This window comes from Corapipo altera, unplaced genomic scaffold (assembly GCF_003945725.1).
Source record: "Corapipo altera isolate COAL_440 unplaced genomic scaffold, ASM394572v1 60886, whole genome shotgun sequence".
NCBI lineage: Eukaryota > Metazoa > Chordata > Aves > Passeriformes > Pipridae > Corapipo > Corapipo altera.
This window is the reverse complement of record NW_020885058.1, coordinates 126,121-198,209: the sequence shown is the minus strand read 5'-3', so window position 1 is coordinate 198,209 and position 72,089 is coordinate 126,121. Positions and strand designations below refer to the sequence as shown.

The following is a 72,089-nucleotide window of genomic DNA, read 5'->3' as shown; positions in this document are numbered from 1 at the left end:
TGGAGGAGAAAAGTTTTGGATGTGTGATGGTGAAATCTCTCCACACCAGAGTAAACCCCCCCACCCTGCAAGGAAGACCATGTACACATGGGACATTCATGTGAGAGGCAACTGAGAAGGGTCATTTCATAGTTTTACTTTTTCTAAAAAAACTGAGTTGGGAATTTTTTTCTTTCCCCTGCATCACTGTAAAAGAAAGATGTTAAACGAGGGGGGGGGGGGTGGTTTACCTTGGGTGATTGACACACACAAAAGAACTGGTTGCAACCTGCATTGCAGGTTGATTGGCCGTCAGAAGACTGGGGGGGGGTGTAAGTTTTTTTCCTCTCCTCGGGAAACTCGAGGGCACTCCACTTTTGCCCTGACTCAGGGAAGGTATGTGTGTGAATGGATTTGGTGGTTTGTTTTGTTTTCGGTGGCGTCATCTGGCTACTTCTGGCCCCGGTTCGCCTCCGTTCTCCTGCACCTTGTTCTGCCCCCAGCCCGGACTTGTTCAGATTTCATCGGAGAGGCTTGACCCTTCTGCAAAGGAACCTCTGGGGGAGTCCCGGCAGGAGTCAGCCGCCAACAGCATGAGTCTGTGGGAAGAACCCCTTTTTCCCCTTTTCCCCTTCTCCTTCTTGGTGGGGGGGGAGATCTCCATTTTCAGCTTCTCCCTCGCGCTGGGGCCCCCATGCGACGACCGCCAGAGCCCAACAGTGCCCCCTGTCGACCACCACAAGAGCAACTGCAGGCTCTTCAGTGATCCAAGAGTGCCCCCTCCTGATCGTGGTTAGAATTGCGCCAAAAGGCAGAAAGTACTGAACTGTTTTGTTTTGGAGGGGACTTTGTGTACAGGATTAGTGTTTAGTTGTTTTTGTGTTCTTTTGTTGTTCTGCCAATACACATATATCCTTGAATAAAGGACTGTTATCTTTTCTTTCTCCATACTTCCTCAATTAGAGCATCTTAATTTCGGATTTACAATTACTTAGAGGGAGGAGCTTGGTCTTCCTCATAACTCATCCTCCTTAGCAAAACATTTCAGTCTCATTAAACTGAGGCAGGTCATAAACCATCAAAGGCCCCCCCCAACTCATTCCTGAGACCTTCTACCACCAAAGGACTGCATGTGATCCAAGAGAGATCTGAAAAGTTTCCCCCCCACCCCCTAGGGAGGTGCCTGGCATCTCCTGAACTTATATTAATTCACTGGACTCCATGTTTTGTGGGAGACCCTCACCACCAAGAAGACCAGAAGAACCGGACCAATGGGATGCTGCCAGGTTCTATGGAGTGGTGATACATTTTCTATTTTAATCTCTCTCTGTCACTTTCTTTCTTCTCCCCTCCCTTCTTTTTCCTTTTCCTTTCTATCTCTCTGTCTCACATTTACTATTAAATAAAACCCATACTATTGACTTTGGCATCTGGTCTTGTTTGCACCTTAGTTCAGGTAGAGGCATTTCTAATAATTTTATTAACGGGATCATAACAGGAGGATAGTTCCATTATAGTTTAATTCTAAAGCAATAATTGGGTATATGTCATATACTGAAGCATGGTGTATCATTAACACAAAAACTGTGGCTATGTTGCTGATGGGATCATAGGAAAAACTGACTAAATACCACCAGGATTGGAATTTATTTTCAAATTCAGTTGTATTATCCCAAATTACCTTTTGAATTTCAATGGGTAAGGTACCTTCTTCACCTTCCCTTATGATTGCAGGTGTCATCAAGTGCATCCACAGTTAAGTTTGGATACAACTAAGAACCAAACAAACATTGGTTTGGACTACATAGAGTGCATCTATGATCAATTGGTGGTCTTTTCCATTAATTCCCTCCCACTGAGCTAATATATCCAATAAAAACCATTGATTAGTTCCCAGAGCCAAAAGGGAAGATGGGTGTTTCAGTTTGTTCAGATCACTAGTTATCATGACCTGTTTGTTCATTAATACCTCAGAGTCAATGTAATTTAGAACTCCCAGTTCTGTTCCCAAGATGTCAAATCTCTTTTTCCTCGCCTTTGGGGAAAGAGGGTTCATTTATGCAATCATACTGTCCATCCTGCATAAGAGGTTTTCAGGAATGGTGAACAAGCTGGTTGGATTGTAGAAACATTCTTTTGCATCAATAATTTAACTCATTGGAGAGATCATGACAGGTTAAACAACATTTGTTGTTGACCTGTATTTTTTATCACATATGGTCCAGTTTCAGAAATTTGTGGAGACAACAACTTTTGGCCATTTGAAGTAGATGTTTGAGTAAATGGAGTTGTTGTTGGGGCAGATGTGGTTAGGTTGAATTTGGTAATATCTATTTTAAAATTAAATATGTGTGACAAGTCCCACATTACAGTGGACTCAAAGGCACACCACGAAATCAGGTTTGACCAGGGTAAAATTGTACCATCAATCCCACCTTTCAGTGGCACCACAATTTGGAATATTTTCCTCTTTGTTCTGTAGTACTATTAGATGTGGGGGGAGATGGCAGGCCCATGGAACCTCCGGGTCCCCTGGAAGTAGAAGAGTTAGAAGCATTAAAGGGAGTAAGGTCATTCCCGTGAGAGAAGTAAGAGATAACTGCACATTCCCATGGAGACAGCCCTGAGAGTTGGACAGTGTAAGGTCTAGCTGTATAACAAACTGCAGGTGTTGCATTCCTGGGTGTTTTGCAGGAAAATGTTTATAGTGTGTGTGTATGGGAAAGTGGAACTTGGGACCTAATAAAAGACTGCCTGCTGCGCTGAGCAGGCAGACATCCCTTTGTCTCATCATCCTCGTGTGTGTCGTCTGTCCTTCTTCCCCCTTTCAAGCCGAGACCTTTCAACGGATACCCAGAGACAGTTGGTGCCCCGGTGGACCACGCGAACAGAAAAAAAGACTGTCGAGTATTGCCTGGGTCATAGGGGTATCACGGCCGGAGACAGGTGAGCTGCAGGGAACAGTGCAGCGGGGTCTCGGTGCTCAGGAGTTGTATAGCAGCGGGGTGCGCTGCAGGACCCGGGTCTGATTTTCTCTACACCTGCACACGAGTGTTTCTGCCACACTTGGAAGGCACAAGTTGCCTGGGAAGCCTGGGTGCATTTGGCACTTGGTCAGGTGCAGGTGGGCTCCTGAGAATTTTTCTAAGTCACCATGGGGCAGACCATGTGTGCAAACGAAAGGCGTGTGTTTATCACCTGGAAAGTTTTGTTACGGCGTTTTGGTGTTAGACCGACGAAGCTACGTTATGTCCCTTGTTACTTTCATGTTTTCGGACTGAGAGAAAAGCTACTTTACCTGGGAGGACATTAGAGTTTTAAAGGAGAGGGACCGGGCGGAGTCGAAGGGAACCAAAGCGGGACCGGAGGTTGCGGAGCGGGGTCGGGGGCAACCAAGCGGCCCCGCCGAAATGGACGCACTGCTGGACACTGGGCAGCACTTGTCCAAGATGATCAAGGACAGCTACGGCATGGATGTGCTGCTGATGGCCCGGGAGACGATCTTGTGACCATAGTGACTGAATTTCATCTTAAGGAGCTTTCTACATCTCCTCCGGACGGTGCAGTGCCTGTGTACCCGGTGCCGGGTGCCTGCGTACCCGGCACCGGGTGCCTGCGGGGTGGTGCCGTGTCCGGCTTCGGCGCCGCCGGGTTCATCTGTACCCGTGCGGGCAGCGGTACCCGTGCTGCAGCCCCGGCGGCAGGCCACCGCGACCCTGGATGCCAGCAGACTGGTCGCAGTTGCGGGCCCCGGCCCCGACCCCGGCCCCGGCTCGGAGCGGTGCGACCGTGGGCCTCGGCGCAGTGGACGGCGGGGGGGTCTATTTTCCCCCGCGTTGCCGACAGCCATGGTCCCGAGCGGTGTTACAGAGGGGTAGTGGGCTGGCAACGGCGGTCGCGGTGTCAGGCGGTGCAGTGGGGGGGCTGTCTGTGTTCTCCCCTGTTCTACAACCTTCCCCCCCCCGGAACGTGTCCATCTGCAACTGCTCCTTCCCTCCTATGTATCGTTCTTTCTCAGCAGACCATGTAGATAACTTGCGATATAAGGAGAGCAAAGGCAATTTGACTTCTCTTCCTGATTTTTCTCCGAAAGACCCCAACCTCTATTCCCCCCTCCTCCCCCTCCCTCCCTCCCTCTCCCCCGTCCTCCGACAAGTGCTAGTGAAAGCTCCCTTGATGAAGCAATACTTGCTTCCAGGGGGGCCGAGTGCTCAAGAGAAACAGGAGACGCAGGGGGGGCAGCGGGCGGGAAGAGGTGAAGAAGGGAGGACAAAATGTGGCAGTGGTTCTGTTGCCGTTATGACAAATAGAGTGTCCTTGCTCTACGAAAAAGGTTGAAAATTTTCAAGGTAATATCCTGTCCATTCTCGTCGTATTTGTCTTTTGCATGGAGAGTTGTACAAGATTTACAAGTTAATATTAGCAAATATGCCTTAAAATTCCCTTTAAGTTACGAGACTGATGAGAACTATACAGCTAATAACAACTTACGATGTGTGTGTGAATGATGGATGACTGAGGTGACCACCTATGTATGACTGGAAAAAGATTGTGTGAAAGAGAAAAGCTACATGAATGTGTAACTGTGTAAACTTAAAAATACTTTCTGCCGGTGTCAAGATTTTAGAGATGTGTAACATGATTCTGTTGAACCATAGTGAATCCTTATTCTGGATGGTATATGAATTCTTCAAATTCCCACCATGAGTAATTCCACTCTTATGAAAACTGGTGAGGTTTTAGTTATTTCAAGACTAGTCCTGTCTGGCTAGCTATTTGATCAGGACTGAAGTTACATAAGAAGTTCTTACACATATTTGGTGTTCTATTTCAGCCTTGTTTCAGAGGTTTATAGTGGTTAAATCTCAGGTAGAGCCTTTCCTCTGGTACTGTTCTTTTTTCATGTGTCATGCTGCCCATGGGCTGTAGTTGTGTGGGCTGTGCAGGAGGCAGAGTCGTTTGAGCTTTTCTGTGTTTTCCAGGGTTTAAATCAAGGGTTGTGGATGTTGCTGCCCTGCTTGATCGGTCTGTTGCGGGGGGGCCCTGCAGATTGTCAGGGCTATCCTGCGTCCTTTCTCAGAAGTGTCAACAGCGTTACGGATAGTGTGTCTCTAGGTCTTCTGATTGGAGACCAGAGTACACCAGTTATGTTGATCAGGGTGACCAGGGCTGTGATGTCGTTTCAGGGAGTCCTTGTGTCTTCTTTTTGGGGTTCCTTTCATGCGGCAGCTGGTGGCAATATTCTTCGTAAAACGGCTAGTCCTTCATCCTTGGGACGTGCCCTGCCTATGGCAACTGTGTTTTCAGAAAAGTGTTCTCAATGCTTGTGACTGCTGCTTCTTCTGTACCAGACGTATTGATCACATAATCTGACTGGTGGATGTTTAACATTGTACGAAGGTAGCGTGGGTTAAGTGCCTTGTTGATCAGTCATTCTAGTAGCACAATTGCGGGATCTTGGGATTTTTTGTTCATGTTGCAGTCATTGATGCTAACTATACAAGGCAGATTTGTGCTATGGTCTCCACACCTTATCCTTCAGTGACAATTCCTAAAGGGACACGAATAACTCAATTTGTATCTTTTCTGAGTTGTGCTCCCCAAGCAGAGCCTCGTGAGCATTGGGATGGAGGATTTGGTTCTACTGATGCACCACAAGTCTTTTGGTCAGTGCCGATCTCTGCACAACGTCCACAGCTGACCTGCACTCTCTATGACACTTGAAGCTTGTTGTCAGTTGTCCAGGCAAACGAACTTCTGCATTCGGGACCTGACGTAACTATCATTGCACGGACATCCTGGTCGGTCTCCTGGTCTGTGGTCACACCAGGGGTTTGGGTTGTGAGACTAGGAGGTACTGTTCAGAATTTTCTTTTAGAATATATAGATCCTGTGTGATTTCAGTAGTGGTTCATACCTACAGAACAGCTATTGACTCTACAACAGCTTGTTAAAGAGCGACTTGATGTTGATCACATTGAACCATCTCAGAATCCTTTAATCACCCCTGTCTTTGTGATAAAAAAAAAATAAAAAATAAAAAAAAATCTGTGAAATGAAGACTGTTGCATGGTCTCAGACGGGTGGTGTGGTCATGGTTACCATGTCAGCATTGGTTTATTGACCCCTTCTATGCTTCCTGCTGAATAACCCATTGTTATTATTAATTTGACAGGTTGTTTTTTCACAATCCAGTTAGACCCCAGTTATAGAGAAGAAAAAATTGCATTTTCAGTTCCATCTATTAAGCGTGCAGAACCTTACAGGTGTTATACATAGAAAACCCTCTCCCAGGAAATTAAAATATTCCTATAATTTGTCAGTGGTTTATGATTCCAACATTATCTCCTGTAATTTTCTGACTGTCTTTTGTTGTCGTTATATAGCTAATATTTTTGCTGGTTGTGGCCACTGAGGATCAGTTGGGTGTGTTGGAAACTGAAACCAGAAAGAGTCTACAATCCTTTGGCCTAGTAGTTGCTCCTGAGAAGGTGCAGTGAGAGGAATCCTGGAAGTATTTAGGGTTCAAAATTACACGGAAAACAGTCATTCCTCAGCCAGTTCAATTGGATATTGATGTCAAATCTCTTACTGATGTACAAAAACTATTAGGGTCTTTGAATTGGATTAGGTCCTATTTGGAATTGGCAAACACCCAGCTGGCACCTCTATTTGACCTGCTCAAACATTCTGACGATCCTCAGGAATCAAGGGAACTGACTAAAAGAGCAGTTCAAACCATCCAGCGAGTAGAGTAGGCTTTACATTCTAAATTTTTTTTGTGTGAATTGATCATTGTTAAATTGTCTAATCTTTTATTTTTGCAGATCACAGTGTTTTTTTTGGGGCATTGGTACGGTGGTTTGACCATTGGTCTGATCTACTGCACATCATAGAGTGGTTATTTTTTTTGCCTTATTGGGCTCAAAAAACTGCTCCTGGATTGTTTGAACTCATAACTCAAATCATTATTGAGGTTAGAAAAAGGTGTGTAGAGTGTTCTGGCAGAAATCCAGCACGCATTGTTGTACCTGTACAATTTCGTTACTTTGAGTGGTGCCTTGGAAACAAATGTGAATTGCAAGCTGCTTTAGTTGGGTTCCACAGCCAAATTTCTTATCATTTCCCTTCACATTCCCTTCTTAAGATTTTTTTTTAGGGAAATTCCAATTGGACAAAAACACTAAGCAGCGCAGAGCCCCTTGATGGCCTTACAGTCTTTGCAGACGGTTCGAGGAAGACAAGTGAAGGTGCAGTAGTGTGGAAAGCAGAATGTGGATGACAACATCAACTTGTTCATCAAGAGGGTTCTCCTCAAATTGTGGAACATCGAGCTGTAACTCTTGCTTTTCAGTTATTTCCTAATCGGTCTTTAAATGTTATTACTGATTCTGTATATGTTGTTAATTTATTACAGCAACTCTATCAGGCGGTGTTGTATTGTCCATCTCCATGTCTTATTTTTTCAAGTTTTGTTTGAGTTCTAGAGAACTCTTTTGCAGAGGTCTGTTCCTTATTTTGTGCTACATGTTTGTAGTCATACCTCTTTGCCAGGTTTCTTCACAGAGGGTAATGCCCGGGCAGATGTTTTTGTTTTTTCTGTCGCTTTGAGACTTGTTCCTAACATTCACCAGCAAGCTGTCTTGTTTCATTAGTTTTTTGTTATTATCAAAGTGTAGAAGTTTTCAGACGTCGATTTAGCTTGACTCATTCTATTGCTTGCTTAATTGTTGCCTCCTGTCCAGACTGTCATGACGTCTATACTCTTGTCCAGATTGTCATAATGCCTATACTCCTGTCTATTTTGGTACTAACCCTCGAGGTCTTAAGGCCTTACAGATGTGGCAATTGGATGACACTCATGTCAATGTATTTGGTAATTTAAAGCATGTCCATGTGTCCACTGACATGTTTTCCCATGTAGTAGTTATTAATGCACATACTAGACAAAAAAACCATGATGTCATTAAACACTTCGGTTATGCTTTTGCTACATCTGGAACACCCGCTCAAGTGTGGATGAACAATAAACTGTCTTATGTATGTAAATCTGTCCAAATTTTCTTTGCTTTGTAGAGGGTCACTCATGTTACGACTATTTCACATTCTTCTACAGGACACGTTATGGTGGAGAGAGTGCATGGTGCCCTGAAACACTTGCTTAAAGAATAGAAAGGGGGAATGAGGGGATAACCCCCTCAGTCTCTAGGCTAGACAAAGCTCTGTATGTCTCAAACCTTTTGACCTTCTCTGGTGACTGTCCTTATTCACCTTCTTTTCGGCATTTCTCCTCTCTTTTGTCAACTCAACCACTGTCTGGCAAAGCTCCTGTGCAGATACGGGATCTTATCTCTGGTCAGTGGTCTGGTCCACATGAGTTGATAACTTGGGGAAGGGGATGTGCTTGTGTCTGAACAGATGATGACCCTCGCTGGGTACCTGCGCGGTATGTGTGTCCTGCTGTTAGTCCTGGAAGTCGTCAGTGCAGTTCCTGACCTGTCAAAGTTCACTCCATGGCATAGTCGGAACGTCTGGGTGACTCTAATGAAGGAACTGAACTACATGACCTTTTGTGCATCGATGGTGTATCCGGAGTAGCCATTTCACACCTGTCTTGTTGGTATCCCCCTGAATGACACGGAAGCATCTGTCCTGGTGCAAGATGTCGTCCAGCAGTGTGGCTTCTTGAAACAGGACTGTAATAACATACACAAATGTCTAGAACATATTGCTAGTTGGACTGATGTGTTACCTGTTAGTGCTCCATTTCAAGAATTAGATATTTTAGGGTCACTATTTGCAGAGGGTTGTGTGTATTTTAATTATCGTAAGGGTTATAAAATAGAGTAGACACGTGGTGAATCTATAGTACAGGATGTGTCCCCTGAATCGTCTTTCTATAAAACTAGTTCCTTTTGGTGTCGGTATTTAGGTAGAAATCGGACTTGGAGTGTTCCAGCAGTGAGTGCACCTCCTCGACTCCCTACAGGAATGTTTCTTTTGTGTGGAGATAGAGCATGGCCAGGAATCCCTGCACAACCAATAGGGGGACCTTGTACATTTGGAAGGTTGGGGTTGTTGACACCCGCTCACAGACTGCTACTTAATCACTCGTTGCTCCATAAACGAGATCGCAGGGCAGTACACCTTAATGAACGGTGTAATGATAACATACTGCTCTGGAATTATGGACAGAGAGTGGTTACTTCCGTAGTTCTCCCTTGGGCAGCTGCAACTAAGGCCTTAAGCACTTTAAATCATATGGCTTGCTGGGTAGCGAAGTAAGTCAATAAAACTTCACAGATATTGGACCAATTGGCCACTGACGTGAATTCTGTCGGACATGCAACCTTACAAAATAGAGCAGCCATGGATTTCTTACTTCTAGTCCACGGATACGGGTGTCAAGACTTTGATGGGATGTGTTGTATGAATCTGTCAGATCATTCTAAGTCTATTTATAGAAGCATTGCTGAGTTGCAGGCAGCAACTCAGAAGATTAAAGAAAGCACTGGGTTTTTTGGCCTGGAAGGCTGGTTAGCCTCACTTTTCAAAACGGGATGCTTGATAGTGTTGATGGTTGTGTTATTAATGCTGCCGTGTTTAGTATCACTCCTGCAAAGGGTCCTGCAGGATATGATGCGGGCAGTCTTTGTAGCACAATTACAGACGGGGAATTGTGGGGGGAGATGGCAGGCCCATGGAACCTCCGGGTCCCCTGGAAGTAGAAGAGTTAGAAGCATTAAAGGGAGTAAGGTCATTCCCGTGAGAGAAGTAAGAGATAACTGCACATTCCCATGGAGACAGCCCTGAGAGTTGGACAGTGTAAGGTCTAGCTGTATAACAAACTGCAGGTGTTGCATTCCTGGGTGTTTTGCAGGAAAATGTTTATAGTGTGTGTGTATGGGAAAGTGGAACTTGGGACCTAATAAAAGACTGCCTGTTGCGCTGAGCAGGCAGACATCCCTTTGTCTCATCATCCTCATGTGTGTCGTCTGTCCTTCTTCCCCCTTTCAAACCGAGACCTTTCAACGGATACCCAGCGACAATTAGATGTAATTTGAGTGACTTTACCATGTATAGATCCATTGATCATTCTGCATCCTATTCTGATTTCTTCTCTGATTATTCCTGCAAAGAGGGGAGTCCAAATATTTCTATCCCAACTCTACTCATGTTCTATTTCAGATCCATGCATAAGCAGAGTGGCTAAATTTAGGTTTGGGTTACTGGGGTATAGTCCCATACTTCCAGTGTACTTAATGTAAGCTTGAGATCATGGTCATTCTGTGTCTTCTTGATTATAAATCAAGGAAAGCTGCATTGTCAAGGCAGAGAATAATATCAGAAATCCAGTCTGTTGGTTTGTCATCCTTAAAATTTATGTTTCCAGATAGTCATGCACAGTAGAAATAGTATTACAGCTAAGACTAATAACAGTATTCTCTGTATGCATTCAAGGTTGGCATAGACTAATCCATCTGTCCATGTGCAGTTCATTCGTCATTCTTGTGAAAAATAAAAGGAAATGTGCTCAGTTGAAAACGCAACCGGAAGTGTTAATTAAAAAGAGGGCAAAATCCATTGAGTACTGAGTTGTTCTGTTTCCCTTACAGTGTCTGGAGGGACCACTGTGCTGCCTGCTCTCCATCAAGTTACCTTTTCCCACTGTAGATTTTTGCTCAGTCCAACATTGTTCAATGCATTCCACCATTTCTCTTCACCTTTCCAAAACTTTTAAGTCTGCTCCTTCCCATCCTGGGAAGGGGTACATTTATGTTTTTGCAGCAGCCTATTCATGGCAATCCTGCCAACTATATGTGTCATGTGAAAGGAGGAACTTCCTCAAACTCTTTGTTTGATCAGTCCATCACCCCAAAGAAGATGAGACCCTTGTGCCTGACCATTTATAACATTTCTAGAAAAAGTCTTTATTAAGACTTCAATTCATCCAAAAGTTACTTTAAAAAGAAAACTATCTGATGTTTCATTGCAGAGTTTAACAGCATGCACTTTTCATAGCAATAAAATTGAACACTGGCTTAAAGACATGCAGCACTGTACACTTTTTTGAGCTGGTTGAACAGTGGTTGAGGTAGTTGAAAAACAAAAAAGGTATTGTAGTGCAACAACAAGCACAAAGACAACTGCATCATCTCTCTTTCAAGAACAGATTATCAGATGAGTGTTAGTAAAACTAATGCATTACCCAGTAAAGGGTTGAGACTTTTTTGTGACCTTTTTTATTTTAGTTTTGTACTCTACCACTGTTTTGGGTTCTGGTACTGTTACACAGAAGTTGGACAGGATAAAAAGTAAAACAAAAATAATAAATGAGAAAACAAAAAATGGCTTATAAAGCTAATTTTAACAAGTGGGTAAGACAGTAGAAGGTGAGGATTGAAAGCCTTTCACAGAATGAGTTAGGTTGGAAGGGACCACAGTGGGTCATCTGGTCCAACCTCCTTGCTCCAGCAGGGTCATCCCAGAGCACATGGCACAGGACTGTGTCCAGATGGTTCTGGAATATCTCCAGTGAGGGAGACTCCACACCCTCTCTGGGCAATCTGTTCAGTGCTTGGTCACTGCACAGGAAAGAAGTTCTTCCTCATGTTCAGATGGAACTTCCTCTGCATCAGTTTGTGCCCATTGCCTCTTGTCCTCTTGCTAGGCACTATCGAGCAGAGTTTGGTCCATCCTCTGACACCTCCCTGCAGATACTGACAGACACTGATGAAGTCTCCTCTCAGTCTTCTCTTCTCAAGGCTGAACCAGCCCAGCTCCCTCAGCCTTTCCTCATAAGAGAGATGCTCCAGTCCCTTAATCATCTTTGTAGCCCTCCACTGGACCTGCTCAAGGAGCTCCATGTCTCTCTTGTCCTGAGGAGCCCAGAACTCACATTAGCATTGCTGGAAAACGAGGAGGTAGTTTAGAGGACAGAACTGTGAAAGCAGATTGCCAATCTACAATATACCCCTAAAACAAATTATAGATAAATAATTCTCTTGTTACTACTGCTTTACATATGCATTCATAGAGCAAGGAAATCTAACAGATACCCATTTACTTAGCACAGAAGCCCTAGCTGAATAGATTGAAAGATTAATTTCCCAAAGACCGATTTAAAAATTAAGCCTAGTTGCCTTTTTGGAAGATATATACACTCTTCCTCCTAATACTTACAGTTTAATCAAAGGTGTTTTAAATGGATTGAAAGTTTACGGCTAAGTGACAATTTATTATCAATTCCTGGTTAAACCACTCAGGAAATGTAATTAAAGTTCCTTTGCTATACAGGCCACATTAGATCACATGGTCCCATCTAGCTGTAACAATCATTCTTACCTACAGAAGTACAGGTTTTTTTAGATCAGTATGTAATAATGGAGGAACTGCATTCAATCCAAATTTTCATTCTCTACAACTGGTTTGTCAGTAAAGGATAAGTCAACATCCAGTCAAGTGCCTGCAGACACAGTCACGCATATGTTGCTTGACAGCCTACTGAACATGAGCCAGAATGTGTCCAGGTGGGCAAGAAGGCCAATGGCATCCTGGCTTGTACCAGCAATAGTGTGGCCAGCAGGACCCGGGAAGTGATTGTCCTCCTGTACTTGGCACCAGTGAGGCCACACCTCAAATCCTGTGTTCAGTTCTGGGCCTCTCACTACAAGGCCATTGAGGTGCTGGAGTAAGTCCAGAGAAGGGCAACAGAGCTGGGGAAGGGTCTGGAGCACAAGCCCTGTGAATCCGAAAAATCCGGTATAAAGAACTGCTCAGAGACTTTTGGATCTTTGAGCAGCAAAGGTATTTATTGTCGATGCCGGGAGCAAGCGTGGTTCTCACCACAAAGAACTTGTTCAAAGGTTTCTCGCAAAATCAGGAGTTTATATACATTTTTCATTTTTGATTAAATGCATATTCACATGATTACAACATCTATCTATACATATTAATAACAGGCGGAGTATAGGCAAAACTCAGGTGGAGCTTCTCTTGGCACTCAATTTTGGTAGGGGTTTTAGATCTTCCTCCCATGGGTCTGCGGTCTTTGCTCCTCTTCATCAGCCTGAACTATTTACCTTTCCTTTGTTCTTGACCAGCTCAGTGAAGCTTGGAGAAAGCCCTGACTCCAGGCCTATTTCTTCTATTCAAGTGTCTACCTTATCTTACTGTATCCTAATCTATTGCCTCTAGGCCTATTGAAAATTGCCTCTAACATTCTTCTAAGTTTTGGTCCAATAAGCAGAACAGAACAAACCTCAGCAACACAGACTGACTAGATGTTAGGGGCCTCTTAGTAGACCCAAAATCTCTCAGTTAACTCTTTAGGGTCTAGCCTCGTTTCACCTGTGAGGAGCAGCTGAGGGAGCTGGGGGTGTTTAGTCTGGAGCAAAGGAGGCTGAAAGGAGGTTGTAGCCAGGTGGGGGTCGGTCTCTGCCCCCAAGTAAAAAACGATAAGAGGACATGACCTCAAGTGGCACCAGGGGAGATTTAGATTGGATATTAGGAAAACTGTCTTCACTGAAAGGGTTGTCAAGCATTGGCACAGTCTTCCCAGGGCAGTGGTTGAGTCACCAACCCTGGAGGCATTTAAAAGATGTGTAGATGGGTGTAGTGGGTTTCTGTGACTGGGTTTTGGTGGGGGGGGGGGCTACAGGACTGTCTTCTGTTAGAAACTGCTAGAAACTTCCCCTGTCCTGTGGAGTCAATGCCAGCCGGCTCCAGGACAGATTTCCTGCCGCTGACCAAGGCTGAGCCAATTAGAAGTAATAAGCAGTTGGGAAGAACTGCTGCCCTAGGGATGGACTCACGTTGGAGAGGTCCATCAAGGATTGTCTCCTGTGGGAGGGACCCCACGGGAGCAGGGGAAGGACTCCTCTCCCTGAGCAGCGGCAGAAACAACAACTGACCATAATCCCTATTACCCGTCCCCCTGCACCACTGGGGGGGAGGAGGGAGAACATGGAAGGAAGGAGGGGTGGGGGGAAGGTGTTTTTAAGATTGTTTTATTTCTCACTCTTTGGCTCTTATCCTGTTAGTAATAAATATAAGTATTATCCGCACTTTGAGTCTTGTTTTGCCCGTGAAGGTAATCAGTCACTGAGCTCTCCCAGCTCTTATCTCTACTCATGAATTCTTAGCTGTTTTTTTTTCTCTCTCTTCTGTCCAGTTGCAGAGGGGAGAGTGAGAGAGAGGCTTTAATGGGTACCTGGTATCTGGCCAGGGTCAACCCACTACAGTCTGGGGGGAAGGTTGTATTCCTCCATCGGTCTCAAAGAGTTCCCCAGAAGACAACTCCCCCAGCATAGAAAGGCCATTAGTACAAAAGCAGGACGCAGAGCCATTGTTTATATTAGTATGTTCCTGAAACTAGCAAAATAAAGTAATAAGCATAAGCGATGCAATGCAATGCAATGTGTGTGTGTATATATATATATAAAACTGCCTTTCTTGTGCCTCATGTTGGGCACCAAAAGGACTGTGGTAGGTTCACCTTGGTTGAATGCCAGGTACCCACCCAGCCACTCTATCCCTCCCCTTCCCAGTCGGACAGGGGAGAGAGTAAGGTAGGAAAAGAAAACAACACAAATCATGGGTTGCAATAAAACAGTTTATATTTATGCAAAAAAGAAAGCAAAAACAGCATGCGCACGCACAAAGCAGAAGCTAGCAGGTAATCTCTGCTCCCCATAAGCAGCCATGGTTGACCACTTCTCTGAGAAGCAGGGCTCCAGTACACGTAATGGTTGTCAACAGGTGTGGGAGGCGTGTCTAAAGGCACAAGGGATGTGCCGAGGCAGAAAAGCCCAAGAGAGCATGCCCCGACATAAGTAACCTGGTTGGTTAAAGAAGTCACATGGTGGTAAGGAATAAAACCGCGCGGAGTTTGAAATAAAGCCTCTTTGTCCCACCATCCACGAGGAACGTACTTCTTCCTTGTTATACAAGGACCCCGCAGCTACAAATGGCGCACCGAATACGGACATTTTAGCTTATATTAAGCCAATTATTTACCCTGGACTCCTTTAGCTTATATTAAACCAGCTATTTACCCTGGATCAGGTATAACTCGCGGTAGTTCCGGTATCGTCTCGATTGTTTGGAGATGGGAAGTTTCACCGAAAAAAACGTAGACGTCTTTAAAGCCATTGTCTCGGTGGCGTCTGAGAAACGGAAAGTTAGTTAAGTGAGCTCCAAAAATATTAGAAATAGTGCACAGGAGAAGAAGAGAAGAAAGAAGTTAAGAAGAAACCGAGAGGTCAAGCAGCAACCGGACAGGGCGGAGAGGGTCCACGCAACATCAAAAACAGTGAGTCCAGCTGGATAGCACCCCGCACGCCTAAGACTGCTCCCTGAACGGCAGCGTGTCTGCAGCTCGGAGACCCGAGCCGCGGAGCACCTTAAGACTGCCAGGGAAAAGCCTGTTGGTCCCCATGTGTCGGCCATCTGGTAAAAGCGGCCTTGCCACTGCCGACTGCTGTGGTAGGACCACGTGCGAGAAGCAACTTTGCCACTGCCGCCTCTTAACATCTCCAGCCACCGCCGGGCCCCCGCGGAACCTCGTTTCAGTTTCTGTTCAGCAGAAATTGCTGAGGCTCCCCGTCTACTTGCCGCCTCTGACCAGCTCCACACCGAGCTTAAAAGCACCGCTGCGACCCTGCCTCCCTTCCCCCCGCGCGTACCGCAGTCTACAACCGCGAGGGAAACGGTCGAGCCATGTACGTGCGCTGGCCACCCCCGTGCGCCGTGGCAGGGAGTATCCATCTAACGGAGCCCAGCGCTGCCTTAACACCGCCCGCTGCCCCTGCCGAAACCCCATGCAGAACCGCCGCCGCTGCAACCCGCCCTGAGGAACCCAGTCACCCCCCCGCCCGCCAACGTTTGTCGCAGAAACCCGCGCCCACGTCGCAGACGCCCGCGCGCCGACCCTGCCCTGCGCCCGCCGTTCGCAACCACGTCAGGGGTACCAGCCGCCAGTGCCGCCGCCGTCGCCGAACCAACCAACGCCTGCAGCCGCCCTCCCCATGGCCTGCCATCGCCGAGCCAGCACCTGCCGAGCCTGCCCTGCACTGGGGGGGCAGAACCGCCCACACCGCTGGAGCAGTGCCGCGCCTCCCTACGCCGCAGTCGAAACAGACTCCGACCCCCGCAGGCACGTCAAAAGAAAAAAAAACCGCAGAAAAACAGCTCCCGAGAAACTGAAACTGAAAGCCGGCCAGACAAAAAACCCGGAACACTTGTGCTCCCAGCCGCTCGTAGATAACGTAACATAGACACTTGTTTCCACAGAAACCTCACAGAGACATTGAAACACTAACTTTATTGCTAAAATCTTACCATTTTCTGAACCGAGACACGCACACAAGCAATTACCAAACTTGCAACATAGTAATAGAAACTCAGGGAACATACCGGGGGAGGGACGGGAGACGAGAGCCGGGAAACGCGAGTCACTGGGAAGGGACAGAATTGCCATGCAAGCTCCTGGTCCACGAGACCAGAGTAGGCGATTCTGTTACAGCGATGGGGTGTATTCGTCCCCCTTCGCTGCAAATGAACAGTGACCACATGGCCCACCATGGCAGCAGCCATCTTGCCACCAAAATGGCCCAAGCCCCGACCTTTCTCTTCCGACCCGTGCCCAGCCCCGCCCCACCCACAGACACGAGGAGGGAGGTAACCCTGCCCCCTACTCGCCTCCTGCACGGCCAACACCCCTCCCACAGGGAACCGGTTTCGCCGGGGTTACAAGGGGGGAGAAATGGGAGGGATGGGGGGAGGAGGAGAAAGAGGGGGAGAAAGAACAAAACATGGTTCCAACGGGAGGGAACAAAGGGGCAAATGGGGAGAAGTCAGTTAACGTGGGAACAATGTCTAGACAAGGTGCTTCGTATGGAAAACTTGAATAATATTCAGGCATGCCCAAACGATATGAGCCAAACCCATTCCCCTCAGCGTCAAACCCTATATAGGGCTACAGAGAACCTGAGGCATTTGGTAAGAGGTTCTGGTCTGTCTTTAATCAATACTTTCAAATATTTGGAGGCATTGAGTTCCATCTATCCTTTGTTGCCGTGGGATTTAGGTGCTGAAAAAATCTCCGGAGCAGTTAATTAGGGGTGAGATAAGAAAGGGTTTATTTGCCAAGGCTAAGATGTTACAAGACGCGCGCGTATACCTGCCCCTGTGCCCGAGAGGTTACATTTTATAACATCATCCATCCAATCCCAGATGTGTCCACCCTGTGGCCTTTTCTCTGGTCCGCCCCAGGGTCCACCCCCTTAAAATGGGTCTGGGGTGTATTTCGGGACCCTCCATTCATCATCTTCACCATCATCAGAGCACAAAGAGTACACAGTTACCTAATTCTTGACTTCATTCTGTGGTTTAGGCCCAGATATGCTGTTCTGTCAACTGTCTAGGCCTTGCCTTGACAAAAGACTAAACATTTCTATTGGATTCAGGAGTAGGGCTGATACAGGGAGCATAGAATGGGGTAAGAGGGTTAAGGAATGTGTAAACAAGGGTGCTACAGGGAAAGGGAAAGGGACAAGGAACAAAGAAGGGAAGGGTTTCTGCTTTTAAAACTTACTTCCACTACTTATAAAACTTACAAGTTTTACAAATACTAGAAAAATAAAAAAAACTATTAGGGGCTTAAGGCATCACCTTTCACCACATATGACTGGGAAGAACTGATGAAATTAGTTCTTAGTGACACCCAATACACAGTCTGGTTAGCTGACTTTCAGAAAAATTGCTCTGTTCATATTAAATACCCACAGGCAGGCATCACGGCACACCAATTAAGCGAGGAAGCAAATTATAATTTAGATTCACAATCAAGGTACCATAGAGAGATAGCCAGGTAAGCCCTAAAAGCTATGGAAAACATTCTCACTGCAAATCAAAATAATTACCTGTCCCCCATTAAAGGGTTACAAAGTTATACTGAGTCAAATTTAAGATGTGTAGACCAGTTGCAGTCTGCTTTAAACAAGCAAATTGAATACAATGAAACCAGAGAGATGTTGTACAAACACTTGGCTTTTGAAAGGGAAAATGCAAGCTGGGAAGGAGTTTTGCAGAACCCTCCTACAGGGGAAGACTGCAACATTATCGAATTGGCACAACCCTACCAAAGAGCTAGCTCTGAGAAGCAGCTACACTGAATACAGTCCTCCTTTGTTTCTGTTGCTATTAGATCACCTACGTATTGCAGAAGAACGCCCTCTCCCGGTGGTTGTTGCCATAGTTCTAGTTCTCTGGCTAGTTCATTACCAAAAAGTGTGGGACTGTTCTTAAAACCTTGAGGCAAGACCATCCATGTAATTTGCATTTTTCTCCCTTTGTTAACAGACTCCCATTCGAAGGCAAAAATCTTTTGGCTTTCCTGCGCTAGGGGTAGACAGAAAAAGGCATCTTTAAAATCCAACACTGTAAACCAAATTAAATTGTCCCTTAATTTAGTTAAAAGTGTATAAGGATTTACTACAACAGGATGTATAGTTTTGGCTTTTTCATTTACTGCTCTTAAATCTTGTACTAACCTGTAGGTCCCATTCGGTTTCTTTATTGGAAGGATTGGAGTGTTAAAGTCTGATTCACACTCTATCAACAGCCCTAATTTCAAAAAGTTTTCAATTATTGGTTCAATTCCCTTTCTATCCTCTAACCTCAATGGATATTGTTTCTTAGCCACTGGTTTAGCTCCTGGCTGTAGTTCTATCTGAATAGGAGTTGCCCATTTTGACTTACCCAGGGTGTCAGTGGCCCATACCAGGGGGTACACTTGATTTGTAATCTGATCAATATCCTGATTGTTTGACCTCGGTTCCACACAGTTCATAGCTAAACTCAGAGTTGCCAACAATTGTTCTTCCTTTACTTTAAATTCAATTTTACCTTGTTTAAATTTTATTACAGTTCCCAAGTTTTCTAATAAGTCCCTACCCAATAAAGGTTTGGGTGAACTTGGTAAATACAAAAACTGATGCAATCCCATTTGTTTCCCGATTTTAAACTTTAGAGGTTTTAAAAAGAAAACCTTTTCTGATTGGTCAGTGGCACCAATAACCTGTACATAATCATCACTTTTAGGTATCAATTCCTGATTTAAAACCGAAAATGTTGCCCCAGTGTCGATCAAAAAATCCAGTTTTTCTTCTTCTTCCCCTAGCCGAATTGTAACCAGCGGGTCTGCCGGGGAAAAACCAGCCGGTCTCCGTCAATCACTATCTTGGTGGGCTATGACAGCTCCCCCTGAATTTCTATTTGCCCGAGTGGGACATTCTCTTTTCCAGTGTCCCTCTTTCTTACAATAAACACACTGATTTTGACCTATCTCTGTTTGTTTGAAGGGCAAACCTCCCCTTCCCCATGTTGCTTGTCCCCGGTCACGACCCCTGTAATATCGTCCTGTTGTTACTGGGTTCTGTGTTAAAACTGCAATCATTGCTTTTGTAAGCCTTTTATCTTCCCTCTTTTCCCTGTTGTTATATACTTTCCAAGCTTCATTCATCAAAACTTCTAAATCTTTATTGGCAGGGTGATCTATTTTCTGCAATCTTTTCCTAATATCAGGATTACTTTGTCCCATCAATAGCCCCACTAAATGTAGTTTACCTTCTTCTGATGATGGATCTAAGGTGGTATACTTTCTCATAGCAGCCCTCAGTCTATCCAAAAACTCTGTGGGGGTTTCACTTCATCCCTGCCTTATGTCATACAAGGCTGCCCAATTCACTGCTTTAGGGATAGCATTTCGTAATCCTACCTTAATTAAATCTCTATATTTCATCAACATTCTATAGTGTTCTGAGTTGTTTGGATCCCAGTTGGGTTGTTGCAATGGAAAAATTTGATCTACGTCCCCTGTTAAAACTCCCGTGGCAATCTGGCTCATCACCTCTCGTCTGGTTGTTTTTATTACCAGTTCTTTCTCTGTTTCTGTCAGTTCTGATAACATCAAGTCAATGTCAGTCCAATCTATTTCCTGATTTTTTGCAATTAATTCAAATCTCTTAGCCACTTTCTCAGGATTTTCCCTGAAGCACTTAGTTTCCTCTCTCCAGCTGTTTAGATCACTAGCCGAAAAAGGTGCTTTTACTTTTACTTGCGTGCCTGTAGGTGTTATTACCTGACGCAGAGGTACTAACATGTGACCAGTCTCTGCTGTTTGAACTCTTGTTCTGACCCCGCTCCTCCTTCTACCACTCTGTGTCAAAGTCTGACCACGATGAGTGCTACTTATCCCTTCCTCAGGGTCATCTATACTCTCAGCTATACTCCTAGAATCATCTGCCCCTAATCCCAATTCCTGCGGGCTGCCTGGTCCTTGCCTAGTTGGTTCTGGTCCTCTAAAATAAGCTGACTGTAATTCCTGAGGATCCAAGATACTATCTCCATCACTCTCTCTCCTTCCCAACTTAAGACACCTCTGACCTATGCTACAGTCATCACAGCAATGCTTTCTCGGCTTACTATTTTTCTGATCTCTTTCTAATGCCAGTACAAGAGGGCCCTGGGGGGTTACATTAATTCCACAACTTTTCTGCCACTCTGGTTTATTTCTTAGCGTGAAAAACATGTCGGCATACATTACTTCATCCCACTTTTGCTCTCTACGGAGAAATAACATAAGCTGTAAAATGGTATTATAATTAATGCTCCCCTGTGGAGGCCATTTTTCGCCATCATCTAAAATATACAAAGGTCACCAATTCTGGCAATATTTTAAAAAGGTCTTTTTACTCAGATTACCCCCAGGGGTTCCTCTCAATTCTTTCCAATGACTCAATATACATCCTACGGGAGTCTTAGAATTTATCTCCTTACTCGCACCGATTCCCATTACAAAAATAGGGAATTAGATCTAAAATATGCCAACAACCACAACTACTATATTCCAAACAATATTCAACCACCAAACCCTAATATTACTTCTCACCAAAGATTTCCTAAAATCAATACTTGATAACCAGCTTCTAAAATTACAAGTTCTTGTAATCAACTAGCACTAATACAAAAATCCACAAGATGTCACCCTTAGACCACAAATATACCTGGTTTCCACAACGAGGCTGTATATTTACACAAACCACAAAATACTGCTGTTAATCACTGAGCACACATTTTATAACAAATCTGTATGCTCAAAATACAAAATCCAAACCAGATTTTAAAATTCTGGGCATATTGAAAGAGACACTGGTCTATGAATCCTACAACAATAATACCGGACGCACCTAGTTTCCTCTAGAGTTTGATTATTTCCACATCTAACACAATACAAATTTAAGGTCCAACCTAACCTTATTTCTTGGGAAGATCTGGGTCCTAAAATATACTTAAAACAGTTGTTACATAGAGCACGCACATACAATGAACAATTGCAAAATGGACAGATCTTAATTCTGGGTTTTAAGTTATGTGGTATATTCACAGTCAATTCTTCAGACCCCCTTCCCATACAGATTTAACAAGATGTTTCTATGGTTGGTTTAGGGTGAACAGAGACTTCAGGAATTCGAAATCACCGACAGCACAAAGCAAGAAAACAGAAAATTAGCAGAGCAATATAGCACACACAGACTGCTATAACAATTGCTATTTTCCAAGAGTACATCACTTTAAAACATAGACAAAAGAACAACCAAAGGAAACTTAGGTGCTTTGTTTTCTTCGATGTAAACACTATTAGGTCAAATACAGACAAAACCAGAACATACCAGTCAGAGGGGTTATTCCCCAGGAAGAGCGTCCTCTCCCGTGTTCCCCACGAGAGACGGCGTACTGTTTTCAACTTACGGGTATCCAGAACCAGAATAACCAGAACCAGAATAAACAAAACCAGAAACCAGATATAAATACCTTTTATCAATAGGCAGTTATCGGCGGAGAGGTTCGGACAGAATTGCACACAAATCAATATGATTGGCAAAAATGTCCCCTTTATTAGAGGAAAGGCAGCTTATATGCTGCCTGTGGCACAGAGACATGTGATTCTTCCCCAGGTTACATTGGATACATAAGGAAAACATACTGTGGTGTACAGTACTAATTGGATAACAGCAGGTGTCCATAAAACTTGTTTTCCTGACAGAACAACTCCTCCTTCACCTTGGCACAAGGCCTGCAGCCATATTAGTGGCGCAGTATCTTTTTACTGTCTGCACCAAGCCATGCCAAGGCAAAGGTCTCAGAAATGCAATAGAAATTGTTCACACAATTTCTGTCCTCCGACAAATGCCCCGTTGGAGTTTGAACAATTTAAATTGCATTTCTGTAACATTCCTTATTGTACCCATAACATTTGAATCAACGCAGACATACAATAACACTACTATCATTACTAAACTTAACCTATTGACCCCAAGATGTGTATTCTGAAAGTGTGCCTAAAAGTGAGGGTTGATTCTTAAAACTTCCACTCCGGCCAGAAAATCCTTGGAAATGGAACTCCATTAAACTCTGGGCCATATGTCTTCTATTATTCTTTTTCACACCTTTGCCCTTAAACAACACAATGACATAATCATATATTAACACTGGATCTTCTGTTTCTATTGCACTCTTTGCATTCCATTCTATTGCAGCCCGGAGAGTGTGTTTCAGGATTTTTTGCCATTTTATGTAAAAGTATCGGTGTATTTGTTTATTCAAAACGGTTATGTATGTGTAAGTGAATATTCACACATATACATGCATACATTTTCATTCGTTCACTTTCACACGGTGGCCACCATTATGCAAACACGCTTCACACAAACATACTTTTGAATCTCATTTCACTGTGTCTCATGAAGTACGAGACCATACTAATTCTCTAGTACCTTTTGGTGTGAAGGCTTCTCCATCAGACAGGAAAACTTTCCTCCACCAGTACTCAGTGAATAATCTAAGATCTTTACCTTCTATAATTATATGCTTAAACATACTGACAAATTGTGCTCTAGCAAAACTAAAAATACTGTGCCTTAACAACACTAAAATGTGCTCATAATGCTGAAAAACTGTGCTCTTGTAATACTTACTTTAAAGTTCGTACAATACACTCTCTTAAATCCTTAATGTCATGTGCTTAAAAAATATACTAAAAGGTGTATATGACTAAGAAAAACTGTGTTTATAATACTAAAAAGAACTGTGCTCCAAAAACTATGTTCTAACAATATTGAGGAAACTGTTAGCCACAACAGCTCCTGATGTTACCATTGTTACCCGCAGAAAACAGCATCAACCTTGTTTTCTTTCCAAGGTTTCATTCATCATGCAGGCAGCTACGAACACCTGTGTACAAAAAAAACCTTAACATATGAAACAACTTTTGCAAATGAACTGAGGGGGTTGCCACCTGTTCTTTCCCCGTTTCTGTCTTGCAAAAGTGTTGTACAAATTCTTAAATCACTGACCTCTATACCAAAGACATAGTATTGTCTGGCAATTTGGTAGTAGTCTTCAAAGTATACAAGTAATTCACCCTTTTAAAGTTTTTCTAGTTTGGATACGATATAGAATTTTACCTCAAAAATTGGTATGTCACAATCACATATAATTTTGGGTAGACTCGTAACCCAAAAGGTTTCTGTCATATGCCGATTCCAAATAAATCTTGCTACCCGCTGTAACACTACTGGGATGAAACACATACAAAGACGAGCACCGCAAGATAATCAATGTCTGATGTAGAATCCCCAAACCACACCAGTCTGTCCGATTTTCACAAACATCACTGGTGTGACATGAACAGCACAGAAAACAAACCATTGTATACAGTGACAACCATTAGACCTCAGGATGTTAAACCACTATACAAATGCCCCAAAAGGAACACTGTGATCTGCAAAAATAAAAAATTAGACAATTTAGCAATGATCAATTAGTGAAACAAATTTATAATATAAAACCTGCTCTACTTGCTGGATGGTTTGAACTGCTCTTTTAGTCAGTTCCCTTGGTTTCCGAGGATTGTCAGAATGTTTGAGTAGGTCAAATAGAGGTGCCAGCTGGGTGTTTGCCAATTCCAAATAGGACCTAATCCAATTGAAAGACCCTCATAGCTTTTGTACATCAGTAAGAATTCTTGACATCAATATCCAATTGAACTGGCTGAGGAATAACTGCTTTCTGTGTAATTTTTGAACCCTAAATACTTCCAGGGTTCCTCTCGCTGCACCTTCTCAGGAGCAACTACTAGGCCAAAGGATTGTAGACTCTTTCTGGTTTCAGTTTCCAACACACTCAACAGATCCTCAGTGGCCACAACCAGCAAAAATATTACCTGTATAATGACAACAAAAGACAACCAGAAAAATTACAGGAGATAATGTTGGAATCATAAACCACTGACAAATTATAGGAATATTTTCATTTCCTGGGAGAGGGTTTTCTATGTATAACACCTGTAAGGTTCTGCACGCTTAATAGATGGAACTGAAAATGCGATTTTCTCTTCTCTATAACTGGGGTCTAACTGGATTGTGAAAAAACAACCTGTGAAATGAATAATAACAATGGGTTATTCAGTAGAAAGCATAGAGGGGGTCAGTAAACCAATGCTGACATGGTAACCATGACCGCACCACCCGTCCGAGATCATGCAACAGTCTTCACTTTCCAGATTTTTTCTTTATGACAAAAACTGAGGTATTCCAAAGACTGTGAGATGGTTCAATGTGATCAGCTTCAAGCTGCTCCTTAACAAGCTGTTGCAGGGCCAACAGCTGTTCTGAAGGTATGAGTCACTGCTGAAATCACACAGGATCTATATATTCTAAAAGAAAATTCTGAGCAGTACCTCCTAGTCTCACAACCCAAACCCCTGGCGTGTCCACAGGCCAGAAGGCTGGCCAGGATGTCCGTGCAATGATAGTTACGTCAGGTCCCGAATGCAGGAGTTCGTCTGCTTGGACAACTGACAGCAAGCTTCAATTATCGTAGAGAGTGCAGGTCAGCTGTGGATGTTGTGCAGAGATTGGCACTGACCAAAAGACTTCTGGTGCATCAGTAGAACCAAATCCTCCATCCCGACGTTCACGAGGCTCTGCTTGGGGAACACAACTCAGAAAAGATACAAATTGAGCTATTCGTGTCCCTTTAGGAATTGTCAGTGGAGGATAAGGTGTGGAGACCATAGCACAAATCTGCCTCGTACAGTTAGCATCAATGATTGCAACATAAACAAAAAATCCCAAAATCTCACAATTGTGTTACTAGAATGGTTGATTAACAAGGTACTTAACCCATGTTGCCTTCGTACAATGCTAAACATCCACCAGTCAGATTATGTGATCAATACATCTGGTATAGAACAAGTAGCAGTCACAAGCATTGAGGATATTTTTCTGAAAACACAGCTGCCACAGGCAGGGCACATCCCAAGGATGAAGGACTAGATGTTTCACGATGAATATTGCCACCAGCTGCCGTATGAAAGAAGCCCTGAAAAGAAGACACAAGGACTCCCTGAAACGACATCGCAGCCCTGGCCACACTGATCAACATAACTGGTGCACTCTGGTCTCCAGTCAGGAGGCCTAGAGACACACTATTTGTAACGTTGTTGATGCTTCTGAGAAAGGACGCAGGATGGCCCTGACAGTCTGCAGGGCCCCCCCGCAACAGGCTGATCAAGCAGGGCAGCAACATCGACAAACCTTGATTTAAACCCTCGAAAACACAGAAAAGGTCAAAGGACTCTGCCTTCTGCACGGCCCACACAGCTACAGCTCATGGACAGCATGACACATGAAAAAGGAACAGCACCGGGGGAAAGGCTCCACCTGAGATTTAACCTCTATAAGCCTCTGAAACAAGGCTGAAATAGAACACCAAATTTGTGTAAGAATCTCTTATTTAACTTCAGTCCTAATTATATGGCTAGTCAGACAGGGCTAGTCTTGAAGACAGGGCTTAGTTTTAGCTTTTACCTTTAACACTGCTGCAAGAACAACTTGGCAGCACACAATTCAGGAGAGTTTGTCTCCAAATCTTGGCTAAATCCATAATACAAATATAATCATATTATAACTTTCTATGCTGGAGAAAAATGCAAGTTGTGAGTCCAACTCTGATCCTTGCTTGCTAGCAATATAATACCACATACAAAAAGAATAAGTGGAAAGACCTTGTCGGTGACAGAGATTTCCCCAACTCCGGAGTAGTAGATTCAGGGATCTAGAGAGATATTTTACCTAAGAATTAAGGAAATCCCCAACCTGCTAGCTTTCCACTCATCCTACTTGCAGATTTGTAGTTTTTGTAAGGTAATTTCTACTCTCTCCCTAGATCTGAGAAACTACTGGAGGTGGTTTGAGTCCCACCCAGGTGCTAAGCAACAAATGATCTCTATTGTGTGAACCTTTTGTCTCCTCCTGCTAAGGTTGAACACGAGATTTGGGCAGAAGGTTTTTACAGGGGTAAAATGTAACTAAAAACAAGGCAATTCACTAAAGCTTTTATATAAAGATTCATTCCCTGGGAAACTCTTAAAATTTCTTGCATGCTAACTTTTAGTAAAACACAATCTTTCAATTTTAAGTCATCTACAAGTGAGTAGAAGGACTGAAGAGAGAGATTCTGCTTTCTGTTCTCAATTACTGTCATGTCCGGATTCTGCAGGGCTACTCCCCCGCAAGCCAGTCACCGCCGAGTTGCTGTTCCCCGGGCCGCCCCTCACGCCGTGCAGCTCCCGGGGATCCCCACAGAAGTCTGGTTGGCTCTGCAGAAGTAGCTGTCGGCGTTGCCTCTGTCGCTGAGGTCTCTCTGTCGCCTCTTGCTGTGGCTGCCAGCGCCGCCTCCCCCACGGCCGAGCTCGGCGCAGCGGCAGCCCCAGCGCGCAGCTCCGAGCCCTGCCGTGCGGCCCCAGCGCCGGCACACCGGACTCTGGCAGCTGTTTGAATAATCCTGGAAACGCGTGTCCTCTTTTTTGTTGTTTTTTCTTTCGTTTTTTTTTTTTTTTTCGAAAACAGCGTCCGTTGCCAAGGCAGCGAGCCACAGTGGCTGTCTTCTGGGTTTCATTGAGGCCTCAGGCGCCAGCGATGCAGCGCCATCTAGTGACGCGGAGGTTCCTAGCAGCGTCGTTCCAGGTGACACATGCGCAGTAGCAGGCACAGTGAAGAGTGACACTGCCGACTGCGCAGCCGCAGTAGAGAGCGGTGCCGCTGGCACGGTTCCAACTTTAGTCTCCGCCTCTACTGATTTTCCTGCAACCTCTACACGTCCTGCTGCTACATACACGGTGCTAAACAGAGGTGATCCCGCTGCTGTTAAGCTTCCTAGCATTCGCAACTTCGCAGCTGCAGGCACGGGGATCTCCCCTACAACGGACCGACCGGGGCAGGGACTTGCCGTAGTCCCGCCGTCTCCCGACAGAGCTGTTTGAACATTTATGAGTTCCCGTCGCTCAGAACTTAAGTCTTGTAGCGACTCAACTGCCAGACGCCCAACCATAGTACACCTTCTAGCGTCTCCTGATCCCGTAGAGATCTCGTCCCAAAACAATGCCTTTATAGCGTCCCTTGTGGACACCTGAAAGGCGGTGTGAGCAGTGGGAAGTAGATTCCTCGCTCTCACCCAGTCCATTAACCCCTTAGGGGCTTTTTCATCAGAAACAGGCTCTCCTAGAGAGAATATATATCGGAGGAGCGTTTCCACGGCCTCATCCTCTTTGGATGCCGCGGGCCCCATGCTCTCTCCCTCGATCGACTCACCGGGTCAGGGTAAGATTTCCTCGGTGTCGTGCGCACGGCCTTTACTACAGCGCCGGGGACAGCGCTGCCTTCACGACCGCTTCCCTCAGCTCCTTCGTCCGCCTTACGTCCCTGCAGAACTCGGCGAAGTAGGACTCCCTGTTAAACGGGCGCCAGATATCGGCGGAGAGGCTCGGACAGAATTGCACACAAATCAATATGATTGGCAAAAATGTCCCCTTTATTAGAGGAAAGGCAACTTATATGCTGCCTGTGGCACAGAGACATGTGATTCTTCCCCAGGTTACATTGGATACATAAGGAAAACATACTGTGGTGTACAGTACTAATTGGATAACAGCAGGTGTCCATAAAACTTGTTTTCCTGACAGAACAACTCCACCTTCACCTTGGCACAAGGCCTGCAGTCATATTAGTGGTGCAGTATCTTTTTACTGTCTGCACCAAGCCATGCCAAGGTGAAGGTCTCAGAAATGCAATAGAAATTGTTCACACAATTTCTGTCCTCCGACAGGCAGTGTTCTTGTCCAGCCCCCGCAAGAGACCACCGAAGGAGGGAGCCCCTTCGGGTAGAAAGACTTACCCAAGGGCGCCCAGGGGGTCCCGTCCTCCAAGGGTCTCCGCAACCGGGTGGAGAAGGTGTGCTGCCGTGGTCGTCAAATGAATCCGAAAAATCGGTCTGAGAAACTGCTCAGAGACTTTTTTTTATCTTTAAGCAGCAAGGTATTTGTTTATTCAACGTTGGGAGCAAGCCAGCTCGCGCTGGACAAACTTGCTCAAAGGTTTCACACAAAATCAGCATTTTTATACAATTTTCAGATGTAATTAAATGCATATTCAAATGATTACAACATCTATCTATGCATATTAATAATAGGCGGAGTATAGGTGGAGCTCAGGCGGGGCTTGGGGCGGTACTTCTCTTGGTTCCCCATTTCGGAGGGGAGTTCCCATCTTCCTCCATGGGACAGGGGGCTTCAACTCATCTTCCTCAGCTTGACCCTTCTTCTTTTCTATTGTTCTTGACCCCCTCGCTGAAGTTTGGAGAAAGCCTTGGCTCCTAGCCTATTTCTCCTATTCAAATGTCTATCTGATCCTGTTGTGTTTCTAATTTATTACCTCTAGGTCTATTACATGTTCTTGTACTTTTCTTTTAAGCTTTGGTCCAGTAAGTAGAACAGAACAAGCACAGATCATTTTAGATATTGGTAACTTGTTTGCAGGTCCAAATTTCTTGGTTAACTCTTTTGGGTCTAACCTCCTGTTTCACTTTCGGTGTCTGTGTCGGTGTCCAGGGGTTCTCCGGCTCTCATAGCTGCTCCGGCGGCTTGGGAGCGATGGTAGATGGTGGCAGGGGGGTCCTTTGGTGCGGTACGGGATCCTAGCGCTGCTCCAGCGGTAGCGGCGGCAATGTGGTGGAAGGTTCCTTCAGGGTCTGCATGGCTTCTGGTGGGTTTCTCATTGGTGTGGAGGTTTCACGCGGTGGTCATAGGCATGTATGGGTCGGCAGGGGGTGGTTGTGGGGCTCTCCCGGTTTGCTGGGCGGTGTGGGGGCTCCGGGTGCCGGTGGGGTCTCGCGGCAGCTCACGAGGTAAACAGAGAAGCTCTGAGCCCCCCTTGGTGGGGGTTGGGGGTTGCAGTGTTAATAATTCACTCAGCTTTGCTGTTTCGCTGCTCGCTTCTGCCTGTGTGGTCCCCAGCTCCTCTCTTCGCCGCCTGCCATTCCATTTCTCTTTCTTCTTTTCTTCTTTCTTCTTTGTTCCTGTGCACTTTTCCCTAATATTTTTGAGCTCACTATATTAACTTTCTGTTTCTCATATGTGACTGAGACAACGGTTTTACAGATGTCTAAGTTTTTTTCAGTGAAAATTCCCATCTCCAGACAATCGAGACAATAAACGGAATTACCGATTTTTCTGCCTGATTCAGGATATGCTAAACTAACCTAATATAGGTTCTAAGTTCAAGTTCGGTGCGCCATATGTAGCATTGCGGTCTTTATATGATAAAGAATGATGTACGCTCTTCTGAGGTGGAAATCAAAGAGGTTTATTTCAAATGCCGCGCTTCCTTTTATTCCCTAAAACCATGTGACCTTCTAACCAATGGGGTTGTCTGTCCCTGTGCATGTCCCTTGATTCCCCTCCCCCTGGGACACGCCTCCTACATTGGGTGAGACCTTATCTAGGCCTCTCCTCCTCCCAGTTAGCACCTCTATTTGAGCTCTTAAAGGGTGATACTGACCCATCTACACCTCGTCATTTGATGCAAGACGCAAAAAGGGTTATTGAGTTGGTGGAGCAAGGAATTCAGAATAAACATGTATGGTGCATCGATTTCTCTGTTGAAGTTCAAGTTTTGATGAATTGATCCCTACTGCCATGATTGTTCAGTGGAATGAGAAGTGGGACAATCCCCTTCATGTACTGGAATGGGCCTTTTTGTCGTTCCGTAGCAAGAAAACTGCCCCAGGTTTGTTTGAGCTATTGGTTCAAGTAATCATTAAGGTACGACTGCGTTGCACTGAATTGTTGGCAAGAGACCCAGCACACATTGTTGTGCCAGTCCAAGTTGAGTACTTTGAGTGGTGTCTGACCAACAGCTTGGCGCTGCAGGCAGCGTTGATGAATTTTACTGGGCAAATTACTTATCATCTCCCTTCTCATCCATTGTTGAAACTGGCAAGTCAAATATCATTTGCTCAAAACCAACTCAGTTCACAGGTCCCCGTGTCCGGTCCCACCGTTTTTACGGATGGATTAGGAAAAACAGGAAAAGTTGCCATGGTGTGGTATGCTAATTCACAATGGCATCACATTGTAGAGCGACAAGAAGGCTCTCCACAGGTTGTGGAACTGCGTGCTGTTTTGTTAGCCTTTCAACATTTTAATGATGCTGTAAATATTGTTACTGATTCTGCTTATGTATCTGATTTGGTTCAAAGACTTGACAAGGATGTTTTAGGGGATGTATCTAATGCCCTTTTGTTTGGTGTTATGAAGCTTTTATGGTTGACCATTCAGAAACGCTCGCATCCTTATTATATTCTACATATGAGGAGTCATACTTCTCTTCCAGGATTTTTCATCGAAGGTAATGCACGAGCAGACCAATTGGTTTCTGCACTAGCATTAGGTCCAGTTCCAAATCTGCATCAACAGGCTGTTGAATCCCACCGTTTTTCCATCAAGGTTTTCGAGCCCTGCTGAAACAATTTCAACTTTTAGCAGGTGATGCACGATCCATTGTTGCTTCCTGCCCCAATTGCCAAGATTATCATGTTCCTGTTTTTTATGGCACCAACCCACGAGGGTTCCAGGCCCTGCAAATTTGGCAATCTGATGTAACCCACATTCAAGAATTTGGCCATCTTAAATATGATCATGTTTCTATTGATACCTTTTCACAGGTCATCGTTGCTACCGCCCATACTGGCGAGACCGTTCAAGATGTGATCCGCCACTGGCAACGGGCGTTCACTTTATGCGGAGTTCCCAGTCAACTTAAGACCGACAATGGCCCAGTTTATAAATCAAATAGGATTTCACTGTTTCTGCAGCAATGGGGTGTTACGCATGTTACGGGCATCCCTCATTCTCCTACAGGTCAAAGTATTGTTGAAGGTGCTCATGGCACTCTCAAACATTTCCTTCAAAAACAGAAAGGGGGAATGACAGGTGAATCCCCTGAGGCAACATTAAATAAGGTAACAAATGTGCTTAACTTTTTGCATATTGCAGAAGGTTTTCAGGAACCTCCCATAGTTCACCATTTCGCATCTTTGACACGAAATTCAACTGTTTCCTCCAGGGCCAAAGTGCAGGTAAAAAACTTGCAGACAGGGCAATGGGACACTGTTGGGGAATTATTAACTTGGGGCAGAGGTTATGCTTGTGTCTCCACAGATGAAGGGCCATGCTGGGTTTCTGCACGGTGTGTGCGTCCTGTTCTGCATGGAGATGATCACTGCTGATGCATCCTACGAAGAGGAGTTGGACCGAATTAGTCCATGGAATAACTGCAATATCTGGGTCACCCTGATGAAGGCCTTGAACCAAACCACCTTTTGTGCCTTGCTTGCACAACCCGAGCAGCCTTTTCATACCTGCCTCGTAGGGGTTCCGTTAAATGGCAGTGAGGTCAGCCTTATAGCGGTCGGTCTTAGAGCCCTAACGAAGTCTTTTTGCAAAGTTATGTGACAGTGTACGGACAATTGGGATTTGTGGGATCATTCTCTCCCACATGCTTTGCCACCTCAAGAATTAGACATTTTAGGGAGTTTAATGGCTGAGAGCTGTGTTTTCTTTAACCATAGGTTTGATTATGAGTTATATGACGATGATACAACGGTTCCACAAGATGTATCCCCTAACGTACCTTTCTATCAGAATCATTCTAATTGGTGACAACACCTAGGGTGCGATAAAATTGATCCTGCCCCAGGGGTCAGTGTTGTGAGACAATTGCCCTCTGGTCTGTTTCCCATATGTGGAGACAGAGCCTGGCCAGGAATTCCCGAAAAAGTAACAGGGGGACCTTGTACCATAGGTCGTCTAGGACTGTTAACACCTTCTCACTAAGTGCTTCTTAACCACACCCATCTATTTAGCCACTCTTGTGTTAAACGTGCCTTAACTATTAATTCTAAGTGTGACAATTATGTTAACCTGTGGAGTCATGGGGAAATAGTAGCTGTCTCCTTTTTTGTGCTTCAAGCAGTTGCCGCGAAAGCATTAGGGACTTTGAACAAGTTAGCCTGCTGGGTTACAAAACAAGTCAAACAAACATCTCAAATTTTATATCAATTAGCCACAGATGTTGATAGTGTTCGTCATGCTACTTTACAAAATAGAGCTGCTATTGATTTTCTGCTTTTGGTTCATGGACATGGATGTCAGGAGTTTGAAGGAATGTGTTGTATGAATTTATCTGACCATTCTGAATTGATTTACAAACAGATTATGAGGTTACAGGAAGAAACTTGAAAGGTTACTCGGGACACAGGGTTTTTTGGATTAGATAATGTGTTTAAGGGATGGGGGTTACCGATATGGCTTCTTTCTTGCCTAAAGACAGGACTTGTCTCAGCCATGAGATTGTGTTCCTGTGTTTGAAATTAACCTATCTGTAAAGAATATCTGTGCCTAAGAAATGTATAAAAGGAGCTGTAAAAGTGCAAGCTTACTCTCTTCTCTTCAATAAACCTTTCTAGTGGATATTCAGTGTCATGTCCGTTCCAACAGCGACAGATCTTAATTGCTTTAAATATGTGCTATGAAAAAAGAGATCATATTTTTGCAGATGATGCCACAGGCTTACCTGATAATAACAATAGGTTAGTAAGCTTTAGAAAGACTTCAGTCAACATACCTAGCATCAGACATGCCAGAGAATTTCACCTGGGTATATATAAAGAGGAGCCAAGAATTATCTGACCAAGCCAACTTGAGTTTTAATACATAAAATCTGTGAGACTGAAGCTGTTGCTGAGAAAGCTTTAGCAGCAGTCTAGAACTGCTATGAATGAAAGCCTTTTCTGTTAAGAATAGGTACTTAACACATTGTCCAATAATTGCAGAGTAGGAGATGAGTTAAACTAGAAAAAACTAATTTTGCCACTATGGTCAAACTTAATAGCAATTCCTAATCTATTCAGCATAAATACTATATGATCTAAAAATGCTTGGAATGGCATCTGATGATATGAAGGAATAAAATGTAAAGATAAAAGCAAGCATGTTGGTCAGCACTTGTTTCATATTCCCAGTTTTCTATTGTGGTTCCGCACTGATCCTAGGTAATCAGATAACAGCTCCAAGAAGGTTTAATTAAATATATTGCAAAGCAAATAGGTGAAAAACCTGTATCTATCACTATATTAAATGGAAAGGACAACAGGAGTCATCTATTGCTTCAGTAGTGAATCCAAGTTTTCATAAGGTAGCCCAGTCTAGCTACAAATACACTTCAACATTTGTAGATATTTTGAGATATCAGAACACAAACAAAACATCACCCCCCCTCCCACAACAAACAAACAACCCACACCCACCCACAAATTGCCTTTTATTCTGGAATGGACAATGAAGCTAAATAAATACTGCTGTGAATATTCACAGAAATAGTGACCCCTACATCTTCTTTGAAGAACAATCAGAAAACATAGTGTGAGACTGAAATAAATTATCAATGGTTTGAAACAACTGAAGTATGGGGGGGGACACAGGGCAAGTTCTGCCAAGGTGGGATAGTGCACTGTCCCATATCCCCCTGCCCCTGGAGCCTCTAGTCCAGCCCAGAATGGTTATTAGCCACTGGCACACCTGAAACCCCACACCACATCCCCTGGAGCCTCTAGTCCAGCCCAGAATGGCTGTTAGCCATTGGCACACCCGAAACCCCACACCACATCCCCTGGAGCCCCTAACCCAGATCCCAAATGGCTGGTAGACCAGAAGCCCCACCTGGAGGGGGGTGGTCACAGGAGTCCAGAGCAAATAAAATCAATATCACGAGGTTCCCCACAGGTCGTGGTCCTATTGTTCTTGGATTTATGGGAGTTGGTTCTATGCTGGATCTAAGATGGTAGCTATAATTCTCTTTCTCTCTCTCTTTACTTCTTCTCCTATTTTCCTTTTCTTGATATTTGGGTAACTTAAACCTGAATGGGTTGGAATTTGCTAAGTCAGTGCTTTGAGAAATGCCTTATATCGATTGAATGTTTGATTTAAACTTTTGCCAATTTCCCTTATTTTCTAAAGTTTGCCAGTGTGTGTTATTTTGACCTCCTGAAAACATCGTGTTTTTCCCATGCATGGTCTCAGGGTATAAAAGAACCTAAGGACCCTTTGTTAGACACCAAATCAGTTATTATTGGGTCAGAACCACCTTGTGGGGAGTGTATGTGTGTGTGTGGAGGGGGAAGGGATGGGTAAAACCTCACGGAGGTGGGGTGGCATTGTATCCCTCATGGCAGGCCCCTGGAGCCTACATGGGGAAGCCCCGGAGTAGGTGTAAGTCACAAACAGCCTGGGAAAACTATAACACACCACACCTCCTGCAGCCCCTAATCCAGCTCAGATTGGCAGGGGCAGTGAGAACACTGCCCCTCACCCTGGTCTTGAACCCCAGAGTGGCTGGTGGGTCAAAGACCCCACCTGGAGGGGTTGACCATAGGGACCAGAGCAGATAAAACCATAGGCACGTGTTTGCCTCATGTCGTGGCCCTGCCACTGGACTTGTGAGAGTTGGTCTTCTATAAGGTTTCAGTGGTAGCTCTCTCTCCTTCTTTCTCCTTCTTTCTTCTTGTTCCCCCCGCTTCTCTTTCTTTGCTCCTTTCTTGATGCTTAGGGTGGTTTGGAGCTGGAGGGATTGGATCTTGACTTAAGTGTTGTGGATTTGATGGATTTTGACTTAAGGGTCATGGATTAATAGTATATGCTGAGTCAGTATTGTGGTGGAACATTTTTGTCTAGCTTGTGTGGTGTCCTTTTGAACTTTGGCCAAGTTCCCTTATTTACTCCCCTAAATAAAGAAAGAAATCCCTTGGGAACAAGCCCGTGGCTTATTCTCTTGATGCTATCTCAAGGTATTAAAGAACTCTATATCTATATAATAGAGTAAAACTCCTAGCCAAGCCCGTGAGGTGGCAGCTCCCAGGGCTTGGAGTCTAACATCCTTTAATAAATCTGTTGTGTGGGTTTTGGGGTCTTACCCTTTTGGCATAAAACCCCTTTGATGAGCTCATGGGGCCAGCCTGGGGTCTTACACACAGCAGCACTGATTCCCGATTTGTGTACTGTCTTTTTGAAAGGTCCTTCAGTGGGCCTTGCCTCAGGGAAGCACTTTCTAAAGAAGGATTGACTCCAGGAGTGAATATACTCCTTGAACATAACCTCACATTTGTTCTGAAGCAACTTGCATAAATACACAAACTTCATTTGAAGGGTTTCAACTGGAGGATGTAAAACTTCTCTTTTCTATTCACCATATCAAAAGAAGCTCCCAGAATTGAAGATAGAAGAGTCAGAAGAGGGGAGAATGAAAAAAACCAATCTGACCAACCACAAAAAGACAGAATAAAAACTCCACGAAAATACTGTTTAGCTTTTGACCTTCATTCATTGACCTTGTTTTCTCAACTATGAGTATAACTATGGTTTGTAAAGACAAATTTCTCCCCGCATATAGCCTAGCATTTTTTTCCTAAGCAAAACTTAAGAGCAAAGAGGTTTGTCTTCATCATGAAAGAGAAATATATTTCTACTGTAGTAATGTTGCAGACAATACAGTAGGAAATAACTGATATAACAAACCTTTTGCTGAAAAAAACCCACCCAAACAAAAAAAAGCCCCTCAAGTGATAAACCCTAACTGCTTCAAATTGATCACAGTTGTCTTCCACACCGGAAGTGGAAAAGGGAGAACTAAAGGGACTGCTTACTCCTTTGCACCTTGGCTTCAATTCTACTGCTCTTATATATACACAAACAGACTTGCATTTGACTTTTAGAGTAGTACACTACTTTTTTTTGTTTGCTCAATTTCATAATGGTACTAAGAAAAAAGTACAGCTTGCTCCGCTAATCATGTAATGCATAAACCCCCATAAATATTTCCTCATTTACAGTTTTGCTTCCTCCACTGCTCCCAAATGTATGGAGACATCCTTGTCTCAAAAAGAAACATAATGCTCCCTGCATACCTTTCCTTGTCTTGTAGGGTTTTTTGGTAAAAAAACAAAACAACACTTTTCCCATTATCTGAAGCCTCTCCACTTTCTCTTCCCGATCTTCAAGTACTTCATTTAAATATGCAAAAATTCTCATCTTTCCAACAAGAAATACTTTCATAAGACACTTTCACCTACACTTTATGTGTTTCAGAAATATAACCCACTGACTTCATGCATTGCTCATTTCTCTTTTGAGGCATCCAGTTAAAGCAGGGCATGGAAGCATATGAGCTGGATATTCTTGAATGTTAGGCACTTGCATAACTCCAACAATTTTCATGCTGATTAAGATACAAAAAACACTCCCTCCTTCCTTTTACCTAATAAATTTTGAATTTCTAATTACCCATAATCAGAAATCTCTCTATATTACTTCATTTAATTAGAGCTGTTAACCCCATGCTATAGTACTGACCTACAGAAGGAATTGTGTGATGTGACTACCTCTAGTAGCCTGGATCTTGAATTTGTGGCCCAGAAATCCACTCTAGCCTGTGGCACAAAGAAGTAGACTTTCACTTGATTTTTTTTCTTATTTTTTTTCCCCAACGGTTCACCAGCAGGAACTATATATGACCATATCTTCTTTCCTTCACTTTCCACCATCACCTGTCATGTACTCTATTCTTACTTAGATAAAAAAAAATCTCAAGAAGAAAAAAACAAAGTATCTTAGTATTTGTAATTAAAATATATTATTATATAAAAAAGTAGTGCTCATGAGCTTCCCTCTTTCATTCAGGACTATGATGATATATTAAAAAAAACCTAAAAAAATTTTTCTTCTTTTAAAACTACTGTCTCACCTTCAGCAGTTTCACTGCACACATCAAATTATTATCAACAGGATTAGAGAAGAGCACATTTAGTAATTCCCGAAGGCCTTCTTGAAGAATTTCTGCTCGTTTAACCTGTCCATTTGTTCCTTTAATCTGCAAAATATATTAAAAAAAACCAAAACAAAACTACATTTAAAAGACTTAAGTTTTAGAAATTCATTTAGTCTCATTTTCTCTCTTGAATGCTGTGTGATCTGGTTTGTGATTAACATAGTTGAGTTCTTCAGGTGAAAGAACATGTCAAATACTGTAACTATTTCTAGAACACAGAGTAGTATCCTTGCAATTCTGACATATACATAATGATGTTCGTCTATCATTTTGTTTCTTTCCTAATAAATTGCTAAGAAAAGCTGCAAAATGCCTGGTAAGTAGTCCACATCATTCCAAATTCTCATAATCCCATGCTCTTTCCCATCCTACATTATGTATTCTCTGCAGTTATAGAGTAGCTTACTTCTAGTAGGTACTCTTTATATATTTAAAAATTAGAAAAAATGCTTTAAAAATAAATGGTACTCCAATTTGGGCAACTTCCCCTCCCCTAAACCCTTTGGAAAACTTTCTTTTTACTTCTAGCATGGGAAAATTAGATTTCAAGGTACACTTATAAACAAAAATGGAAGATTCAGAGTTTTCTTTCCTCATGCCAGCAGAACATTTTAATAGTGTCTGCTTAAATCAAACCTTTGAAATAATTCAGAGAAAAATATATTTTAAGGACACTATAGCAGTCAGTGAACTTAATGAACTCATGGGTATAAGAGTCAAAGACTTTTATGTGAAGATACATTTTTTTTTATATATCAGAAAAAAAAAATTATCTAAATACAAGATTTCATGCTTCATCCATAAGCCAAGGACTCAAACTTCAGAAGAAATATCTTTCAAGGTCTGCATTTTTAATTGCATATTTTGAAGATTCCCATGCCTTCCTCGAGCATTTGATAATAGCTCCTATTAGTGGTTGAATACTGAATTACATGGGTTATTGATACGGATCTGCTTCTATGTTGGCTAAGTGTAGTAATCTGGTGGTTTTACCAGACAAAAGAAAATACCAAAAGCTTAATTCCAAAGGTGGTTTATGGTTGGTTCTTTTTATGAATTCTTATACTTCTTTTTTAATCTTTATTCATTTCTCTTCTGATGATCTTGTCCTTTTTTGTTTATCTGTTTCTTAGACACATATTATAATGAAACTGTTCTAAAGTTCTTTGACTTTATTCCCCTTTCCCTTTAAAAAAAACAAAAGCAAAAAAACCCCACACCTCAAATGATACTCCATTTTAGTGTTTACCTAAACACGACAAAAATCAATGAAGAACCATCTGACATGCAACTTTCTTCTTACCTCTAGGTTAAGGTAAAGTTTAGCTAAGAACAACACAAAGGCATGAAATTGTTTTCGAGCAGTCTCATCTCCTTTGGCAGCTTCATCTCTATTTTCATACTCTGTTTGACACCTGAAAATGGTAAAACAAAAATCATATAATCTGTAGACAACTCAACATATGCAACATGCTACTTATTTAATAGAATGCTAAGAACTTATTCACTGCATTAGAACTATCAAATGCTGAATACTAGGAAGTCCAATTTGTGAAGGAAGTGAGAGGGCTTTACAAAGACAATGCAGATTTTGTTCTGAGATATCTCAGACAGTAAAATGTAATAGAGCAAATTGCAACGTGTAAAAATTAAAAGACAATTACACAGTTTATATATTAGAATATGGGTCCAGGAAGTTTAACATGGACAGACAAACATCAACAGAAATAAAGTAGGTGTACTCTGAAAGACATTTTCTCCCTTTCAGGGTGCTGCTCACATTGTCTTAGATGCCTTTACACTTATTTGATAAATTCTTTATCTTACTATTTTAAGTGACAGAAGCATAATTTAGATATAAATGCAGTGAGGATTAAGATAACATCACACTGAGGTAATTTTTTAGTATTGAACAACTGTGTTCTTTTAAGTTTATCATGCCTTTACTCCTAAACATAGGTGGACTAAGTGAAACTTTTAAAATAAGAAGCAAGTCTGGAGCTTAGAAAGCCAGATTTCACAGAATATTCTGAGTTGGAAGGGACCCACGAGGATCATTGAGTCCAACTGTTAAATGAATGGGGATTGAACCCACAACCTTGGTGTTATTAGCACCATGCTCTAACCAACTGAGCTCATCTCAGGGTCAGTCAAAAGTCCTTAAAGGAAAAAAGATTAATTTCTAAAGAATTCTGTAGCATTTAAGTGTACTATTCCTTCAAGTGTCATACAGTAAGATTTAAAAGGAAATACATCCATTTAAAAATGTTGCATTTTTGTCAACTATGAAGTCTAATCATTATTAAACATTAATCCACCAAATTCTGTAGTAACTGAAAATTGAAGAAATTTATCCTTCTAGATTTTATGCATCTATTTCATAGTTGTAAAGTCAGTTAGCAAAACAACAAATAAACCTTACAGAGTAACTCCAGACAGAAAAGTAATTAAAGAAAAAACACAATGAAATAAGTCCTGGCAAGAGTCAAAGGACAAGGACAGTACATTTACATGCATTTAGTATACATTTAAAGTTGACTACCTTTCAAATTTACCCTGTAACTTGGTATTAGTCTAATATACTCAATTCAAAGGAGCCTATAGAACCCCAAACGGAGTCCTATTTTCATATTAAAAATATAAAAATTTAAAAATATATGTGTTAGATATCTAGTATGTACCTGTGCTTTAGTAATCCTCAATCTAAATTTCTATTTTAAATATGCATGCTATGTTAAGAGTTACATATAAAAGAGGAAGACAACCTGAGAAAGTAATGGGCTTAAAATGACACACTGATACTAACCTTTGAAGTAACAATTGTCGGAAGTTCCCACTTAGTGGACTAATGGTTAGATGGTGAGATAGATAGTTACACAACCGTGTTCCCATGTAGGAAAAATTTGGGACAGTTGTGGTCTTCCAAAATAAAAGTGGAAATTATTCATAGAAGTCATGATTAGGTTATCAGGAAATATCTTTAAGGGATTTGTGAAAATCTGTGTTTAACAACAGTTGACTAGACAATTGAAGAGTAGAAGATTAATTACTATTTCTCATGTTAATTTTTCTATCTCATCAACACTGCTATATGCATTTCATCACTTTGAAGTTCATTATACTGGTTTTGTGGCTTTGAGAAAACAACCAGCAATATGTCATGTGTCCTCAATTCTACTTCTCCATTGTGACCTACACCAAAGAGTATCTGAAAGTCACTTCCAAACTGTTTATACAGACCCCCCCTCAAAAAAAAACAAATCAAAACAAAACCAAGAGTGAAGATTAAGACATCTTTTTTAAGAAGCAAAGAGTGTGTTAAAACAAAAGAAATAAATAAAAAATTTGCTTTCATTCAGTCTAAGAGTTATTTATCCCAGAATCTATTTTTGGCAATAATGAATGCCCAGGGAAAGAGCACAGGAACACTGCAAGTAAAGATAAATACTTTCTCCTGTACATGCTCCAGCAAACTGCAGAATAGCAAACTTCTGATTCAGATATTAAAACTGTATCATTACAGTTAATAGTTCTTGATGAGTCCTTTTTTTCTAAAACAAGTCCTATTACTGTTGAACATTTACACTTTTATAATCTAAAAACAGGTGGTGGCAACTAAATTCCACAACATAAGTTGTACACTGTCTGAAAAATATTTTGCTTTGAAACTGGTACTTGAAAATTCCAAGAGGTGGTAAAAGTAATTGGGAATCCATTAGTGTTTACATTCAACCTCTCAGAACTTAAAGCAGAACATTCCCTTATTTTGGCAATTTATTACTGCTCATTTGTTTTGAACTCTCTTCTAACAAGACTTGAATTTGATATTATTTCTCAGATACAGCTTCAGTGAAAAGAGGCTCTGGTCTAAGTAACTTGATCAGCTCTGCCAAAACCCCCCCATGGATAAGAATTCATTAAACTTCTTTGGTTTTATCATCTTTGAACATTCCTTTTACATTATGATCATCTATCAGTGCTATAAATGTGCTTGCATGCTTCTGCTTCTAACATGTTTGAAAAAAGCATCTTGCCATTAGCGTGTCAATGCATTATAGCTAGTTAACTTCTACAGGTAGAGGAAAATATACACTCAACATAACTGTACTATGTGCATAACATTGCTGGAAAGAACTGAGATATCTTTGAAAGATACAACAAATTTAAGTAATTAAGATAGTCAAAACAACTTTAGTTTCCAGTAAGAGGCATGTGAAATAGCTAACAAGTTTTTTGGTGCTTTAGTTCAATAAGTTACTTGGACTAGAAGAGGTGGTCCCCTTTTTATAAGGCAAAATATGTCACTTAAATTACACTTCTCTTTCCTACAGGGAAAAAAACCAAAACAAAACCAACCACAACCAAAAAAAACCCCCACAAACAAACAAAAAGTACCAAAACCCACCACAAAACAAACAAAACCCCACCAAAACAAACCACCACACAGCCAAAATCAACAACTACTTCAAACCTCATGTCATGATTTGAGATTCCTAAAATCTAATTCCCTAGCTCCATCCCCCCTCCCACATCTCAACCTAATGTGGGATGATTTTCTCTAGACAAAACACCAGACTCAAAATGGGGAAAAGGGAATATATTACAATGACTGTACAAATAAATATTAAAATACATTATACACACAATCTCAACTATCTCTACCATGACATAAGTATTTACAATGGATCAGATCTCTTCTCCCCTCCAAATAAAAGTCCAGGAGGGAAGAAGGACAGATCCCTTCCACATTTAGGGCAGTAGCTCCTCTTCTGTCTTCCATGCAGCAGTTGCAACTGGATTGTTGTAGCTGGATCTCTTTTCAATACACACAAGGGGGTCTCCAAGTCCCTCGTCTCTCCTTCGACTCCAAGTGAAGGCCTCACCTGTGGACTGCTAGCAGGGACAAAACTCGCTTCACCACAGGTATATCACGAAATGAAGGGGCATCTTCGTGAAAGTCCCTTCCTCAGGGGATTCACCCCAAGTCAGAACATCTTGGGCAGCTTTCAGTTGAAAGTCCTTGCCTCAAGAGTTCCACCAGAGCTCCTGTGCTCTGTCTCAACTGTCAACATGGTAGCAGCAGCGGGGGGGAGTAAGGTCACCCCCTTCTGCATTCCATCCGGCCGTCCCGGTCCAGATCCGGGACGTCTTCGAGCTTCTTAGCTCCTCTCTCTCCAGTACTGCTGTACTCCAAGACTCCTCTCAAATAGGAGTCCATCTACTCCTCCTCTCTCTAGGAGGGGTCTCCAAGGGTTTTTTGGGGGTCTGGTTCAGTTCTTACCCCCAAAACTCTGTCTCTCAGTTGCTGGCTTTCTCTCGGCTTTCCTTCCAGGAGTTCTCTCCTGCTTGATTGTAATGCCTCTGCTGCTTCGTCTTATCTCTTCTGGTTCTGTGCCACCGTTTCTCTGGTCAGTGCCGGCTGCCGCTACTCCTGCCGCTGCCCACGGTGGAGAGAAAACTCCCAGCCTTCATAGCTACAGACACATAGTCCAGTTTAACACTGTTTCTGAGTTTCTATGACCCCAGTCGGGGGCTGGGGGGTCGTGGTTCCCCAGAGGGGCTCTTGCCCCTTCAGCTCATGGCTTCAGAACATGGTTACTTCTTCTTCAACCCAAAACTACAACTCTTCTCTTCCGTTTGGTTGTGATATGTTTATATTTTGCAGAAGCACTCATTGGACAAAACTTCAAAACTTCTAGGGCCACCACCCCCTGGGGTTTTACCATTTTCAACTGCAGGGGAAAAACTTGATTCAAACCACTACACCTCATCTGTTTTATTTTAAACCATTATCTTCCTAATTAGTTAATCTGTATTTGTGGTTGCATCAGATACTGAAACAGTTCAATTTGGGGTATTGTGGCAGAGCACACAGAAACCAAAAAAACCCATCTCATATCATCTTACTAACCAATCATTATAGTACAGTAATGAATTATTGTTGATTTGTAATCCTGGTTTATCTCAAACTCAAAAAAAAGTCAAAATCTAAGCATGAAGGCTAGTCTACCAATATGTACCTTGAGAAATTTTAGCTGCTGTAACAGCAACAATACACCATATTTACTAGACAACAGTCAAGATTCTTAAGCTATGAAATTAGTGTTCGGCTTTTGGAAAACAAGAGAACTGGTACTTTACTCTGTAAAGACATAAATGGATTAGGAAGAACAGGGGGAAGTAGATAATTAATTCTTACAGACAGGTTAAGATACCTGATATCTGGATGAAGGGAAGACTGTACAGGATTTCGGTTTCTTTCATTTTAGCTTTTTTCCTTCACAAACCTAGCATATGTAGATTTGCTCAAACATCACTGAAGCAGATGCTTATAAACACACTTCAGCAATTTCAAATGAAGTTTTGTGATAAACCAGGATGAGTAAAAACAAATACTTGAGCAGAAGCTCAAGATAGAAGAATAAGCATAGTTGACTGACAGTCAAACACTATCATATCTTGACATACAACAAAGCTGAAATTGTGTGCTTTTGGATACTAGGACAGCATTTTGCACTAAGTTTTATTTTTCACATAAAACTGTTCTATTTCAGACTGATAACACTCAATGTTTCTCAGTTAAGGAAGGCACAGCCAACCCTAACATTGGACTTGTTGTAAATAGGGGGAGAGAAAAAGATGCAACATTAAAAGACTTATATTAAACAAGAGTCAATTTATTTAACATATATGAAGTTTCTTCCAATACAGTTATATGGAATATTTTCATCTTCTATTAACTGTGTCCAAATAAAGGATGGAAAAATGATGTTGCCAAACACAGCACAAGTAATCTTCATGTCCAACTAAACTGTTCTGATTAAATGTGCATCAATTCTGTATTATAGTAAAAAATTTAAGACACTACAGTTCTGTACAATGATCAACCAGTCACGCAGGTTCTACATACCCCAGATTATTTCACAGTAAAAAAAACCTGCAAGTATCTGTACTTAAAAGGCGAATAAAGTTTACATTCTTCAAGGTAGAATTTGAAAGCAACTCAGAAAAATGGGAGGCACCTAATGTAATAAATAGCAAGCAGAACTGTGAGTTCATCCTCTGCAGCAAGCCCAGAAGACAGTAGCAGTAGTTCATTTGCTAAGCAACACAGATTAAGTTGTTCTTTCCAATGGTTCCCCCAATTAGTCTAGAGTTCAGCTCAAGGTCTCTGTCCTCATTTCCATGACCATCAATGGGATTAGACCTAGTTACCAGCAGACTAGCTTTCCTTTTCTTCTAATTATGATGTTCTGAAATAGGTATAATACCAAATGAAGAACAAAGCCTGTCAGTGAAAGAGCATTTCCCAAAGGGTGATGCAAACAGTAGGTATAATTTTTTTAAAATACCAAGGAACGAAAAATATCTATTATGAAGAATTTTTTTGTAGGATAGAATAAAAATGTACAACTGACAGTCTCTGCTATATAAATCTAGCAATTCAAATATAACTCCTTTAATAAACTAGTGTAATTTCAATTCTAGTATGTGATCTGAGAGATTCAAATACACAGTAAAGGAAACAGAGCAAATTGGGGAAATTTATCAACCAGTCAAGTATATCACACTTGAGTTATCATTACAGTTTATTGAGAAAAATCTTTCCCTATACATTTCAGTCTAAAAAGAAAAATTCAAACCATTAAAATATTATATAGGTATAATGATAAAACAAATAATACTAGGATGCATATTTTGCACACTAGGCAACAAAGGCATAACATCCATGTTGAGACAGAATACACAGGCTACCTGCTGATATACGAGTTCAACAAGTTCTTGCAAAGTTTCATCTGCAGTGACCCAGCCATATACTATTTCAGTAAACTGCTCTATTTCAGTTTCAAAACAACCTGGTTGCTCAGCGAGGTGATTTAGGAAGTCTTGTACATATTCTGCCAAAGTCAGATAGCCATCATATCCATCTTCAAAGGAAGAATCCTATAGCAGTGAAAGAATATACCAGCTATTTAAAAGGAACCTTAAATAAAGTTGTCACACTTACTATCTCCAGAAGTAACCATATAGCCCTCAGCCTTGAGTAACTCCTGATGCTCTGCATACTTGATATTGAGCTTTATTACATAGTTCACTTAAACATTTTTAGCAAATATAGACCTCTGCATTAGAAAACTCCAGGATTCAAGAACTAGGCAACATGTTTTTATAGAGATTAGGGTCTCCCAGCAAAACACATCAAAAGACAGATTAAAAAGAAATCAGTTTGCCAAGTTGAGTGTAAGATTTACTGACAAACTAACAAGTATGTATAACTGTTAAGAATAAAATTACCAAACTAAGGCTCAACACCCTTTCCTGATGCACACACAAACTGTGCTTCAGTTATATGAACTGTAGAAGAAAAAATAATTAAAACTGGAAACAAAATATTTTGAGCTTACGTAGAGTGCAAAAGTGCTCCAAAATATGCAGGAGGGGGAGAAATTACAAAAATACAATAGAGTGTAATGTTCCCATGTATAAAATATAGCCAGGAAAACTGATCTTTTAAAGTCAGAAAATTTGCATCTCAACAATGGATGAATGACTACAAGGTATGAAACTACTCAAATGGTATTGCATTAATTTGCAGTTACTGAGGTCAAAAAACAGACAGTAAACACACCTGGGCCCGAAAGAAAGGAGTTAGAACAATACCACTATATCAATGTCTATGCTCCTGCTGACGGAACAGAAAGCTGCTAATTTTGTCCATTCAAAAATGAATGTATGTAACAGTCTCAAAAGTCAATGCTGTCCTGGATAATTACGATGCTAGTATATGAAAGGAATAGCATAGGAAGCAACATACTTTGTGATGTTGTATTGGGTCTGGCTGAGCTGGAGTTCATTTCCCCACAGTAGCCCTCACAGTGCTGTGCTTTGCATTGGCAGTTAGAAGGGTGTTGAGAACACACCAGTGTTTTGGTTACTGCTGAGCACAGCATCAGCACTGTAACATTCCTTCCTCAGTTGAGGGCAAGATCCTGGGAGGGGACCCAAGTAGGCCAGCTGACCCCAACTGACCAAAGGGATATTCCATACCATATGATGTCAGCTCAGATATAAAAACTAAGGCAAGGAGCAGGAAGGCGGGCATTCATTGTCTCCAGTGGCTGTCTGCTGAGAAACCATCATGCGAACTGAAGCCCTGCTTCTCGGGAGTGGTCAAACATCGCTGCTTATGGGAAGTAGAGAATAAACTGTGCTATCTTTTGCTTCGCTTTTGAGTGTGCAAGCTTCCATTTTACTTTTTGCTTTAAATAAACTGCCTTATCCATACCCAGGAGTTGTTCTCCGTCTTACTCTCTCCCCTGTCTGGTTGGGAAGGGGAGTGATAGAGCGGTTGGGTGGGCACCTGGCGTCCAGCCAAGGTCAACCCACCACAGATGTAACTAGTAATAATACAGTACAAATAATTCACCTTTTCACACTGTACAAAAGATTGTAAAAAGTACCTCATATGAGATCTCAGAGGTGCAAGCAGGAACCTGAAGAGGGACTGCTAAAGAACTGACTGATAATTAGTGATTCAAAACATAAGGGTAACATACAAGATATCAGAATTCTCAAATGATCTACTGTTTAACATGAAAAAGATTTGAAATATATCTACTGTAATGAAAAATTGAGCTAAAAATGATAAACCACTTTTACTGAGTGGACATAAATACACTGATAAGGTTTATAATTATATTCTCCCTCTCCTCACCATCCCTCCCTTAATGAGGGGATATCCTTTACTTTTTGTCTTCAAAATGCCTCATTCTCTCCTCTATTGCGAAGCAACATGGATCTGTGAAAGATAAAAGCCCTGGATATGAACTGTGGAGAAAGATACATATTGTTGAAAAGTAAGTATTGACATTAATTTCACAACCTGTGAAGAATGTGTGAGAAAAAAATCAGATTTTCCAAAATTCTTCAAAGACCTATGTTCTAAGGATATACAACCTAAGCTAACGAGGGACACATTAATAGAATAAAGAAAAACTAGAAAGATTTCATATGATGTTTAATTAAATAGCATATTTGCTCAGTGAATAATACTGAAGACAAAGTTATCGTGGTCCATAAGAAATAGGAAAAAAAATGGGTTTAAGGAAATGGCAGCAAATTTTTATTATTCATAAGGATAAAACCTTAAACAACCTGATCCAACTTGATTTTGCTTTGAGTTGGGGATTGGACCACAAACTTCAGAGATCCTTTCCAACCTAAATTATTCTATGATTCTAATGGTTTAGAGTTTATGAAGCCAAAGGATAAAAGCTAACATGCCTCTAACTTGCTAAATATTCTATTTCTCTAAAGGAAATCAAATTTTACTAGGCAATTTCAAATAGCCCAGTAAAAGTTTTGTACAACAAAGTTAAATTATTTTGGTCCACAGAATTATGACATTATTGTGCAACAACTGCAGTTTAGTCACAGCAAAACTAGTATCTCTTCAAACAACCTGTTTGAAAACTCTCCAGACAAGTTGCAGGGGATGCAATTGCTGTAGCTAGTAAAAGAAGCTGCTCTTTCTGAAAGCCATTAGGTTGTTATGAGATCCTCATTTAATAGAGAGGAAGGTATATTCCTCTCATCCTCACCTGATAAAAATCCAGCCTTGGAAGAAAACATCCTTGTTCTGCAAGGGGCTCCAATCCCATTTGGTATACTGGTGTCCCCGTATTCATACTCCTGTTCCCATTTTGTAATTAAAAGGCTAACCACAGAGGCTAAACTCAGCACCACATTCATCTACCTATACTAAATATGCAACTTCAAAGGTAATCTAGGTTTTAGTAACTATGCCAGGGAACAGAACAAATGGGAGAGGAAAAAAACAATTCAAATATTATTATATGTTGTATATTGCTAAATTAGGAACACTTGACACTTAAAAAACTAATTAGATTTAGTCCAGTAACTTCTAGACATAAACCACTCATGTTTCACACTGACAGATTTTAAGTTTTAACAGAGAAGATAATACCATGTACTGTATCAAGGGAAAGTAAAGGAAATTCCTCTTGATTATAAACAGCAGTTGGCTAACAGGAGGCTATAAGTTCACACATTCATTACAAATTTATGTTTCAAAGCCATGAAAGCCAACTAGAAAATTTCCAATAATCTCAATGATTTCTCAGTCAAGCCAGCACTGTCTAATCCTTCACCTTTATGTTTGATAGCTATTAGATGGGATCCTGGATTATTCACAACAAAAACACGAGTCACTAACTTAAAGTTGCTGTCAATCTACAATAAACGAAGTTCCTGGATTCTTACATTAAGCGTCCTGAGCTTTCTGTCGCGACGATATTATTGGCGCCCGTGTGCAGGGACCAGAGGGGGTCCCTAGGAGATCAAGTCGGATTTCCTGGGTCAGGAGTCAAGTCGGACTCCCGAGAACCAAGTCGGGTTCTCGCAGCCGCGGTCGGACGTAGTAGTTTCGGTCGGTCTTGCTGTGCAGCACAAGAAGGCGAAAGGGTTGGACGAAAAGAGTTCAAACCTGCTGCCACCGAACGCCTCCCTTTCGGTGATTTTGGACGGCGAAGGAGTTTAGTTCCGTGTCCCACGTAGCGAAAAGAGCTCAAACCTGCTGCCATCGAACGCCTCCCTTTTGGGGATTTCGGACAGCGAAAGAGTTTAGTTCCGCGCTACCAGCAACGAAATTGTTGGACCCAGCGCCCGGGACGACTCCTGAAGAAGGAGGCCCGCTGACAAAGCCGCAAAGTCTCGTGGAAAGGGTTGCACAAAGCATGGTAATACGTTTTTAGGTAATGGGGAGACAGGCGGCACTATCATTGCTCCAATGCTTTTTATAAAAGCGGGGAGTTAAGGGTTAAGGGTTTAGATTTAAAGAAAGAATTACCAAGATTGCTTGCGGCAGGGGTTGCTAAAAGTTGTTTTGTGGACCCTAATACAGTTTTTGATGAAGGGGACAACTCTTAGCAAAAGAGGGATCTAATGTCGCATCTATATAGAAGTCTAGTTTGCTTTAAAAAGAGAAAAATTAGACGAACTGGTTTTGCGAGAGATGCTGCTTTCGTGTAAGGGCCAGAGATTTGAAGTGAACGCTGTAGCTGCCTTTACTATCTCTACTTGGAAAGAACTTAGTGATAAGTTCTTTACTGCTGACTCTAAGGGAGAAAGAGTTGCTGCTTCCCTCCTTACAACTTGGCGATTGTTATCTGGAATAGTAAAAGACATTAAAGCACAGTTTGAGGACATTAGAATGCTACTAGATGCCATCATACGGAGAAATCGTGGAAAAAGGGAGTCGAGCGGAGCCGAGGGGAGCCAGAGTGGGACAAGAGATCACGGAGCGGGACCGGGGACAACCGGGCGGCCCCGGTAAAATGAACGCGGTGCTAGCGTCTCGGCAGTGCATGTCCAGGACGATCGGGGACGACGGTTGCGGCGTGAAAGTACTGCTGATAGACCGGGGATGAACTTTACGAACACTATGACTGAGTTCCACCTTAAGACATTTCCAGTTTTTCATCTGAACTGTGCTGCGGGACTGCGCCGCGCATTTGTGGCTGTGTTCACGGTGCTGGGTGCTTGCGCCGCCGTGCTGAGTGCCCCCGGGGCGGTGCCGGGTGGCGGGGCAGTGGTGGTGGTCGCGGCGCCGTGCGCGGCCCCGGTTCGGAGCGGTGCGCCCGCGCGCGTGCATGTCGGTGGCCCCGGGTGCGGCGGGCGGCGGGGGGGCTCTGTTTCCCCCGCACTGCTGACAGCCATGGTCCCAAGAGGTGTAGATTCCCCTCCCTTTCTTTACAGCGAATGTTTTCTCCCTAGTGCCGCTCCTTTTCTTAGAGTGGTAAGTTAATGACGGTAGCGAGGGCTTTGGGGGGTGCAGTCGGGGGAGGGGGGAAGTTGTTTCTCTTTTTTCCTCGTTGCACCAGTCGCCCCCTCTCTGAAACGTGCCTGTTTGCAGCTGTTTTCTCCTTCTCCTATGTTTTTGTCTTTTCTTAAGCAGACCCTGTGATTAAGTTAAGTTCCTTCTGCTGATTTTCTCTGGGTGAGCCCGGCTCCTCCTCCTCCTTTGTCCTTCGGCAATGAGGGGCGTGAGGGGGGCAAAGACGGTAAAACACGGTAAAAAGGGAAAAGGGAAAAACAATTTAAGATTAACAATACCCCAATTTATAAATCAAATAAGATTGCACTGTTTTTACAGCAATAGGTGTTACGCATGCAGCGTGTTCATGGCATTCTCAAACGTTTTCTTCAAAAACAGAAAGGGAGATTGACGAAAAATCCCTTGAAGTAAGATTAGAAATAACGCAACATCCGTGCTTAGCTTTTTGTGCATTGCAGAGGGTTGTTAAGAATTTCCTATAGTTTGCGATTTTGCTTCTCTTACGTGAAGTTTGGCTGTTTCCCCCAGGAGCAGAGTGCGGGTAGAAAGTTTGCAGACGGAACGATGAGACAAAAGGGGATATGGTTCTGCCCCCTGCAGAAGTGGTTCTATTGCCTTTATGACAGAATATTATTGCTCTATAAGAAGGGTTGAAAATTTCCAAGATAATGTCCTGTTCTTTCTTGCTGCGTTTGTCTTTTACATGGAGAGTTATGCAGGATTTGCGGATTGCTGTTAGCGGTTATGCCATGGATTTTCTTTGAATTGTGAGGTTGATGGGAGGCGCACAGCCAGTGACTGCTTGGGAATGTGTGTGTGAATGATGGATGACTGAGGTGGCCACCTAAGAGTGTATGGAAAAAGATTGTGTGAAAGAGAAAAGCTACATGAATGTGTAACTGTGTAAACTTAAAAATACTTTCCGTCGGTGTCGAGATTTTAACAAAGCGTTAAGACTGAAGTTAAATAAGAGATTCTTACAGGAATTTGGTATTCTATTACAGCCTTGTATGAAATTTGTGCAAGTTGAGTCTCAGGTGGAGTTTTTCCACTGCTGTCGTTCCTTAGCTGTGTGAGCGGCGCAAGAAACCACTAAATTTGGAGCGAGTGAAAACCATGAGCCGACAAACATTGGTGCGGGCTGCAGGGTTGGCGGAGCCCGGGGTGGGGTGCGCCGCTGTGCGTCCGGGTGCCCGGGGACCATTCTTGCAGTTCATGGAGGGGTTGCGGGACGCTGTGGAGAAACAGGTTTTGTGAAGGCTACGGAGGCTGCTGGTTGCATGACTGGCTGGAGATGGTGCGGGCTTGTGCCGGGGTGGGGTCCTTGGACCGTCGGATGATTGCGTTTGCATCTGCCGTGGCAGTGGTGAGGGTCGTTTTGAGTTTTTCTGTGTTTTCCAGGATTTAGATCGGGAGTTGTCGATGTTGCTGCGTTGTTTGTTCGGCTCGTTGCAGGGGGGCCTTGCAGACTGTCAAGGTCATCCTGTATGCCTTCTCAAAAACATCTGCAGTGTTGTGGATAGTGTGTCTTCAGGCCTCCTGGTTGGAGGCCAGAGCAGACCAGTTAAGTTGATCAGTGTGACTAAAGCTGAAGCGTTGTTTTAAAGAGTCCTTATATATTGTCTTCAAAACCCCTCCCGTGCAACAGCTGGTGGTAATATTCGTTGTGAAGCGGTTGGTCTCTCCACCTTAAGGCATGCCCTGCCCATTGCAGCTGTGTTCTCAGCGGGGTGGCCTCACTGCTTGTGGCTGCTGCTTGTTTCGTGCCAGACGTATTGCTTGCGTGGTTTGACTAGTGAATGTTTAGGGTTGTGCGAAAGCAACCTGTACTCTTTGTGATGCTCAAAGCTTGCTGTTAATTGTCCAAACAAACTTCTGTAGTCATTCTGTAGTCATTCCAAGAGTTAAGATTGTGATGTTGATTTCATTGAACCGTCTCAGAATCCTTTAATTACCCCTGTGTTTGTGAAATCTGTGAAGTGAAAACTGTTGCATGATCTCAGAGAGCTTAGTGTAGTCATGGTTAGTCAAGCGTTTTTTGTACTCTAAAGGACTCCTTTGAAGAGGATTGTTCCAGGAGGTTTCCTGTGCTTCGATCCGGTGCAGTTTCATGGTTTTTCACCTCTTTTGGAGATTTGAGAAAGGCACGCTGTGCTTGGCCAGAGGCCTCCTCTAGACTGGTGGTCTTGTAGTCCCTGTGGGAGTTGAGGGCAGAGCATAGCATGCAAATGCAGGCCTTGTCCTTCTTGCAGTAGCATTCCAGCAATTTGCCGTGCTGGGGGCATCTCCTCTCAGCCAAAACCTAGGCACCACAAAGCTCCACCAGGACGTAGTTTTTCTGAGTGTTCTTTGTGCTGTGCTTGCTCAGGTGAGCTTGGCACAGAGAGGCAGAGGCCTTGCAGGTCAGGTAAGCCTTCTCGGCCACATGGAGCTCCTGACAGGATCACCTCTGCTTGCTGCCCCAAACTTTTCTCCTTCTCTTTGCATTGCATTTTCTGCTTTTCCTTCCCTTGATGAACAGAAGCATCCAAAAGGTTCTCCACGATGTTGCGGAGTTGGTGATTGAGCTTCAGCTCCCCGGTGGAGCCTGTGAGGCAAAGGCAGAGTGAGCAGTTGGAAGGGCCCAGCTGGCACAAACTGCCTAGCCTGTACACAAGAAAAACTGTGGAGCCTGGGTGAAACAGTAGAACAGCATTAAGTTGCATTGGAACGGTGGGAGGTGCTGTGTAGCAGCACGAGGATGCTCGCCCAGCCTCGATCAGGTGTTTTGCATATTGGTGTGGTAAAGATGTTGAGATTCCCTATCATCGGATTGTATTCCCGCAAAATTGGGAGCAGCTGTGTAATAAGTTTTCTTCTTTTCATGGGCACGATTGCCACAGTTAAAACTCTTCACACCACTGATCCTCGGGGAAACGAGTGGGTTGCTTGAGCAGATCAAGCAGGTCGGTCATCCTTCTGTTTGTCTTTAGCATCTGCCTTGGATCCTTTTCGCACTTGTTTGTTTGGCGTGCTTTTTGGTTCAGTGTATAGGTTGAGCTTAGCGTTTACTGGTTGGGTTTCGTCGTCGTGTGAGAGTGAAGCGGTTGTTTCTGATGCATCTGCCTGCCTTGTGGGGGCTCTCGGCACCTCTTTGCCCTGGGATCCCCGGGAGTTGGATTTGGTGGGATCACTGTCTGTAGGTGGCGCAGGTAGTAGTGAGACTCAGACCTGTTTTGTGTTGGGATTGTTTCAGTCTGGGTTGGGTGTCCGTCGGGGCCGCGACTTGTCCGGCTGGACTGGTGTCGCTTCGCGTACCCCGGGGTTTGATTGCAAGCATACGGGAGACTATTGTGGTGCTGGTAGTGGTGGTAGCCAGAGCCTTGGGGCATATGGAGCTGAAGTGGGGCCTTCCTCTCCAGGCATTTGGGTTGGCGGCACTGCACGCGTTTTTCTATCAGGTGTGTTTCTTATTTGTGGTGACACAGTAGCAACTAGTCCTATAGACTTGCAGCTTCAATCTATCTTTGGTTCTATATCTGAATGGGCTCTAAGTTATATTAAGGAAGGCCTACGATGGGTATTGACAGTTATTGTAATCTTAGTAATAGCTCGTGTTGCCTTTTCTTGTATTACTAGACGTGTAAACACTACGACAAAGAAAGCATTGTTGGCCTCAAATAAAAACGGGGGTATTGTAGAGAATTGGTTAGAAATGCGAGGGCATATGAACATGGCTAAAGCCATGGATGAGCTGCTAAAGTATAAGACGCAGGCCTCTAACTAGGCCATGAGAAGGTCTGAAATAGCAGGACGTGAGAAAGGGGCAATGTCCTTGGGTATTCTAAATTGAGCTGAAAAACAGGAGTTTGGCATTACCAAAACAAAAGCACTTAACGAGCCACCTGTGTAAACAATGGAAGACAGTTAAGATGATATCACCGCCTAACTGTGTACCAATAATGAGCCTAATTCCTGTAATATTCATGAGCCTATTATAGAGTGTATATTAAGCTGCTGTCAATCTACAATAAACGAAGTTCCTGGATTCTTACATTAAGCGTCCTGAGCTTTCCATCGCAACGATAATAACAGATTTGCCTCTCTCAGTTTATGAGTTTAAAGAAATAACAATGAAAAGGCTAAGTAGGTACTGAAATCCCTGATTTACATAAAGATAAAACCAGAAAGTCTATGGAAAAGATCCATGAGCCAAATTTGCTCTCAGTACATATGCTAATTAGAACTTTCCTATACCTGAAAAGTATTCACAACATCTCCACTTAGGAACTTAGTCACCAATAATTTATTATTGATTTGATTTCTTGAGACTTCTTAGGAACAAGCTTTTTTTTTTCCCTTTGGATTATACCTACTCAGCAAGTTTACAATAGTTATTGCAAAATTAGGTATAAAGACTGTTGCAGGTACAAACCTTATATGACATAAATAGGTGATTTAATTGACACCTTCATGTTTGGTTAAAAGTATAAACCCCACTACTGAGGTTGCTTAGCCTCCTTTTTGAAATTAGCTGAAGAAAAAAAAAAGGCAGAGGGGAAATTCCACCTAAGATAACCCAAATCTCCTAAAACTATGAATTGAGAACATTATGTCCTTCTGATGGAGTGACAGTTGTATTATTCTCATATACCCATGTCTGAGAACAAGTCTGACATTTCCTACTGGCAATACAAACCTAAATCTAGTCACCAGTTCTACTGCAGATATCCACAACTTCCGATGGGATGGACAGCTGTATGCAAACAGAAAATCCCAGAGATCTTTCCTCCCCAAAGTCCTGGTAAAGTTTTTCTGAAAATTCTAGTATGCCTTGGATGCTGTAGCCCTTAAAGTATCTTCACAGGTAACTGATAGTTTTGAGTATCAGAACTAACTGGAGATTAAATAATCTAATAATCAAGTGTTATATGGACACACATAGTAATTACAGTAATGTACAATCCAACAAGGAATCAACCAACACATTATTTCTAAAACAATAAATGTTTAACAAATAGCAAAAAAATCAACATGAGTTTTCAGATCTAAAAATTTCAGGTAACGTTATAAGTGAAAGCTAAGTATTACTTGTAAGTCAGAAAACCTGAAGTTTCTCAAAACTTTGCTTTGTTTCGAATTTTAAAACTCATGGTGAAAAATCCGTGTAATAGTAAAGTGTGCTAAATTCCTTATTTTTATTGCAGGTGGACCCAGTTCATAAAATTAATTCAGTCATTAAAGTAAAAAACAAACAAACAAAACCCCTCAAAAAACCAACAAAAACTAACAAACAAAAAAATCCCCAAACTTTGCAATAGTCAAGGACTAACAAGTCTGAAATATCACTATTCTATCCCTAGTATATTCTGATTAGATTAGGGTTCCTACAACATACTTCCAAATAAATGTTCTAGGTTTTGCTAGCATTTTAAGAGTTATTTTCATTGACAGATGAGTCACTTGTATTCATAACATATTCCTCCAACATTGCAACCAGGAACTCCCACATGCTTCTGTGTTTTCACAAAACAGCTGAAAAGCAACATTGCTGGCCTCAAAACTTTGTAATTATACATATGCACGCTCATGCCATCCCAAATGGCATTTTTTCTTTATTCATAGAAAACATGTAACATGTACCAGGGCAAAGTATTATTTTTTCCCCCTAGATTATCCATTCACAGAAGCATGTTTGTACTGGCATTTTTCAACAGTTGTATATGACTATGGGTTTTTATTATTCAGGACGGTGATTTTATTCAGTAAGCTGGCAAAGCTGGTAACATCGAAATAACATCGATTTTACTGGTGAGGAAGAAAAACCTTCAAAATTCCAAACTACCATGTTTAGCATTCAAATCAAGTATTTTTCCCTAAGTTATTCAAAATATATTTGTTTCAGTATAACTGTTTATTATCATTTGATTGTGTTTGTAAAAGCAATAGTTCCCACCTACTTATATATAGTACCAGTTTATATCCCTGCATAACAAAAAGATATTCCAAGAATTCACATAGATCTTCCCTAGAGTAAAATTACTGTAGCAATAATATGGAAGACAAGGAGAGTAGAAAATAACAAGTACCAACTTTTATTATGTGATGTACAATAGGGATCTGAGATTATCCTTAGTCTGGCTGCAAACAAATTTCATGTTAGGTATGCTGCTAGGAATGAGTCCAAACCTACTTTTTTGCCCTCTGGTGACACAGTATCCATGAAGGAATTAAAAGACACATGATGGTACATGAAATTAAGTAGTCATGGAAAATCATACCCGTGGCACAGTAAATTTAGGAAACGTAAAGCCTGTGCTTAGAAAAGTTAAAAGTTCAAGCTTTCTCCTGCACTTGCTTCAAAACCCCATGATATCTGAATAAAAGCACAGTTAAGCTTTTAATTGAAATGCAATGCAGATGTAACTATAACAGATGTAGTTGTCAAAAAGACAGCTTACTATGATGCTGGGTGCAATCAATAAGGAATGGGGTTATCTGCAGCAAACTTCCGCAAAATACTAAAGGCTCTCACACAGCATAACATTCACTCATCACTTAACCTCCAGAGACACAGTCAGAAAGTTATCATTCAAATTTTTGAAATCTCTTCAGCAAATGCAGCATTCAAGTTATCTGATACACAAGATCACAAGAAACATTGTTGAACTGAATATAAGTAAATTGGCATATACTGAGAAGACAAACACTCACTGCAAAGTTCTGATTATATCCTGATGGATAAAACTCAGGTGCTTTAAGGGACAACTTTGATGTTATTACAGGAGCCATAGCCACCTGAGATTCAGTCATTTCCAGTCCAGAATCAGGAACGGAAACTTCCTTGTGATCCAGATGGAATTCTTGCCTGTTGCAGGTGTTCTGAAAAGTTTTTGATAAACGGTTTCTGTTAATGGTTTTTCTTAGGAACTGCTAAATTAGTATGTATTCACACAGAGTATACACACAGAATACATCATTTTTTGGACTTTAATTATACTTTTACTTATACTATAAATATACTTTCCTCCAAGCTCAGAAGGGATGCATTCCAATGCAGAGGAAGTCAGGAAAAAATGCCAGAAGGCCTGTGCAGATGAACAAGGAGCTCCTGGACAAACTCAAACACAAAAAAGAAGCCTACAGAAGGTGGAAGCAGGGACAGGTAGTCTGGGAGGAATACAAAGAGATGGTCTGAGGAGCCAAGGATCAGGTTAGGAGAGCCAGAGCCCTGACAGAATTAAACCTGGCCAGGGATGTCAAGAGTAACAAGAAAAACTTCTATAGGTATGCTGTACCTGACAAATTTGGTGGCCTTCCATGATGGGGTTACAGCGGTGGTAGATGAGGGAAGAGCAACTGATGTCATCCACCTGGACTTGTGCAAAGTGTTTGACACTGTCCCACACAACATCCTTGTCTCTAAACTGGAGAGGCATGAATTTGATGGATGACCACTCAGTGGATAAGGAATCAGCTGGATGATCACACTCAAAGAGTTGTGGTCAATGGCTCAATGTCCAAGTGGAGAGCAGTGACAAGTGGAGTCCTCAGGGGTTGGTGTTGGGACCAGTGGTATTTAACATCTTTGTCGGTGACATGGACAGTGGGATTGAGGGCACCCTCAACAAGTTTGCTGATGACACCGAGCTGTGTGGTGCAGTCGACATGCTGGAGGGAAGGGATGGGCCATCCAGAAGGACCTGGACAGGTTGGAGAGGTGGGCCAGTGCAAACCTCATGAAATTCAACAAGGCCAAATGCAAGGTCCTGCACCTGGGTTGGGACAATCCCAAGCACTAATACAGGCTGGAGAATGGAACCCATTCAACAAGACCAGCTCTGGGGAGCAAGACTTGAGGTATCGGTTGACAAGACGCTCACCATGCCCCAGTCACGTGTGGTTGCAGCCCAGAAAGCCAATCGTGTCCTGGGCTGCATCAAAAGCACTGTGGGCAGCAGGTGAAGGGAGGGATTCTGCCCTCTGCTCTCATTCTGGTGAAACCCCACCTGCAGTGCTGCCTCCAGCTCTGGGGCCCTGAACACAAGAAAGATGTGGATCTGCTGGAACAAGTCCAGGGGAGGGCCATGAAGATGATCACAGGGCAGGAGCACCTCTGCTATGGAGACGGGTTGAAAGAGTTGTGGTTGTTCAGTCTGGAGAAGACTCCAGAGAGACCTTATAGCAGCCTTCCAGTACCTGAAGGGGGCCTACAAGTGAGCTGGACAGGAACTTTTTACAAGGTCATGGAGAGAGAGGACAAGGGGAAATGGCTTCAAACTGAAAGAGAGTGGGCGTGGGATAGGCGGGGTGTTTGTGAGTGTTGTCCCTGTCAAAGAGGCCACCTCGGCTTCTAGGGGGTTAAAGGCTCTCGCCCGGATTTCGGTCTGCGTAGCCAACCTTACCTATTCAAGAACTGATGAGTCAGCTTCCCCCCCTTCCCCCGCAAAACGGCCTCGACTTCCAACAACAAACAAGCGTGGAGTTTGTTTGTATCAGCAGCCGGTTCTGGGACCTCGGAATCTATTTGAGTCACAAAATATGCCGAGTTGGAAGGGACCCACAAGGATCATGAAGTCCAACTCCTGGCCCTGTACAGGACCATCCCGAAGAGTCACACCATGTGACCGAGAGTATCATCCAAACACTTCTTGAACTCTGTCAGGCTTGGTGCTGTGACCACTGCCCTGGGAAGCCTGTTCCAGTGCCAAACCACCCTCTGGGGGAAGAACCTTTTCCTGATATCCAACCTAAACCTCCTCTGACACAACTTCAGGCCATTCCCTCGGGTCCTGTCACTGGTCACGAGAGTGAAGAGATTGGTACCTGCCTCTCTGCCTCCTCTCTTGAGGATGTTGAAGACCACAATGAGGTCTGACCTCAGTCTCCTCCAGGCTGAACAGACCAAGTGCTCTCAGCTGCTCCTCATATGGCTTCCCCTCAAGACCCTTCAGCATTTTCATTGCCCTCCTTTGGATGCTAACAGCTTAATATCTTTCTTATATTGTGGTGCCCAAAACTGCCACAATATTCAAGGCGAGGCTGCTCCAGTGCAGAGCAGAGGGGGACAATCCCCTCCCTCGACCAGCTGGCGATGCTGTGCCTGATGCCCCCCCCCCCGGACACGGTTGGCCCTCCTGGCTGCCAGGGCACTGCTGACTCATGTCCAACTGGCCATCGACCAGGACGCCCAGGTCCCTTTCTGTGGCACTGCTTTCCAGCATCTCATTTCCCAGTCTGTACAAACATCTGGGGTTGCCCCATCACAGCTGCAGAATCTGGAACTTGCCCTTGTTGAACTTCATATGGTTGGTGATTGCCCAGCCCTCTAATTTGTCAAGGTCTCTCTGCAGGGCCTCCCTGCCTTCGAGGGAGTCAACAGCTCCTCCCAGTTTTGTGTCATCTGCAAACTTGCTTAGTATCCCCTCCAGTCCTGTGTCCAAGTCATTTATGAAGATGTTGAAGAGCACAGGGCCTAAGATAGAGCCCTGTGGAACTCCACTAGTGACAGGTGTTACGACCCGCCCCAGAAAAGGGGGGGGCGAACTCAGGTTCTTATCAATAATTCCCTTGGGGGGGATTAGAGTGAAACGACACTGAATAATCGATGTTTGAAAACACATATAGGTAGACTTTATTTTAACAATTTAAACATATATAGGTAGGTTTTATTTTAACAATTTTGTTTAAATAGATATGTTAGCATTTTGGGTGTTATCATCTATATCATCTATAGCAATGTGGCATAGAGATAACCTTTAGGGAAAATGCATAAGGGAGAGAAAGGAAAGACAGGATAAGGGTGAGTAAGGGAAAGAAAAGATGAGAGTGGAAAGATGTATATAGTCACCACCCACGGGGTCCAGTGATGAAACTTGGTAGTTGCAGTTTCCATGTCTGTCAGTTGAAGTGGTGACCTTGATCCATTGGGGGTGAAGGAGGGAAGCCCCCACACTTCAAGAAGTTATGAGTTATTATATCCATGGGTAGTGTCACAGGCCATGCCACAAGCCTCCAACATCTCCTGGGCCTGCACAGAGTTCCTGTGTGGGGCCTGGTAAAAGGGTTTTTCCTGCCTTTCAAGATTGGCAGAGGGGGGATGGGCTTTGATGGGCCATCAGAGGTATAATGCAAAAGTCCTGCAGAAGCCTGCAATAGTCCCTTGGTAATCCTAGAATGCATAAATCATTAACCGTTTCAGTCTCTGACAACAGGTCACCAGTGATGTTACCCCATTCACTATTACCCTTTGTGCTTGACCCATCGCACCTTCCTCAAAAATCAGAAAAGATTGGAAAAAACATTTTCAAAAAGACAATATTCTCTTGTAATTGCTTCCCAACAGGAACTAATGGCATGCTGTAACCATAACAGGACCAAGATTGCAGCTGCACATTGTAGGAAACCTGTAGATACAGGTGTCTGCTTTTAAAAGCATCACACCACACTGTGCATATACAACTGTTTTCCACAAGAAAGGGGTTTCTGTGGAAAAACTGCAGGTGAAATTGTAAATTTAAGCCAACAAAGTTAACCCTCCAATGTGACAATATTGTTGCACTGTTCGGTCTACTTGATATGACTGTTCAGAATAATGTATTTTATGTAGAATTTATACATGACATGGTAATAAATGCTCTATTGATTTAATTTTTATAAACTTCCATGCCAACAGGAACTAACTGAAGGAGACAGGATGAATGAAACTCTCTAACATTATTTTTTTTAATATTAGGGAGTAGGCATTACTTTATTCCGACCAGAGTGCATAGCGGATAACTCCAGCCACACACACCACTTCTAAAACTTCTCACTTATCTATACATTTTTAGCAAACAAAGAAATTTGTGACAGTAAATCTGCATTATATGAGAAACTGTGGTTTAAACATGTTTCAAAATGGCTTTTTTTATTTCTGCAAAGTCACTGCTCCTTCTTCCTGACACCCTCTGTGAAGGACTCTTATCTCCCATGCAGGAGTGTCCTGGGAAGATGTCCTGAGGTCTTCTCATTGGACCTTGTTAACCCCTTCCTATTGGTTGTTAACCCCTTCCTGTGATTGGGTGTTCCTGTAAACCCCTTGAGACTTGTAGTTGGTTACTCTGTGAATCCTCCTAACCCTATAAATGTAACCCCCCCAACAATAAACTCTCTCTTGCCTCCTCTCCACGTCCTGTGTGCTGTCTCTGTGGCTGCCATGGGACCTCGTGGGTGGAGGGAGGGGAGAGCACCTCTCCCCTCCAGGCTCAGGACCTGAAGAAACCCCTGGTGCTGGAGTTCCCCCTCCCTATCCACCTCAAACCGTTGGAGGAACCCCACGATGGGAGGAAACGCCAGCCAGAGAAATTAATGTTCATGGATTCTAAATTACATAATTCTCTTCATTAATTAGTATTCTATCCTCTATTGGTTATTGATTTCTCACTTTTCATGCTAATTAGTCCACTTTTTCAGTCCTTTTATCACCTTTTTCCAGACAGGGAGTCTCCAGCACATGCTGGATCATCTTTGTTAGTCCCTTCTTTATCTTCTGGTTACTCCAACATGGCTTTGGAGGGCTATAAATTCTAGTCCAGGTGTCCAGCCTTTAACTCCCTTTGGCTTTGTTCACTGAAGCTTATCAGGGTTAGTTTAGCAGAACTTAAAGTTTCAGTGATTAATAATCAAATTAACAATGACAGCCTGTGAAAAGAAACATAGCTATGGGCTGACTAAAGTGGAAAATTACACTACTTAAGATTAATACAGTGCTTATGGTTAATTAAAACCATTAATTAGAAAAATAATTGGGAAAGTTATATAATTTCCAACACATGTAGTGCATTTTGTTAATATTATCACATTAACTGCAAACTATTCAAGTCACATGTCCATTCACAATTTAATTCACCTATTTATGTTCAATTTCAGTCCAGAGTCTTGCTCTACTTGCTTTGGGAACTCTAGATCACAATCTCCTTTCAAGATTAGGAAGATAACTGAGAACTAGGGTGCCCAGAATACACCTCATCTGATGTTTGCCTCCCTGAACAGTTTGGCCCTTGCTGACCTTTCCACCTGTTACTTCCACAACCAAAGTCAAAGGCTTGTGTGGTATTGCTTCAAACTCTGTTCTTGACTCATAAGGGGATGAAAAATATGCAAGCATGTATGAAACATTATAAAAATCAGAATAACCATCTCATATTTTAAAAAAATATGATTTTATTCTAAAATGGTTCCTTTACAAGTTATGTTCCTATTTAGTTTATAATTAAATTTTACTATTTTAAATTATTAACGAAGGGGGTTAAAATATTTGTTACTTCCCCAAGGCATGAATCAGACTGATTTTTGGTGAGAGACAAAGTTGGCCAGATAGTAAAGGTGACACAGAATTAATTAGGCTCATGGGAAATCTGTTCCTAGGCAACTATTATTGAAAGTGAAGATTGGTAAACTAACAAGTCTATAATCTGCAACTGAAATGAGAGTGATTGTAGGAGATTTTGATGAGTTTTCAAAGAAGACTTCCTTTGTGTAAGCAATTGTCAAAACTAAGTTTAAGCAGTATTACCAAGCTTTTAAAGATCACAAATTAGCTACTAAAATAACTAAATAAAGATTATTCAGTGTTTTTTTGTTATTTCGGTTCTGGTTTTAAGGCCTATATTGTGACATCTGGTCACATCTGTAGACTTTACCTTACCAGGAATGTTGTTCACAAAAATTGGATTCGTTACCCAGTGTGCAACAAGCCAATAATTACACACTCAGGCGAGACATTGGTTATTTATTTCAGAGTTGTGCAAGCCTGGGTGCTTGGTGGTATTCCACAAATCAAGCGCACCAACTATCAAACCTTTTTACTATTTATACATTTTAGCAATCAAAGGAATTAGTGTTCATTGGCTACAAGTTACATAGTTCTCTTATTAATTAGTATTCTATCTTCTATTGGTTAATGATTCTCTTGCTTGTCATACTAATTAGTCCCATGCTCAGTCTTTCTCTTCTTTTAGGTTGATGGGTTTCTTGGGTTGGTGGGCCATGAGTCAGTCCTGCCGGAATCAGCTTTTACCCAGTTGGAGCTGATTTCAACACAGTTGCTGAGTTGACTTTATTAGTTTCTTCCTTATCTTGGGAGTTCTACCAAATGTCCTCGTGGTCTGTAAATTCTACATTCTTTGTGTCCACTGTCAGTGTTACATCCTTCTTCCAAAGCTTTGTTAACCTCCCCATAGGAGGTCTGAGGTCATTGAAGCATGTCCAGTCCTAAACCTTAACAAGGCAATTCTACCAACAAGTAATTTGTCTTTCTAGAACCTGGACATCACTTAAGCTTGTTGGTTGCTCTCTGTTTCACAGATTAAATCTCCCTTCTTGTTGATTAGGCTTGAAATATACAAAGAACAAACATCAAAGAACATCCTCTCTTAAGAAAATTTTACATATTCCACATTTTGCAACAGAAAGAGAATGAAAGTCTTATGTTAATGTAGAAAAGAAAGTTGAGGTTCTCAATCAATGGTCTCAAGATCCTGAGGCTTTAAGAAAATCATCATTATATACTGGCATCACTGTTTAATATGCCAATCTTTCATAAAAGAAAATCTCATTCATTAAGTTTGTCATAGTTTGAGATTGGTCCCCCTTGAGAGTCGGGGTCTCAGAGGTGATTGGGTGCCAGGGCAGTGTTCCCTGGAGAGCCAATCACCATTCATGTTATTCGCTTCTGCTGAAAAATCATATATACACAGCACTGGAAGCTGTTGGCAGTTTTGTTGTTCTGTTGGTGTCTGCTGCGTGTAGGTGGAGAAGGCCAGGGTGTGGCTGGGCTCCTTCTTTTCCCCTCCGGGGGGGAAGGGGAGCCCTGCGGTCCCCCAACTCTGCCTAGGCCAGAGTTAGAGGCAGCATTTAGAGTGAGTGTTTGTGAGGGACGTGACTCACAGCACCTGAGGTAAGAGTAGAGAGGCAGGCTTTGCAGCCAAGCCCTCTTCCCCCTCCTTTCTGCAGTTAAGCTGTGGAGGGGGCCTTTTCTTTCTCTCCACTGTAAAGTGGATGGGCTAAATATAGCTCGGAGCCAGGGAAGGAATCCCAGGTGAAACTGGAGACAGACCGAAGAGAGAGGCCCAGAGGATGTCTCTGCCGTAATCTAAATGGAGGACAGCCAAAAACCCAGAGGAGGAATCAACATTCCAGGACGCGTACGTTGATAAGATACACTGCAGCAGCCTACGAACCGAGGTATGAGACTGAGAGAGAATATACAGCAGAAATTACACAGACCGAGGAGAAAGGACTCAAAGCTACTTTCTTGGACTTCGTGAGGAAGGAAGGACTTCCACAAACAGCTGAAGGTTGGTTAGGGAGAGTTCAGGGGCCCAGAACACTCCCACAAGAGAGAGACTACGTTACCCAGCAGCCTTGAAAGGCTTCTCCTGGACTAAAGTTAAAGGGAGGGGCTTAAAGGACTGACAAAAGTGTAATATATATATATATATATAGTTGCTTTTGATTTGTACAGTATATTTATTTGTGTAAATAAATGTATATACATCCCCTTCCCCCTGTGGAAGCCTGTGGCCTGAAAGTTTCTCTCTGGTGTTGGGATAAAATGTGGGAAGGGGGGAGGAGAAGCCTGGAAATTGGATTTTAGATTTCTAATGTGGATCAAACTGCCACCTATGTGGAATTAAATGCCTTGGGTTATCATTATTGAACCAGACAACTTTTCACCTTTAGTCATAAGTGTGAATTCTTTTCACTTAACAGACATTCTTTATTATCTTAATTTAATGACTGCTTGGAAACTACTTACTGTGTAGAGTAGAAGGTGATTCCAGATCAATTGTTTCATTACAGATACACTACTAAAGTTTGGATGAGAGCAGTTGTGTTTGGTTGTGTTGCAAAATGTGCATACAAGTTAACTGTGATTGCATAGCTTCCATGGAAACTACTAACTACTGTACTTGGAAAATTACTGTCCTGTTTCCAGCCAGGACAGAGTTAATTTTTGCAATAGCCTGGAGGAGGAGTGGCCAGGACCCAGAGGTTATTCTGTACCACCTCACATCATTGCTGGGGCGAGGGAAAGGGATGTGGCAGAGGGAGCTGTCCAGTATTGTCTATTATCAGGGTTTTTTTCTGTATGAATCATTTCTTTTCTTATCCCCTCTGTCATTAGTATTGTTGCTGTTACTGTTTGTTTCATATCTCATTGCTGTTTCCAGTAAATTGTTCTTATCTCAACCCATGATCTTTGCCTTTTGGGCCTACAATTGGAGGCACAGGGAAGGGGGAGCGGTGCTTGGTTTTAGTGGGAGTGCTAAATTGGAGAATACCATTCCTAAACTACAACAACCTTATTTGGCGCCCAGTGGGGGACTAGAGGGGCTGAGATAACAACAGATCTGCTTAGAGAGGGTTGGAAACAAATTTGATCTAAACATTTGTGTATTAGGGATGGAGCCACTGGTCACAATGTTGCTTGGTCTGTTCATCTGGATGTGGTCCCTAACACAGTATCAGGTACTGCTAACCACAAACACAGCTGTGAAATTAAAAGGACTGGACTTCATAGATTCATTACACACAGATCAAAGGTGTTCCTCAGACTTTTGGGGCAATCTGAACAGAAGGGCCATGTCACAGGGTATCTATCGTAGTAGTTAGGTTTGGTCAATGGAAAAGCGCACACACACACAGAGTTGAGACAAGAGTTGTCTGCCGCATCAGTGCAGCAGCATCCTTTATTGGGGCAGCTAGCCCACATTTTCTCACACACTTTCTGTAAATAACATAATTTCTACAAAGCACCAGCACTATGCACCTGCACCATGAACACAGCCAACATTCTTGTCCTTGTACATTTTATCCTCCCTAAACCGACTTATCACCTTTCCAGTTAACTCCCAGCTTCTCAAGGCTGCACTGTTCACAGGAACGATTAATTAGCTTCTCTGCTCTCACGGGAATGGTCTTATGCCATCCAATATATTATGTTCATCTAGGGGTTCAACCCCTAGGGTCTTAGCGGGCCTGTTGCTTCCCCTCACAATTCCCCCTGTCTGTAGTTGTGCGACAAAGACTGCCTGCATCGTATCCTGCAGGGCCCTTTGCAGAAACGATACTAGACATGGCAGCATCAGTAGCACAACCACAATTACCAACACTACTAAGCATCCCATTTTAAACAGTGAAGCCAACCAACCAGGCATTCCCCATCTGCCAAATAAGTCCTCTAAGCCAAAGAATCCAGTACTTTCCTTAATTTTTTGTAGCACATCATCCCAGCTATCAATATGTTCAAGGCATTTGCGCATACTATTACAGTCCCGTTTCAACAAGTTATGCTGTTGGACGACATCTTGTACCAGGAGAGATGCTTCAGTGTCATTCAGAGGGATACCAACAAGGCAGGTGTGAAATGGCTGTTCTGGATGCGCCAGTGATGCACAAAAGGTCGTCTGGTTCAGTTCCTTCATTAGTGTCACCCAGACGTTTCTGCTCTTCCATAGTGTGAACTTTGACAGATTAGGAACTGCACTGACGACTTCCAGGGCCAACAGCAGGACGCACACACCGCGCAGGTACCCAGCGAGGGCCATTATCTGTAGAGACAAGCATATCCCCTTCCCCAGGTTATCAACTCATGTGGACCAGACCACCGACCAGAAACAAGATCCCATATCTGCACAGGAGCTTTGCCAGATAGTGGCTGAGTTGATAAAAGAGAGGAGAAATGACGAAAAAAAGGTGAATAAGGAGAATCGCCAGAAAAGGTCAAAAAGTTTAAGACATATACAGTTTTGTCCAACCTAGCCTGAGGGGGTTGTCCCCTCATTCCCCCTTTCTGTTTTTGAAGCAATTGCTTCAGGGTACCATGCATTGTCTCTACAATAGCTTGTCCTGTAGGGGAATGTGGAATACCCATCACGAGTGACCCCCCACAAAGCAAAGAAATTTTTGACAGATTTACAAACATAAGATGGACCATTCTCTGTCTTCACTTGAGCGGGCACTCCAAATGTAGCAAAAGCACGGCGGAAGTGTTTAATGACATCATGGCTTTTCTGTCCAGTATGTGCAGTAGCAACCACCACATGAGAGAACGTGTCAATGGAAACATGGACATGCTTTAAATTACCGAATTCATTAATGTGAGTGACATCTGATTGCCAAATCTGTAAGGCTTTAAGGCCTCGAGGGTTGGTGCCAAAATACACAGGAGTATATGCATTATGACAGTCTGGACAGGAGGCAATAATTGAGCGAGCAGCAGAATGAGTTAAGCCAAATTGACGTCTCAGGGCTTCTGGTTGGGAACTCCTGGGAACTATGTCCTTACAATCAGGGACAAGAACAGAGTTTAATCCTAGTTGACCCAGTGGACAAACGGGCTCATGTTAGAAAAGTAGCAGCAGAGGAAGGAGACTTGCATATGATGCAAGCCTTCCCAGTCATCTATCCAGCCAATCAGCCACCTTGTTGGGAGCCTGTCCCATATCCAGTTTTAAAAGATCTGAGAAAGGCAGTTACAGAATATGGACTGGAAGCTCCATTCACAAAAGGACTTTTGGATTCCCTGTTTGGCACCTTTGTGCTAACTCCCTACGACTGTGCAGGGATAGTGAAGATGCTCTTGACAATGATGCAATATACATTATTCGAGGCAGAAGAAATGTCAGCTGCAATAGGGGTGCCAGTAACTCAAATTACAAATATTCTTCTGGGAAAGGACCTTATGCCACAGCAGCAACTCAAGCTCAAATCCCATTACTTGATTTGACCCTTGCTAAAAATGTAGCATTGCAAGCACTTAGAAAGGTACCACATACAGAAGCAGCTACGCAGTCTTTTACCTTGATAAAACAAGGTGTTAAAGAACTGTTTATGCAATATGCAGAGAGACTGCAGAACGCAATAAATAAGCAAATCAACTATGCTCCAGCACAAGAAATTGTCTTCAAAAATATCATGATAGAACATACCAATGAGGACTGTCAAAAAATTCTGTGTGCATTACGTAATCCCACCATTGCAGAAATGCTTGAAGCATGCAGAAACGTTGGCTCACAAATTTCTAAAAATGCCTCTTTAGCCGAGGCGCTGGTCACCTTAAAAGACCCTCCTCCAAATTCTGAACCATAACCAGACCCCGAATCACAACCTTTGTGCTACGAGTGTGGACAAAAGGGACATTTTTGGAAGGATTGTCCAATGAGAAAACAGTGTTAAGCCTGCAATATGCCCTCGCTGTCACAAGGGGCCGCACTTTGCCAAGGAATGCCATTCTAAATATACAAAGGATGGATCCCTACTGCCTCGTTCAGGGAAAGGGAAAAAGGCTTTGGGAAACTGAAAGATGAGTGTGCAGAGAGATCGCGCAAAGACAAACATAACCTCCAAACTCCCGGCCTTTCGCTTAAGTCAACTACTTCCCTGCAAAAATACCCTGCAAGCAATGCTGAGATAGATTTGAACCCTTCAAAATCCATTAACGTATTTGATAACGAAATACATGTAGTCTCTACGGAAATTCAAGGTCCTCTACAGGATGGTTACAATGGATTACTGATAGGTCGTGCATCAACTTGTGCACTAGGTGTGTGTGTGATGCCTGGAATCATAGATACCACTTATGGGCTTCAAGTATCACCAGAAAAGGTCCAGCAAGAATCTCCTTGGCATTACTTGGGATGGAAAATAACCCAAACAACCATTCATCCCCAGCATGTTTCTCTGTCAACCTCAGTGCAAACCCTTAATGATTTGGAAAGACTACTGGGAGCTATCAACTGTCTAAGACCTATTTTGGGTGTTTCCACTGATGAACTCCGCCCATTGTTTTTCTTGTTTAAGGGAGATCCAGAACTAATCTCACCCAGACAGCTAACACCAGAAGCTATTACTGCTTTACATACTATAAAGCAAAAACTCAGTTCCTGCCAGGCCAGTCGTTGTCTCTTAGATGAGCCGGTGGTATTAGTTATCTTAAAGGGACCTGCTCAACCTTTTGGTCTCATAGACCAATTGTATAAGAATAACACTCAGTTTTGTTTATGGGAATGGGTTTTTCTAGCTCATCAGTTTTCTAAAACAGTAACAACTCAGCCAGAAATGATATCACGCATATTTCAGAGAGGCTGCATTAGATGCTGGGAACTTGCAGGATGTGACCCAAGTAGTGTATATTTACCAATGACGACGGAGCATTTACAATGGTTAGAGAAGGCTAGTTTTGAATTTCAAACTGCCTTAAGTGATTTTATAGGTCAGCTAAGTATTCACTTACCTGCTTGTTCTTTTTTACAGCGCTTAAACAACTTTCCTTTGAAACTGAGAACGCACTGCTCCCCTATTCCCTTGACAGATGCACAAACTGTCTTTACAGATGGTTCAGGGAAGACGGGAAATGCAGTTGAAGTGTGGCAGAAAAATGATGAGTGGCAACAAGACATACATCACGTAGATGGGTCACCTCAACTTGTAGAATTATCAGCAGTAATCCAAGCACTTTCACTCCCTCCAGGACCTTTAAATATAGTCTCTGACTCACAATATGTTGTAGGAGTGGTTCAGCAAATTGAACACTCCTATCTGAGAGACATCAATCATGAGGCACTATTTGCCTTATTCAAAAAACTGTTATTTGTAGCCGAGGAAAGACAATTTTCATTTTTCCTTATGCATGTGTGTTCTCATACCTTGCTACCTGGTCCAATTTCAGAAGGTAATCGACGTGCTGATGCACTTGCAGGACCAGTAATAGTACCTAGGTGATTCGAGCAAGCCAAATTATCACACCAGTTTTTTCATCAAAATGCAAGAGCATTGAAAAGACAATTCGGTCTCACATTAGAACAGGCTCGTTCTATTATAGCATCCTGTCCAGACTGTCAGTTACTTACTCCTATTGCTCCTGAAGGAACCAACCCTCGAGGATTGGAACCCCTACAGTTATGGCAAGCAGATGTAACACACATATCATCCTTTGGCAAATTAAAATATGCACATGTGTCAATTGACAGATTCTCAGGATTTCTAGTAGCTACAGTTCATTCTGGAGAGAAAACCTGAGATGTACAACGTCACTTCCTTACAGTCTTTGCACATATGGGGGTACCTAAACAAATTAAAACCGACAATGGATCTTCTTATGTGTCCAAACACACTCAAGAATTTTTTGAGCAATGGGGAATACGACATCTAACAGGTATTCCACATTCCCCCACAGGTCAGGCTGTAATTGAGCGTGCACATCGCACACTCAAAGACACGTTACAGAAACAGAAGAAAGGAAGTGCAGGTTTAACTCCCCAAGAATGTTTGAATAAAGCTTTGTATGTGCTTAACTTTCTCAACAGAATAGTAGGAGATCTTTCCCCACCACAGCATCACTTTGTCCAAGCACGTTTCCACAGAGAAGAAGGCAGAAATGATGTTTAGAGATCCAATTACTAGAGAATGGCAAGGCCCTTGTCCCTTAATAACCTGGGGAAAAGGTTATGCTTGTATCTCCACAGATCGAGGCCCGCGATGTCCATTCTATCTAATTTATGACTACTAAGTTGACTTTTCTGTTATCTTTCATTAGTACAGAACATACCAAATGCAGGCAGGACTCTCAGAGCTAATCCTTTAATACCTGTTCTCTGTCTCTGCCACTCTTAACATAGTTATAACATTTCTTAGAGTGAGATCTGTGTACTCCTCCTCAGAGTAGAATTCCAGCATCTAAAAACCCTTGCTCGGTTTCATTACAACAGCTTTTGAGACTTTTGAATTCCCTTTGGATGTTAAGGAAAGCATGTTCTTGTTGCTAAGTCTGCTAGGGCTCCTCAGTGTGGTCCACACCATGTTTAGAGCTACAAAAGGGATTTCTAGGAAGATCACTCAGAGATTTGCCCCAGGGATGGATAATCCTGAGAAACATGGAATGTGGTAAAATAAAGACAAGACAAAATAAAATAAAAATTTAGCTATGTTATTTAATTTAGATATATAAGTGTGACTTCCCAAATTGTAAATTGTTTGAAAGAAGGTTGCTGCCCAAATTGTGGACAATTAAGATAAAGCTAGCTTATGTAAACAAAAGACTTCTAGCACATAGCATTGTAAGGGAGACAGAAGAGGGGTGGGGGGAACCTAAGCTGTTTGAAATGATAAAACTTTATGTAACTACTCTATAATAGTAAGAATAGGAGGTAGGCTGTAGGAGGCGTGTCCCAGGGGCAGGGGAACCAAGGGACATGCACAGGGACAGACAACCCCATTGGTTAGAAGGTCACATGGGTTTAGGGAATAAAAGGAAGTGCCGAATTTGAAATAAACCTCTTTGATTTCCACCTCACAAAGAGTGTATAGCATTCTTTATCATATAAAGACCGCAACGTTACACGTGGCGCACCGAACTTGGACTTAGAACCTATATTAGGTTAGTTTAGCATATACTGAATCAGGCAGAAAAATCGGTAATTCCGTTTATTGTCTCAATTGTGTGGAGACAGGAATTTTAACTGAAAAAAACTTAGACGTCTGTAAAACCCTTGTCTCAGTCGCATATGAGAAACAGAAAGTTAACATAGTGAGCTCAAAAATAATAGGGAAAAGTGCACAGGAACAAAGAAGAAAGAAGAAAGAAGAAAAGAAGAGGAGAAACAGAACGGCGGCGAAGAGAGGAGCTGGGAACCACGCAGGCAAAAGCGGGCATGAAACAGCAAAGCTGAGTGAGTTACTAACACTGCAACCCCCAGCCCCCACCAAGGGGGGCTCGGAGCTGCTCTGTTTACCTCGCGAGCTGCCGCCGGGCGCTCCGCAGCTAAAAAGCAATGGAGACCCGTGCAGAGACAGCTAAGCTGCCCCATGCCACCCCCCCGAATGCCCTGGGGATCCCAGGACCCCGCGTACCGTCCCGCCACCCCTCCCCCCACGCGTGCCGCAGTTTGCAA

At 42.7% G+C, this 72,089-nt stretch overlaps 1 protein-coding gene and 1 long non-coding RNA gene across 2 annotated transcripts in view; one reads left to right on the top strand and one right to left on the bottom strand.

Annotated features, from left to right (window-relative positions):
- The window catches only part of LOC113959727, a 20,349-nt gene extending 16,020 nt beyond the window's left edge, over positions 1 to 4,329 (top strand). The window contains exon 3 of the long non-coding RNA XR_003531910.1: positions 4,244 to 4,329. This is a non-coding gene — a long non-coding RNA (uncharacterized LOC113959727). The remainder of the gene's footprint in view (positions 1 to 4,243) is intronic.
- A 23,410-nt stretch (positions 4,330 to 27,739) lies between these two features.
- On the bottom strand, positions 27,740 to 56,982 carry LOC113959723 (polyadenylate-binding protein-interacting protein 1-like). Its single transcript, XM_027668941.1, has 9 exons — positions 56,869 to 56,982; positions 50,965 to 50,976; positions 45,075 to 45,263; positions 40,126 to 40,238; positions 38,623 to 38,734; positions 37,236 to 37,361; positions 31,269 to 31,344; positions 28,279 to 28,339; positions 27,740 to 27,866 (listed from the first exon to the last, which is right to left on the bottom strand). Exons 1-9 carry the CDS (start codon positions 56,965 to 56,967, stop codon positions 27,740 to 27,742), a joined length of 915 nt encoding a protein of 304 aa, XP_027524742.1. The 5' UTR covers positions 56,968 to 56,982.
- Positions 56,983 to 72,089: the final 15,107 nt, after the last annotated feature.

Bases quoted from the DNA above. Each gene is read 5' to 3' on its own strand.
- LOC113959723 (XM_027668941.1), bottom strand. From the start codon at position 56,967: ATGACTGAATCTCAGGTGGCTATGGCTCCTGTAATAACATCAAAGTTG. The intron at 38,735-40,125 runs GTTAGTATCAGT...TACCATTTTCAG, and splicing joins CGACAATTGTTACTTCAAAG to GTGTCAAACAGAGTATGAAA. The intron at 27,867-28,278 runs GTAAGTCTTTCT...ATTCTGTCCGAG, and splicing joins GACCCCCTGGGCGCCCTTGG to CCTCTCCGCCGATATCTGGC.